Raw genomic sequence first — 72,089 nt, forward strand, 5'->3', positions numbered from 1 at the left:
TCGGCGTGGGCGTCATAGCCATCACAATCATGTCACAGTCCTGCAGAGATTTTGTTTATGTCTAGTTTTGGCGCCAGTTTATGGCCAGATTTGGGGGCCTGTTCCCAGCAGACCCCTATCTCTCACCATATGCAAAACTTAACGAAAATGGATCAAAAACCTAAATATAAGCACTTATAAAACTTCAAAATTCTTAGGACCTTGGATTAGGCTGTGATATCTTTGCTGAAAACATATGTAAATGTGTTTTCAAATCTTTAGAAATTGTGCTTTGTGAAAATTTTACACTGTTTTCAAAGCATACCATCAAGGAATGGAAAAGACAATCCATAGAATATGAGGGAAAGTTTATAAATTATATCTTATAAGGGACTTAATCTAAAATATATAAGGAACTCTTACAAGCCAGTAGTAAAAAGGCAAATAACACAGTTTTTAAATTCTCAAAGAATCTGCATAGACATTTATCCAAAGAAGATGCACAAGCTTCCAAGAAGTACGTGAAAAGATGCTCAACATCATTAGCCATCAGGTAAATGCAAATCAAAATGGCAATAAGGCACCACATCAGTTGCAACAGGATAACTATATTAAGACAAATAAAAAGTGTTGGTGAAAAGGGTGTTAAAATTGGAACTCTCATGCACTGCTGGTGTGAGTGTAAGTTGTTCCAGACATTTTGGAAAACAGTCTGGTAGTTCCTCAGAAGGTTAAATCTAGAGTTACCACATGACCAAATAATTCTACTGCTAGGTATATAGAACAAAGAAACATGAAAACATGTCCACATAAAAACTTGTACATGAATGTTTATATCAATTTTTTTTTTTTTTTTTTTTTTTTTGAGACAGTTTCGCTCCTGTTGCCCAGGCTAGCGTGCAATGGCTCAGTCTCGGCTCACTGCGACCTCTGCCTCCCGGGTTCAAGTGATTATCCCACCTCAGCCTCCTGAGTAGCTGGGATTACAGGTGCCTATCACCATGCCCGGCTAAGGTTTTTTTTTTTTTTTTTGGTATTTTTAGTAAAGACAGGGTTTCACCACCTTGGCCAGGCTGGTCTTGAACTCCTGACCTCAGGTGATCCACCAGCCTCGGCCTCCCAAACTGCTGGGATTACAGGCGTGAGCCACTGTGCCAAGCCGGAAATCTTTAAAGGTCGTCAGTTCCATGCAATTGTGAAGCAGATTCAGATCTTAAAAAAAAAAAAAAAAGACACCTTAATATTAAATAATATAGAAACAATAATGTAAATTAAGGTTTTAATATGTCATATATAACTAATGTAAATGGATTAAATTATGTTGAAAGACATTAGGTGAAAATTTTTGGGTATTGCAAGAAATAAATTGATAAAAAAATGTTAAAGGTCGGCCGGGTGTGGTGGCTCATATCTGTAGTCCCAGCACTTTGGGAGGCTGACGTGGGCAAATCACCTGAGATCGGGAGTTTGACACCAGCCTGACCAGCATTGAGGAACCCCATCTGTATTAAAAATACAAAACTAGCCAGGCATGGTGCCACACGCTTGTAATCCCAGCTACTCGGGAGGCTGAGGCAGGAGAATCACTTGAACCCTGGAGGCAGAGGTTGTGATGAGCCGAGATCGCACCATTGCACTCCAGCCTAGGCAACAATAGTGAAACTCCGTCTCAAAAAAAAAAAGTTAAAGGTAAAGGTAAAGGATGGTCAACATATTCAGTAGGATTTACATCATCATAAAACAGATTAAAAGTACAGATTAGATTATTTTATGATTTTAAAATGAAGTTAACAGTGAGGATACAGCCAAGCAATTACACATCTGAGGGAAAAATGAAAATAAGTCCTTTCTTCTGTGTGCTAAAATAAATTCTAGATGGATTAAGGACTTAAATTGTGAAAGACTTGAGAAAATATAATTAAAACTTGAGAAAATATAATTCATCTTTTTAGTGTGTTTTTAGGACAATGTTTCCATCTCAAAGATCTGTGAGTTTTGGCTTATGTGACAGCAAAGAATTCAAGTTGGCTGAAGAGAGTAGTTCTGGTGATGGTAGGGATCCACAATTAGTTTGGGTGGTTATTTTTTATTCTCAGCAATGAATTCAACTTCACTAAACAGTTTCAATGATAGGCAAACTATATAGTTAGAAATATTTAACTTACTTGCACCTTTTATTGGCAGTTTTACTTGTCTCCCCTAAACATTCTCATGCAGATGTTTTCCAGGTGAAATACCTCTCCTAAGAGCCATAAGTTTAACCAGTTATGAAGTATGTAATGTTAATGACCATTTAGTTCATGTTTTTTATGAAGTTTAACAATAATGTACTCTGAGCTGGCACTCTGCAATCCTACTGTATATTGTAATAATTGCACAGCCGTGGTATAGTACCATGTCCTTAAATAACTTACGTCAGCGAAAGTCTTCTTTACCACCAGTAGGCTTCGCTATTTCACACAACATCATGGGGTAGAGAAGGATGTCACAAGGAAGAGAGATCAAACTTTAACCATAAAAGAAAAAAAAAGTATTTAATTTGACTATATTAAAATTAGGAAGAGCTTAATAAGAGACCTGTAACTCATATAACAAAGGATTGACGAAGGAATATGTTTTTGTTTTTGGTTTTTGTTTTTTTAAGACAACGTCCCACTCTGTTGCCCTGGCTAAAGTACAATGATGTGATCTCGGCTCACTGTAATCTCCATCTCCTGGGTTCTAGTGATTCTCTTGCCTTGTCCTCCCAAGTAGCTGGGAATACAGGCGTGTGCCACCACGCCCAGCAAATTTTTGTAGTTTTTAACAGAGACAGGGTTTCACCCTGTTGGCCAGGGTAGTCTCGAACTCGCCTCAGGTGATCCGTTCACCTTAGTCTCCCACAGTGCTGGCATTACAGGTGTGAGCCACCACACCTGGCTGGAATATGGTTTATAATATGTTAAGTATGCTTTAAAAATGAAAGAGGAAAAACACCCGAAGAAGTCATGAGCAGGAAATAACCAGGAATTTTTACAGACAAGTAAACGTAGCTAAGAAACATAGGAAAAGTTGATAGTAATTAGGGAAAGGCAAATTAAGACAGTAAGAGCTAATTCTTTATTCAAGTAGATTGGCTAAAATCAACTCTGGCAATACCAAGGGTTCAAGAGGATGTGGCTCAGTGGTAACTCTTACATATTGACTGTATAGATGGAAACTGGTAGAACTGCTCCAGGAAATAATTTGGCTTTCTTGAAAAGTTGAACATAGATACCTTATTAGTATCCAGAAATGCACTCAGGAAATGCTTACACATAAGCACCTTGAGACAGAAGTGTTCAGAATAGCGTCGTGTCAGAACATCAACAAGAACTGGAGATGTAATCCCAGCACTTTGGGAGGCTGAGGCATGAGGATCACTTGATCCCAGGAGTTTCAGACTAGCCTGGGCAACATAGTAAGACCCAATATCCACAAAATTTTTTTTACAAATTAGCCAAGTGTGTTGGTGCATGCCTGTAATCCCAGCCTCTTAAGAGGCTGAGGTGGGAGGATAGCTTGAGCCTGGGAGGTTGAAGCTGCCGTGAGCCATGGTGCACTCCAGCCTGGGTAACAGAGCAGCAAGACCCTGTCTCAAAAAAAAAAAAAGCAACTGGAGGTGACCCAAAGATCTTTCACAAATGATCAGATAAACAAATTTTGGAATATCTGCCCAATGAATTATTACAGTGCAAAGAAGAACATGAATTATTGCTATACACAAGCACATGGATGAATTTTATACATACATATAACTGAAAAAACAAGTATTAGCTATAATTTGCTCAACAAAATTAAACAGTATATTTGTTTACATATGACATTTATGATGAAACTGTAGAAAAAGTAATAGAATTATAAACTAAGTTTAGGAAACTTCATCAGGATGGAGAAGAGGTGCAACGGGCATTGTTTGGAGAAACATAAGTAAATGCAGGTTACTGATAGTATTCTACTTATTTGTTGCGGGTGTTTCAAAGATGTTCACTTTATTTTACTTTGTAATTAATACATATTACAAGTCTTGTATGCATCAAATGTAAAGGCACTTTTTTACTGCAGAGCTTAAATTTCAGCACTTATTACTAGTTTGGGCGTTTTCCAAAGGCCCTTAGAAGGGCCATAGTAACAATATGTTCGCGTGGTTGGACGTTTGCATCAGTTTTACAATAGTAAGATATTTTAAGTATAGTCATTTAAGACCCCTGTCTCTCTTCACCTTGATTTCTTCTTTGTGTCAGATGGCAGTAGAGTGGTTTCAGGCATTTTGTGATTGGTGGATTTGTTTGTGTTTAGTGGAATGTGGTTGTGATTCAGAGTCATTTCTGGATATAGCTAATTATAGCCTGTCAGCCCGATTCTGTTGAGAATGTGGTCTCTGGTGTCTGGCACCTGTAATACGTGAGTATTAGAGAAGCCAAAGTTTGAAATTTATGAAACCAGAAGGTAATCAGGAAAAAATTCCCAATTATCTGATGTTTAAAATTTTAAGTACAGGATTTCGTTCTCATCAATTTCCAGTCAAAACAGCACTTTTCTCTTGTCAGAAATAACAACATAGCACATTCAATTATAAATTCACCATATTTTTGTTTTCTTTTTTTTTTATAGGAATCCTGCTTTTTCATTTTCTTTCTTTGAGACAGAGTCTCGCTCTGTCATCCATGCTGGAGTGCAGTGGTGCAATTACAGATCACGGCAGTGTCTAATTCCTGGGCTCAAGTGAACCTCCTGCATCAGCCTCCTCAGTAGCTGGGACCACAGGCATGTGCCACACCTGGTTGAATTCTCCCTTTAAAATAATATAAGAATGTTTTTATTTGTAGGATACAAAACTGTAGCAGTGTCTTCAGGCAAAGCTGCTAGTTTCGTGCATCATGATTATCAGTTTTAGCAAATACATCATTAAACCATGCTAGAGAAAAGATGTAATTTGTTCATTTTCTTTGGAAAATAATACAAAAATTATATTCACGAAGAGACAATCAAATAATACACAGTCCTACAGGAAAAATACGATTATATAGGCACATTAGGGTCTTAATGAAGAGTGTTCTGCTGTTTTTCTGGATTTATTTAGTATACATACCAGGTTTGTTTGTTTGTTTGTTTGTTTAAGACAGAGTCTCGCTCTGTAGCCCAATCTGGAGTACAGTGGCACTATCTTGACTCACTGCAACCTCTGCCTCCTGAGTTCAAGTGATTCACTTGCCTCAGCCTCCCAGAAGGTGGGATTGCAGGCATGCGCCACCACGCCTGGCTAATTTTTGTATTTTTAATAGAGATGGTGTTTTGCCCTGTTGGCCAGGCTGGCCTGAACTCCAGACCTCAGGTGATCCACCTGCCTCAGCATCCCAAAGTGCTAGGAGTACAGGCGTGAGCCACTGCGCCCGATTAGTTGGCTTGTTTATTTAAGCTGGAATGTTATGTATCTTAGTGCTTGTTTTATTTTATTTTATTTTATTTTATTTATTTTTTTTTTTGAGACCATCTCACCCTGTTGCCCAGGCTGGAGTACAGTGGTGCAATGTTGGCTCACTGCAACCTCCACCTCCTGGGTTCAAGTGATTCTTGTGCCTCAGCCTCCTGAGTAGCTTGGGATACAGGTGCATGCCACCATGCCTGGCTAATTTTTGTATTTTTAGTAGAGACAGGGTTTCATCACGTTGGCCAGACTGGTCTCAAACTCCTGACTGCAAATAATCCTTCCGCCTCGGCCTCCCAATGTGCTGGGATTACAGGCATGAGCCACCACACCCGGCCACATTTATTTTAGAAACTTGAACATTAGGAAATCTTAAACAGATGCCATTATGTATAGAAAATGGAATGTTATATACAAAACTTTTTTTTTATGAATAAGTGCAATTTAATCTTTAGGTTATTTAAACTCTGACTTACCTTGATGAGTAAATAGTGAATGGTTATGGCACTGAGGTGATATAACAAGAAGTGGCTAGATAGAACTATCAGGTAGAGGCTTACTAGCAATACAGATTTTGAATTTATATAGTTTTGCTTTATAGAAATAATAGAAATGATTTCTGTTTTCAGTGACATGAAAATGGATATAATTTTCATTAAGGTGATTAGAGAGACAGTATCAATGTTATTTTAATATTATAAATAAATAACTTTAATTCAGTAGTAAATAACTTTTATTCACTAGAGGAATGCACTTAAATATGATGTCTTAAATTCCAGGATATGAAAGATGGCAAGTCCAGATATAACTAAACGAAAGATATTAAAAGCCAAAAAAACAATGCCCCTAAGTTGCCGAAAGCAAGTAGAGATGCTGAATAAGTCAAGGAATGTTGAAGCACTGAAAACAGCAGCAATTGGGAGTAATGTTCCAAGTGGTAATCAGCGTTTCAGTCTTAGTGTCATAACTACCAAATGTAGCCCTTCTGAAAATGGTGCATCCTCATTGGACTCTAATAAAAATTCAATATCAGAGAAAAGTAACGTATTCTCTCAGAATTGCATAAAACCAGTAGAAGAAATCATTCATTCAGAAACAAAATTGGAACAAGTTGTTTGTTTGAACCAAAAGCCAAGTAAAACAACAGATCCCCCCAGCAGAGTCTTCATAGAAGAGACAAAAGATTCACTGAACACTTCTGAAAATGATTCTGAGTGTCAGACAAATGTAACAAGATCCCTTTTTGAGCATGAAGGGGCTTGTAGTCTGAAGTCCAGTTGCTGTCGACCCGGTGTATTCAGTGGTGGTGTTCAGATGCCAGAGTCTACAGTAACCAGTACCGTGGATGATAAAACTGACCAGATGGTTTTCCATTTAGAAACAAACTCCAATTCAGAATCACATGGTAAAAGGCAAGGTGACAACATTTTATGTTCAGAAGACTCAGGTTTTGTGCCTGTTGAGAAAACAACTAATTTAGTGAATTCAGTCACTTCTAAGAACTGTGCTGATGACATTTTGAAAACCGATGAGTGTAGTAGAACCTGGCCTTCCAGTATTTCAAATTGTGAAAGTGCAGACTCAACATGGCAGTCATCACTTGACACTAGTAACAGTAAGTATATACTTATGCACCTTTTAGAAAAATTAAAATAGTCACTTTTCCTTGGGGTATTTTAAAGTCTCAAATATACGAACAAGTGGAATATAGACAGGAAAAAGGTAAATGATGACAACAATATCACAGTATCTTGTTTCTGAACCATTCTTAGTGAGGTGGGGGACAGGTATCCATCATATTAAAAGGGTAATTATTGCAAAGAAGGAATCAATCAGTTTTCTTTAAGTACAAAATATCAAAAGGTGGTTTATAGCAATCATTTAGTTCATTTCATATACATCTCTTCTTATTTTGAAGTTTTATTAGATTAAGAAGGAGGCTAGTTTAAAGAGAGTGGGTTTTAAAAATTGTTGGTAACCCTATATCTTTCTTTTTTTTCTTTTTTGAGATGGGGTCTTGCTCTGTCGCCCAGGCTGGAGTGCAGTGGTGCAATCTGGGCTCACTGCAACCCCCACCTCCCAGGTTCAAGTGATTCTCCTGCCTCAGCCTCCTGAGTAGCTGGGATTACAGGTGGGCACCACTATGCCTGGCTAATTTTTTTTTTTTTTTTGTATTTTTAGTAGAGATGGGGTTTCACCGTGTTGGTCATGCTGGTCTCAAACTCCTGACCTCGTGATCCACCCGCCTTTGCCTCCCAGAGTGCTGGGATTACAGGTGTGAGCCACCGTACCCAGCCAACCCTATTTCTTTCTATAGAATTGACCTGTAAATCACATGCTAAGTATAAGATGATAGATAATATATTCACATGTGTATATATATGTGTGTGTAGAGAAAAAGAAGCACTCCAAATAGTAAATGAAGTCCTTGGTTTATAACATCATTAAAATAGCAAAAGTGAATTTCATTTGAAGTAGGGTGTTTTGTTAATGAAATAGAAAAAAACTGATTTAATGCTATAAATGTTGTGTTCTTGTCTAGACTACAGGACGGTCTTTTAACAAGATAAACTTAAAATTACTTAAAAATAATAACAGTATCATCTATTTAAAATATGTATAATACGACTGACTGGGTGCGGTGGCTCATGCCTGTAATCGCAGCACTTTGGAAGGCCAAGGCAGGAGGATCGCTTAAGCTCTCCAGACCAGCCTGGGCAACAGATCCAATACCTTGTCTCTTAAAAAAAAAAAAAACAGGCACTGTGCCTAACAACTATAATCGCAGCACTTTGGGAGAACGAGGCAGGTGGATCATCTGAGGTCAGGAGTTCAAGACCAACCTGGCCGACATGGTGAAACCCTGTCTCTACTAAAAATACGAAAAAAATTAGCCAGGCATGGTGGGGAGCGCCTATTATCCCAGCTACTCGGGAGACTGAGACAGGAGAATTGCTTGAAACTGGAGGGGCGGAAGTTGCATTTAGCCGAGATCACGCCACTTCACTCTGGTGTGGGCAACAAGAGCGAGACTCCTTCTCAAAATGAAAAAAGAGTACCTTTATATAAAATAACGTAGAACCACTTAAGTCACTATAAATAGAGAATTAAATACCATAATTTGTTAAGTTTTCGTTCATATATTTGTATTGAATTATTAAGATTGAAGGGACAGTGTGTCTGAGACCAGAACCCTACCTAAGGTAACTCATTTTTCTTTTCTTTTTTTTTGAGACGGAGTCTCGCTCTGTCACCCGGGCTGGAGTGCAGTGGCCGGATCTCAGTTCACTGCAAGCTCCGCCTCTGGGGTTTTACGCCATTCTCCTGCCTCAGCCTCCCAAGTAGCTGGGACTACAGGCACCAGCCACCTCGCCCGGCTAGCTTTTTGTATTTTTTAGTAGAGACGGGGTTTCACCGTGTTAGCCAGGATGGTCTCGAACTCCTGACCTCGTGATCCGCCCGTCTCAGCCTCCCAAAGTGCTGGGATTACAGGCTTGAGCCACCGCGCCCGGCCTCATTTTTCTTTAAGATTAGTTTGTGGGTATGTTTTTATTGAATTGAACATTCTAAAAAATGCTGCAGTGTCACATTTTAGTTTTTCCATTTGCTCAGAGGGTCTCTAAGTTAGAGAATTCCTATGTCCTTCTCTTTTTTTCCTCCTTGAAACAGGGTCTCACTGTGTTGCCCAGGCTGGAGTGCAGTGGTCGAGGTGCTTGCTCACTGCCACCTCAACCTCCCAGGCTCAAGCAATCCTCTCACCTGAGCCTCCTGAGTAGCTGAGACTACAGGCATGTCCCACCATACCTCGCTAATTTTAAATTTTTTGTAGAGATGAATTTTCACTATGTTGCCCAGGCTGGTTCTGAACTCCTGGCCTTAAGCCATCCTCCCTCCTTTTTTTTTTTTTTTTTTGAGACGGAGTCTTGCTCTGTCGCCCGGGCTGGAGTGCTGTGGCCGGATCTCAGCTCACTGCAAGCTCCGCCTCCCGGGTTTACGCCATTCTCCTGCCTCAGCCTCCGGAGTAGCTGGGACTACAGGCGCCTGCCACCTCGCCCGGCTAGTTTTTTGTATTTTTAGTAGAGACGGGGTTTCACCGTGTTAGCCAGGATGGTCTTGATCTCCTGACCTCGTGATCCGCCCGTCTTGGCCTCCCAAAGTGCTGGGATTACAGGCTTGAGCCACCGCGCCCGGCCCATCCTCCCTCCTTAGCCTCCTAGAGTGCTGGGATTACAGACATGAGCCACCACGATGAACCTGTTATTTTTCTTTAAAATATCTTTCTAATTTTTCCATCTCCTCAAGGCCATTATCAAAAGAAGAGGATGTTTTCAGAAAACAAAGAAAATGTTAAACGCATGAAAACTTCAGAGCAAATTAATGAAAATATTTGTGTAAGTTTGGAAAGGCAAACAGCATTCCTGGAACAGGTAAAATATTGGGGCTTAAATAAAACTTCTACTTTCAATTAGTAAAACATGGTAAAAGTTAATTATCTGGTCTCCACAATGACATAACACAGACAACTTTGACTTGATGCAAAGCTGGTGTGTGAATGCCAAGTTATCAGACAGACTGGGGAGAGAGAATTATTTACATCACCAAACAGCTCTGGTTTCTTGAAAATGCTCTCATGCAGAATAACCTAGGGATCATGTGTAGGTAGAGTCCTGTTGCAAAAAGAGAATGGGCTTTCAGTCAATATTACACTCAGATTTGTCTGTAAGTCAAGCACTGCATGACCTTCAGCTTTGTTAAACAATCCAGTGTCTTTTGTACTAGTCATGGGGTTCTTAGATCTGCAGCTATATCCGTTTGTACATCTCACCACAACCCAGAAGACTCAACCCGGAAGTCCATTGCAAAGTCCCTCTGCATTCAGGTTTACTTGCCCTATTTTCCAAACTTAAATGGATATGGTGCATTATCTGACATTTTGCTTTATTGCATCATTAAATACACTACTTGCTTTCATTGTGGCCTCATTTTACCTCATTGTACTACATTCTCAATATGTGTCTGATCAATTGTTAGCTGAAGTGTAGCGTGTTTCAGTTCTAGTAGAATGCCTGTACTCAGGACGGGTTTTGATGACCATGTTTTCCTATTTCACTACCACTAGAATGCTACCACTATAAATCGTTATGTGGTAGACTAATGTCTCCCAGCTTTAATGGACCAAAATGTCCCCATCCAAACTGCCCTGCAACTGTTTCAGAAACAGAAACACTACCATTTTTCAAAACAGACCATTACAATTACATAGTTACATATACTATGAATGTGTATTCTTCACCTAATAATAAGGGAAAATAAAGAGAAAGACTTATGCAGAACCAGCTTAAAGAGTGAGTCAGTAGTTTTTCCCGGTCTACCTTTTGGTTTTCTTCGAAGAAGACCAAAGGAGACACAATGAAAAATATGTTAAGTGTTCTTTTGTTGGCAGGGAAAGGGTAGAAGTATGGTAAGCATGGATCCTAGCCCTAAGGACCATGTTATTCAAGAAGAAGGTTGGGGATTCCAGCTGTGTCTTGTTTCCAGTAATTAGTAGCTCAAGTGAGAAGTAAGTTTGTGTTTGTTCATTTGTTTGAGGCAGAGTCTCACTTTGTCACCCAGACTGGAGTGCAGTGGCACAGTCTTGGCTCAGTGCTACCTCCACCTCCTGAGTAGTTTTTACCATGTTGGCCAGGCTGGTCTTGAACTGCTGATCTCAAGTGATCCGCCCGCCTCGGCCTCCCAAAGTGCTGGGATTACAGGTGTGAGCCACCACACCCAGCCAGAAGTAAGTTCTGATGTGTACATAACCATCTCTAAATGGCTAGCTTTTCCTCACTTCTTATTGCTGTCCAAACAGTTATCTCTCTAAACCATATCTATAAGTTTACCTTGTTTGAATCTCAATGAGATAGCCCTCCCCATCATTCTGACATTGTTCTCCCCTACTGAAAGAGTCCTCCAGTGATCATTTCTTAGCCTTTTGAAGTTTCATAAGGAGCATGGCCTGGTTAATTCCAGTTAAATTACTGAAGAGGAAGGGTTTTTCCTTTACAGTCTTAAGTTATTCACTCTACCCACTATCTCAGAAAGTTGGCATAGATTGGAGATAAGTTTATCCTTTCTCCAAACTTCAGGCCAATTTGGGTGCCATCTCCACTTTGAAGCCAAGACTTCAATCTGATTTCCTGTTGATGGGCACATTACCATTGGTAAAAACATTTATGAGGTATTTGATGGAGGTTATTGTGTCTTCCTTCTGTATAAGGAACATTACCATTAAATTAGAACAAATGTATAGTCTAACCGAGAGGAGTTACACCATGGTGTGTACTTAGTCTAAAATGATCAAATTTAAGGACCTGTCCCAATCTGAACCACCAGGAGTACTTGTTTAAATTGTGGTTTCTTGAGCTCATAGTTGAAGATTGTTGTTTTAGGCTACTGCTTTCTCAAACATACCTGATAAAAACAATTTGTAGTAACTGTTTAGTATGCAACTTTCCAGGCTCCTTTCCAAAAGATTGTGTTTGGTGGATCCAGGATGGGGCCTAGGAATTTGATTTTAACAACCATCCCCTGTGATTGTTCCTCACCAAGGATGAGGAACACTGTTAGAGAAACACTGTACAAAACAGTGTCTCCACGTTCAAAACATTTAGATCTGTTTCTCCAAGATTCATGTGGGTATGAGCTTCACATATTGAACCCAGCAGTGAACTAACAAACATGTGATCATAAAACACCACACGAATAATAGGTAATGGTCATCGGTAAAAATAATAGTATTGGCCGGACATGGTGGCTCATGCCTGTAATCCTAGCACTTTGGGAGGCCAAGGTGGGTGGATCACTTGAGGTGAGTTCAAGACCAGCCTGGCCAACAATGGCGAAACCCTGTCTCAGCTAAATATAAAAATTAGCTGGGCATGGTGGAGCATGCCTGTAGTCTCAGCTACTAGGGAGGCTAAGGCAGAAGAATCACTTGAACCTGGTGGGTGGAAGTTGCAGTAAGCTGGGTTCATGCCACTGCACTGCAGCCTGAGCGACAGAGTGAGACTCTGTCTCAAAAAAAATAATAATAATAATAATAGTATGTGTTTCTGAGCCATTTTTTTTAACATAATACATTTTGAGCACATTCATTTGCTCATATGTTTAAAAGTTATGAAAGTAAAATGACAAGCATGTCTAATAATGTAGAGAAACCATGGAAGAAATGTTAGTGAAACATTAGAGAAGAGATCAAGTAGACAATGTTGACAAGTGAGAATGCTTGAAAACAGGAAGGAAGAGCCTTGGGAATGATCAAAATTAAAGAATATAATCATCCAGGTGGTATCAGTATAAGAGTTTAACATGGGAACTATGTGTTCTATTTTGAGCATCATGAAGCAAGATACTGGAGGAAAAAATATATAAATATTTTAAATACTTTAAATGTAGCATAGCAGGTCATATTAACAAAGACTACCTACACTGTGATGAAAATTGCTTACCAGAAGGATACACACTGAGTTAAAAACTGTCTGATTCTTGCTTTGGAAGCTTCCTCTCAGGGGTGTACTCCACCGTGTGAGGTGTAGGATGTCGGTCTGCCCCTAGTGGGGGATGTCTCCCAGTTAGGCTACTCAGGGGTCAGGGACCCACTTGAGCAGGCAGTCTGTCCGTTCTCAGATCTCAACCTCCGTGTTGGGAGATCCACTGCTCTCCTCAAGCTGTCAGACAGAGTCGTTTGCGTCTGCAGAGGTTTCTGCTGCTTTTTTGTTGTTGTTGTTGTTTAGCTGTGCCCTGTCCCCAGAGGTGGAGTCTACAGAGATAGGCAGGCCTCCTTGAGCTGCTGTGAGCTCCACCCAGTTCGAGCTTCCCAGAGGCTTTGTTTACCTACTTAAGCCTCAGCAATAGCAGGCGCCCCTCCCCCAGGCTCGCTGCTGCCTTGTGGTTAGATCTCAGACTGCTGTGCTAGCAATGAGGGAGGCTCCGTGAGCGTTGGACCCTCCCAGCCAGGTGTGGGATATAATCTGGTGTGCCCGTTTTCTAAGACCCTTGGTAAAGCGCAGTATTGGGGTGGGAGTTACCCGATTTTCCAGCTGTTGTGTGTCTCAGTTGCCTTGGCTAGGAAAAGGGACTCCCTTCCCCCTTGCGCTTCCCAGTTGAGGTGATGCCTCGCCCTGCTTCATCTCTCGCTGGTCGGGCTGCAGCAGCTGACCAGCACCGATTGTCCAGCACTCCCTAGTGAGATGAACCCAGTACCTTAGTTGAAAATGCAGAAATCACCTGTCTTCTGTGCCACTCGCACTGGGAGCTGGAGACTGGAGCTGTTCCTATTCGGCCGTCTTCTTTTTTTTTTTTTTTTTTTTTTTTTTTCTTTGTTTTTGTCTTGCTCAGTCACCCAGGCTGGAGTACAGTGGCCTGATCTCAGCTCACTGAAACCTCCACCTCCTGGGTTCAAGCAGTTCTCCTGTGTCAGCCTCCTGAGTAGCTAGGACTATAGTCGCCTGCCACCATGCCTGGCTAATTTTTGTATTTTTAGTAGAGTCGGGGTTTCACCCTGTTGGTCAGGCTGGTCTTCAACTCCTGACCTCGTGATCTGCCCACCTCGGCTTCCCAGAGTGTTGAGATTACAGGCATGAGCTATTGCACCTGGCTGGCTTCTTTCAGTTTTAGCACTATGCTCTAACTAGCTAAGCTAACCAGCCGATTGATATTTAAATTTTAACAATAAGAAAGCCACGCCCTAAAAATGTTATGGAAGTAGTGGTGATTATCTTGCATATTTATTTCTTTCATATCAATTCAGTGTTTTTTATTTTATGGTGCTCTTTTGCATATTACCTTATGTTCCTATAAAAATCCTTTTGAGTATCACTTGTTCAACATTTATTATATTATCTACTCATTTGTCAAGAAAGAAAATGAAGCTCAAAAGTAATGCGACTGACTAAAGGGTCAGGTAGCTTATTAGTGGTAATGTCCAGTCTCACACTTGTGTAATTTGTTCTATATCTACTACAGACCAACCATTTTCATCAGGCTCTGGTTTTCAGATTAGTAGAGTTCCTTTATATGGAATACTAACTAGGAGTTATGGACATTAAAAAATATAAATGGTATATAGTCTTTTAATTGTTTCTATAATATATAATGTGGAATTCAAGTGGAACTGCAGGAAACTAAAGTTAGCATTATGAGAATAAATTTCTAACATGTCCAGTATACTTAAATATTGGGTGTGTTCTGAGTTTAATATCCAAGTTTTATAAAACTTACTGGTATAGTTATATAAACATACAAATATAAATAAATAAACTATAATTGGTTATAGTAAATCTGGAAAAGAGCAAGGCTTTTTTTTAAGTAGAAAGTAAAATTGCTTTTAAATTTGAAATGTGGGGTGTTTTGGTTTTTATTTTAAAATTCTAGGTCAGACATTTGATTCAACAGGAGATCTATAGTATAAATTACCAACTATTTGATAAGAAACTGAAAGAATTGAACCAACGCATTGGGAAGACAGAGTGCAGAAATAAACATGAAGGAATAGCTGATAAACTCTTGGTAAGTTTTGATTTCATTTTAGCCCTTTTTAGGGGAGTGGGGAGTGTTCTTGCTCTGTTGCTCAGGCTGCAGTACAGTGGCTCACTGCAGCCTCTGCCTCCTGAGCTCAAGCAGTCCTCCCACCTCAGTCTCCAGAGTAGCTGGGACTACAGGCGCACACCACGATGTCCTGCTAATTTTGGGGATTTTTTTTGTAGAGATGAGGTTTTACCAGTTGCCCAGGCTGCCCTCAAACTCCTGAGCTCAAGTGATTCTCTAGCCTCAGCCCCCCAAAGTGCTGGGACTACAGGCGTGAATCACCACACCTGGCGCATTTGAGTCCTTTTAAAAGGAAGAATTTGGTGATATTTTTCATATTAGCAAAGGAAAACGATAAAGGAAGACATACCTGATTCCTGGCCATTAGCCTAATGTAAGAACATATCATAGACAATGTAATTTATTATAGCTTAGCAATATTGGCTTTTGAGAAATATTCATAGAACTGTTAGGCATTCTGTGTCAATTGACAGGCTTAATACTTAGGCAATTTTGGCCGGGCGCAGTGGCTCATGCCTATAATCCCAGCACTTTGGGAGGCCAAGGTGGACAGATCACAAGGTCAAGAGATCAAGACCATCCTGGACAACATGGTGAAACCCAGTGTCTACTAAAAATACAAAAATTAGTTGGGCATGGTGGCATATACCTGTAATCCCAGCTACTCCGGAGGCTGAGGCCAGAGAATTGCTTGAACCAGGGAGGCAGACGTTGCAGTGACCTGAGATTGTGCCACTGCACTCCAGTCTGTTGACAGCAAGACTCCATCTCAAAAAACAAAACAAAAAAATTATATAGGCAGTTTCTTTTGAATCTAAATATATCCTTTATTAGAACTTGTATAACCTGTTTCAAGCTTTTTTTTTACATTTTGTTTTCCTCTTCTAGGATTACTTGCTGACTGATGTTTTTATCCACATTAATTTTATTGTAGACCAGTTAGAAGTTTGAGTGTTTTGTTTGTTTGTTTGTTTGTGATGGAGTCTTGCTCAGTCGCCCAGGCTGGAGTGCAGTGGTGCGATCTCAGCTCACTGCAAGCTCTGGACTGCAAGTCCCAGTAGCTGGGACTATAGGCGCCCGCCACCACGCCTAGCTAATTTTTTTGTATTTTTAGTAGAGATGGGTTTCACTGTGTTAGCCATGATGGTCTCAATCTCCTGACCTCATGATCTACCCGCCTTGGCCTCCCAAAGTGCTGGGATTACAGACGTAAGCCACTGCCCCTGTCTTTTTTTTTTTTTTTTTTTTTTGTTTAAAAAAAAAAAAAAAACAGAGTCTCACTCCGTCGCCCAGGCTGGAGTGCAGTGACATGATCTCGGCTCACTGTAGCCTCCACCTCCCATGTTCAAGCAGGTGTCCTGCCTCAGCCTCCGCAGTAGCTGGGATTACAGGCACCTGCCACTACACCCAGCTAATTTTTTGTATTTTTAGTAGAGATGGGGTTTCTCCATGTTGGTCGAGCTGGTCTCAAACTCCTGACCTCAAGTGATCCACCCACCTCGGCCTCCAAAAGTGCTGGGATTACAGGCATGAGCCACTGTGCCCGGCCGAAGTTTGAGATTTTTATCTTCCTTAACTTTAATATTATACAAGCATAGGCTGGGCATGGCGACTCACGCCTGTAATCCCAGTGCTAGCAGAGGCAGAGGCAGGTGGATCACCTGAGGTTGGGAGTTCAAAACCAGCCTGACCAACATGGAGAAACCCTGTCTCTACTAAAAATACAAAATTAGCCAGGCGTGATGGCACCTGCCTGTAATTCCAGCTACTTGGGAGGCTGAGGCAGGAGAATGGCTTGAACCTGAGAGGCTGAAGTTGCAGTGAGTCCAGATCACACCATTGCATTCCAGCCTGGGCAACAAGAGTGAAACTCTGTCTCAAAAAATATATATATATGTATATATGTGTGTGTGTGTGTATATATATATGTGTATATATATAGCATAAAATGTTATTTCAAGCTTTTGCATATACTAGAATTTCTCATTTGGATAGATGCGTAAGTCTTACACAACTACTCTGGCAAATAATTGACCCTCCATCTCTATATGATATATAGCACTCTGGCTTAGTATTTATTTCTTTTCTTTTTTTCTTCTAGGCAAAAATAGCAAAACTTCAAAGACGTATTAAAACAGTATTATTATTTCAAAGGAATTGTTTGAAACCAAACATGTTATCCAGTAATGGAGCCTGTAAGGTTTGTATAAACACACAGGAATTTTAATAATTTAGTTGACTCATATAAGCGGTTTGATTATAAGAAATGAATATATTTCCAAGCTAGGACAGAAGGTATAAAGGTAAGTAAGTTTTTACTTAGAGTGTTCCCATGAATCTGTCTCTGGAGAAGACAGCCTTAGGTAGTAAATGCCACTTGTATTTCTGTAGTAAAGGGAGCAGAAAGAGGATTGGTGATTGCCAAGATTGTCTTTCCCCACCCCCATTTTATCATGAAAAGTGTCAAATATATACAGCGAAGTTGAAATTACTTATTTTTAATTATAGTTTAAGTTCTGGGGTACATGTGCGCAAGTGCAGTTGCATTACATAGGTATACACATGCCATGATGGTTTGTTGCACCTGTCATCTACATTAGGTATTTCTCCTGATGCTGTCCCTCCCCTAGCCCCCCACCGCCCAACAGGCCCTGATGTATGATGTTCCCCTCCCTATTTCCACGTGTTCTCATTGTTCATCTCCTACTTATGAATGAAAACATGCGTTTAGTTTTCTGTTCTTGTGTTAGTTTGCTGAGAATGATGGTTTTCAGCTTCATGTCACTGCAAAGTACACGAATTTATCCTTTTTTTTTTTTTTTGACTGCATAGTAGTCCAAGTTGTATACATACCACATTGTCTTTATCCAGTCTATCATTGATGGGCATTTGGGTTGATTCCTAGTCTTCGCTATTGTAAATAGTGCTGCAATAAATGTACATGTGCATGTGTCTTTATATTAGAATGATTTATAATCCTTTGGGTATATACCCAGTAATGGGATTGCTGGATCATATGGTAGTTCTGGTTCTGTAGATCCTTAAGGAATCACCACACTGTCTTCCACAATGGTTGAAGTAATTTACACTTTCACCAACAGTATAAAAAGCATTCCTATTTCTGCACATCCTGTCTGGCATATGTTTCCCGACTTTTTAATGATTGCCATTCTGACTGGCATGAGATAGTATCTTACTGTGGTTTTGATTTGCATTTCTGTAATGACCAGTGATGAGCTATTTTTCATATGTTTGTTGGCTACATGAATGTCTTCTTTTGAGAAGTATCTGTTCATATCCTTCACGCACTTTTTGATGGGGTTTTTTTTTCTTGTAAATTTAAGTTCTTTATGGATTGTGGATATTAGCCCTTTGTCAGATGGATAGATTGCAAAAATTTTCTCCTGTTCTGTAGGTTGCCTGTTCGCTCTGATGATAGTTTGCTGTGTAGAATCTCTTTAGTTTAATTAGATCCCATTTGTCAAGTTTGGCTTTTGTTGCTGTTGCGTTTGGTGTTTTAGTCATGAAATCTCTGCCCATGCCTATGTCCTGAATATTATTGCCTGTGTTAAAAACAAGAGCTCGGAGTCGCAAAGAAAATGAGCACTCAAACAAAAGATTTCTCAGCAAGGTAAATTTACTTCCACAGAAAGGTGCTGCCTGCATCAGTCATGATCGCAAGAGCACACTGAACAAAGGAAAGCAGGGGTTTTTATTCCTAATGCTATTCCTGTTTCTGTGTCCTCCCCCCATTAATTGGGGTCAGATTGTACAATCTAAATTGATCCCAGTTGACTAGATTTAGCATTTAGAATAGGACAAAGAACCAGGAAGTTTATTGTTTGTACCTAACAACTTCAAGTAAGGTGGTGTGGGTCAGCTACAACCATGGTAAATGGAGGCATGCCTGGGCTGGGCGTGTTAAAGGCAGGAAAGATTACTTACAAAATAGAACGAAGGACAAGGAGGGTGAAACCCTTTGAAGAGAAACTGTTCCTAACAATTTTCCTCCTCTGAGAATTTATACATTTTCTTCTTCAAACTTACTTAACATGTCTTGAGTTTGCTGTTCTTTTTGATTGTCTAGAAGTAAAAGCTTGTCAGAATAGGGTGGAAAAGAAATGAAGAAAGTTTTAGTAGGGTCTGTTTTGTTTTTGTTTTTGTTTTTTGAGATGCAGCCTTGCTCTGTCTCCCAGGCTGTAGTGCAGTGGCATGATCTCAGTTTACTGCAACCTCCACCTCTTGGGTTCAAGCCGTTCTCCTGCCTCAGCCTCCCCAGTAGCTGGGATTACAGGCATGCACCGCCGTGCCCTGCTGATTTTTGTATTTTTAGTAGAGACAGGGTTTCAACATCTTGGCCAGGCAGGTCTCAAACTCCTGACCTTGTGATCCACCCGCCTCGGCCTCCCAAAGTGCTGGGATTACAGGCTTGAGCCACCATGCCCAGCCAGTAGGGGCTGTTTTTTATAAGTTATTGTTTTGTTGAAGTAATCCATGAATAGAAGGTATGATAGAGCAGCCAGTGGGAATGAGGACCCTAACTATAATTGCAAGGGAAGTAAAAATAGAAGCAGTGAGTCCTTTCCATTTACCAAACCACCTTTCTAATCATCCTGTAAAGGGTCATTTACCCCAGAATTCCTGGTTTAACTCATTAGATAAGGAGGTGAGACCTTGTAGAGGTTTAGTGATTGTTCCATCAGGGGCTGTATTGTTAGGGATGAAGGTACAACATTGGGTTCCTATCATGATACAGATTCTTTTTCTGCTAGTATCATATCTAGTGCCATCCTATTTTCACAGGCCGTTTGGCTAGTAGGCCCTAATTGCTTAGCTATTCCTTTAATGGCATACTTAGTATAATTGACAAATTGTTGTTGGTTATACTAGATATAATTTATCAAATCCACATTAACAGTTACCCACCAGAACAAGGATTCGAACCCTGCAGCTGTTTAGTTTCGTGTTTTAATTTATCTGGTACCCCTTGTGGGACTCCAATGGTATCTATATAAACGTGAGAATCAAAAGATCCATGAGGGGCCTCTCTTGTTTTATGGTGTTGTTTTTCCTTTTTCCGGTTGATGGAATGCCAGGGTGAAAGGGATGGCCGATTGAATTAGAGTGCAAGTACTGCTCCAGTTGTTTGGCAGTGTCCAGTAAGGGTCCACCACAGTACCACCATATCCACTCAAGGATGAGTAAGGGCAGACTGATTGGTAAGCTCTTGGAAAGGCTTAAGCTCACTGCATACCTTTAGGTCTCCAAGGAAGGCTCAATTTTCTCCTTGTCGTGAGAGACACAAAGTAAAATTGGCATCAGAAGATGGAAGCTGGGTGGCCCTCAGGGACTGACCTGCATGCTGGGTGCTGGATTTCAGGGAACAACAGAGAAAGAGCTTGGCATGACTTATTACCCCAGGCTGTGGGGTGCTAGAAGAGAGCTACCATACAGTCCATGCCCAGTTGATTTGAAGGCCATGCGAGTAGAAAGGGGACAACCTGGGCCTCTGGCCTACCCTGTGCACAAGTGTAACAACTGCTTTTGTTTAGAGTGTTAACAGAATTACTCAATTCATTCCATGCAGGCATTTGCTTCTTGGTATCCAGTCTCAATTGCTAAAGTCTGTTTTAAATCTTTTACTTTTACAATAGCTACTTTAGTTTTGTCATTGGGAAGGGGGTGAGGAGTGGCACCCACTATTTGATTTGGTGGATTTAGGGAAGGTGAAGTGGTAGGAGGTGGAGAATCGTGGACAAAATGTATTTCAAGGAGGCTATAGGGTCCCTTCCAGCAACATTTGCTCCTAAACCATAGAGACAGCCTAAGGTGGGCTTAGGGTCAATGGAAATAGAAGCAGTAGTGGAGATAAGGACTGGGTTACATTGGTAGGATTGACAATTAGAGGGGGTGGTTCATTTAGCGATGTGGAAATAAGGCTTTAGGGTGGCACAGGGACATTCCGTGAAAGTCCAGCCTTGGTACTGAGTGGTCCAATAAAAATGTTCCGAAGAGCTACAGGATTTCAAATACCATGCTAGATGGTCACAATGGTGAGAGTTAGGGGTGGGTTCTGTGTGTTCTAGAGGGCCAGGGCAAAGGTACTTCCCTAAAGAGGCTAGTTACCTTTGGGTTTGTAGGTCCCCACAGGGTATAACAAGGCAAGCATCAAATGTAATTGTTGCCGGGCGCGGTGGCTCAAGCCTGTAATCCCAGCACTTTGGGAGGCTGAGATGGGCGGATCACAAGGTCAGGAGATCGAGACCATCCTGACTAACTCGGTGAAACCCCGTCTCTACTAAAAATACAAAAAACTAGCCGGGCGATGTGGCGGGCGCCTGTAGTCCCAGCTACTCAGGAGGCTGAGGCAGGAGAATGGCGTGAACCCGGGAGGCAGAGCTTGCAGTGAGCTGAGATCCGGCCACAGCACTCCAGCCCGGGCGACAGAGCAAGACTCCGTCTCAAAAAAAAAAAAAAATGTAATTGTTTGAGGAAATGATGATCAGGTTACACTGATAATAAAATGTTCCTGGGTAGCTAACGGAAGAAAGAGGAAGCAAGTTAGACAGGTTAAGCTTTTCGGAATATTAGTTTGGAAGGTGTTGGCCCAGGAGTGATGACCCATGACTCCAAAGGGGGTGATGACTTTTTAACCTGAGTGTGATGGGTCTACCCTTTCTTAATGGTCCAGACTGCTGTCTCAGTTAGGAGCACTAGATAAGGTCCCTCCCAGGTTGGTTTGAGTTTTTCTTCTTTCCAGCTTTTGATGAGGACATAATCTCCAGATTGATATGGATGCACTGGGAACTCAAGAGGCGGTGTTTGTGGCAAGAGACCTTGAGTCCTAAGAGAAGACAAAGTAGAAGATAAACCAAATATATAATGTCTTTTTGAGGGGCAGTTCGAATTCTGAGCAAGACAATGGGGAGACAGGTGGTCCAAGGCAATCGAGTTTTCAAAATCAATTTAAATGATTCTTTAAAGTTTGGTTCATTTTTTTTCTACCTTCCTTGATGAAGGTGGATGCCTTGGAGTATGATATTCCCAATTTATTCCTAGAGTCTGAGTAAGCCCTTTAACAATATTTGCAGTAAAATGAGTTCCATTATCTGAATCAATGTTTTTTATTATTTCAAACCTGGGTACAATATTTTCAATTAATGTCTTAACTAGATTATTAGCAGTTGTGTTTGAAAAGGGAATAGCTTCTACCCAGCGAGTGAGGTGATCTACTATTACTAATAGGTATTCTAGGCAACCAATTGAGGCATTTCTGTATAATCACTGTGGATACTATGGAATGGTCTTAGTCCTGGACGTCTTCCCCCAAGGGGTGATTTTTTTAGAGTTTGCTTATTAGTTTTCTTACATATTAAGCAACTATCTGTAACTTGTTTGGCTAGGGTATAAACTCCTATACACCCATAAACTCTGAGAACTGCATCACACATAGCTTGGGGTCCCCAATGGGCTCCTTGATGCAGCTGAGACAAGACCTCCCTCATGATGTGTTTGGATAACATTTCTCTTTGGTCTGATAATACCCATTTCCCTTCTGAGTTTTCTTTAGCCCCTGTTTTTATTAATTTTTCTTTTTCATTAAAAGAGAAAATGGAGACTGCGGTAGGGGGAGGAAGGCAAGGAGTTAAGTGAAAAACAGGGCTCTCAGAGGAAACAGCCACTTGTTTGGCTATTTGATCTGCAAGGTTATTTCCCTGACTTTCAAAAGAAAGGCTTTTCTGGTGTCCTGGGACATGCACAATAGCTATTTATTCTGTCAACTGGAGATTATTTATTTATTTATCTTGAGACAGGGTTTCACTCTTGTTGCCCAGGCTGGAGTGCAACAGCATCATCTTGGCTCACAGCAGTATCTGCCTCCCGGGTTCAAGCAAGTCTCCTGCCTCAGCCTCCCGAGTAGCTGGGATTACAGGCATGTGCCACGTGCCTGTCTGATTTTTTTGTATTTTTAGTAGAGACAGGGTTTCTTTATGTTGGTCAGGCTGGTCTCGAACTCCCGACCTCAGGTGATCCACCCACTTCGGCCTCCCAAAGCACTGGGATTATAGGCATGAGCCACCACACCCGGCCCTGGAGATTATTCAATACATGGGTGATTAACTCTTTGTGAACTAGGTCTTGACCTTTGCTATTAATAAGGCCTTGTTTGGTCCAAATTTTTCCAAAAGTATGAGCTACCTCAAAAGCGTAGTTGGAATCAGCGTAAGTAGTCCCTCCTTGGTTCTGCAAGTGCTTTAGGCTTGATAAAATGCAAACAGTTCACATGTTTGGGCAGACCAATTATTGGGCAGTCTTCGTGACTCTACTTCTTCAAGGGCTTCCCCGTTGATTGACTACTGAGTACCCATTATATCTTTTTCCTTCAATTACTTGGGAAGAGCCATCTATAAATAAGTGCTGCCCTGTTTTGAAAGGGGTCTCTCTTAAATTAGGCCTAACTTTTGTATGGTAATTAATTAAATTTAAACACTCATGTTGACGTCTCTTTAGATTTGAATCTCCAGTCAAGAAATCTTCTGGGTTAAGTGAATTATCAGTGGATAGTGTTAAATAATCTCTTTCTAACAGGATAGCTTCATATTTTAAGTAAGTTGGTAAGCCACCTTCCTGCCTTTTAAGATGGTTCTAACTTGATGAGGTGTGATTACAACCAACTTTCTACCAAAGGTTAGTTTTTGACTTGTTTCCTCCAGTCTTTCAAGAGTACAGGAGTACAAGTCCTTGCCACCAACATATGGCATAACCTATTTCCTCTTGGGAGGTAGGGCTCTTACAATTAATACGTCCTACTGAAAGTTGACAGAGCCAATCTTCATATGACCCAAACTTTGGCCAGAAAACTGAGGGTTCAAGGATTGTTTCCTGAGTCTAGATATAACAAAAATATTTTGTCATCTGTTGCTTTTTCTTGTGTTTAGTCCTTTATCTTTCCAATATTTTAACATAAGCCCTAGGGGACAATCGGGGAATGTTATTGCTGCTAGCATTATCCTTTTTATGCCCTACCTTATTTGGGGTATTTCCCATCTTGGGGGTTTTGTGGTGAGGCTTAATTTCCCCTGTTGGAAATTTCTTGCCTTCCCGACTATTGGAGGTTTGTGTGAGGCTCAGTGCCCCCCTACTGGAGATTTCTTGCCTTGCCTTTCCTAGAGCCTCCACCGCCCCCCACCAGTGGAAGTTTCTCGCGCTCTTCTCCTTTTGCTTCGTCTTCTCTGGCCACTTCCCCACAGGGAATTTAGGTCCCTCTTAACATTGGTGGATCAGTATAAACCCCTGATGGGACCTCCAAAGGGCCACCATAAGCCATATGAGTTGACCACGGAACCACAGATTGGACTCACTCACTCCACACAGCAGTAGTGCTTGTTACCATTCACGTACTTTCAACCTCCAAGATATCCAGACCATCAAGGAAGCACTTCACTGCCCCAGTGGCTTTTCTTACCTTGGTCTGTGCACAGAGTTACCTGGTTGCCATGGTATTGATAGGCCTTCTCTTTTCGAATTGCTGAGATTCCAGGTTTATTCGTCACAACGGGTGGGTCTCGATCTGCAGCCTTTGAGGCCACTGCACAGAGTCAGTGGGATGCATCCCCTCCCAGAAGATGACCAGAGACCCTTCCCTGGAAGAGAATGGGATCCTGGGCAGGGCCCCCAAATTGTTAGAAATGAGCTGGGAGTCGCAAAGGAAACGAACACTCAAAAGACTTCTCAGCAAGGCAGATTTACTTCTGAGAAGGGTGCTGCCTGTGTCAGTCACAATCACAAGAGCACACTGAACAAAGGAAAGCAAGGGTTTTTATTCCTAATGTTGTTACTGTTTCTGTGTCCTCCCTCCCTCCCCCTCAACTCCCCTGTTAATTGGGGTCGGACCTCACAATCTAAACTGATCCTAATTGACTAGATTTAGCATTTAGAATAGGACAGAGAACCAGGAAGTTTATTGTTTGTACCTAACAACTTTAAGGCAGTGTGGGTCGGCTACAATCTTGGTGGATGGAGGCATGCCTGGGCATGTTAAAGGCAGGAAAGATTACTTATAAAACAGAACAAAGGACAAGGGGGGTCAAACCCTTTGAAGAGAAACTGTTCCTAACAACTAGGTTTTCTTCTAGGGCTTTTATGGTTCTAGGTCTTACAATTAAGTCTTTAATCCATCTTGAGTTAATTTTTGTATAAGGTGTAAGGAAGGGGTCCAGTTTCAGTTTTCTGCGTATGGCTAGCCAGGTTTCCCAACACCATTTATTAAATAGGGAATCCTTTCCCCATTGCTTGTTTTTGTCAGGTTTGTCAACGGCCAGATGGTTGTAGGTAGGTGATTGACACCTATTTCTGAGGCCTCTGTTCTGTTCCATTGGTCTATATATCTGTTTTGGTACCAGTACCATGCTGTTTTGCTTACTGTAGCCTTGTAGTATCGTTTGAAGTCGAGTAGCATGATGCCTCCAGCTTTGTTCTTTTTGCTTAGGATTGTCTTGGCTATGCGGGCTCTTTTTTGGTTCCATATGAAATTTAAGTATTTTTTTCCAATTCTGTGAAGAAAATCAATAGTAGCTTGATGGGGATAGCATTGAATCTATAAATTACTTTGGGCAGTATGGCCATTTTCACAGTATTGATTCTTCCTATCCATTAGCATGGAATGTTTTTCCATTTATTTGTGTCCTCTCTTATTTCCTTGAGCAGTGGTTTGTAGTTCTCCTTGAAGAGGTCCTTCATATCCCTTGTAAGTTGGATTCCTAGGTATCTCTTTGTAGCAATTGTGAATGGGAGTTCACTCATGATTTGGTTCTGTCTGCTATTGGTGTATAGGGATGCTTGTGATTTTCGCACATTGATTTTGTATCCTGAGACTTAAGTTGCTTATCAGCTTAAGGAGATTTGGGGCTGAGATGATGGGGTTTTCTAAATATACAGTCATGTTATCTACAAAGAAAGATAATTTGACTTCCTCTCTTCTTACTTGAATACTCCTCATTTCTTTCTCTTGCCTGATTGCCCTGGCCAGAACTTCCAATACTATGTTGAATAGTAGTGAGAAAGAGGGCATCCTTCTCTTGTGCCAGTTTTCAAAGGGAATGCTTCCAGTTTTTGCCCATTCAGTATGATATTGGCTGTAGGTTTGTCATAAATAACTCTTATTATTTTGAGATACGTTCCATCAATACCTAGTTTATTGATAGTTTTTAGCATGAAGGGGTGTTGAATTTTGTCAGAGGCCTTTTCTGCATCTATTGAGATAATCACGTGGTTTTTGTCATGGGTTCTGTTTATGTGATGGATTAAGTTTATTGATTTGTGTATGTTGAACCAGCCCTGCATCCCAGGTATGAAGCCAACTGGATCATGGTGGATGAGCTATTTGATGTGCTGCTGGATTCGGTTTACCAGTATTTTATGGAGGATTTTCGCATTGATGTTCATCAAGGGTATTGCCCTGAAATTTTCTTTTTTGTTGTGTCTTTGCGAGGTTTTGGTATCAGGATGACGCTGGACTATAAAATGAGTTAGGGAGAATTCCCTCTTCTTCTATTCTTTCAAATGGTTTCAGAAGGAATGGTACCATCTCCTCTTTGTACCTCTGGTAGAATTCCGGCTGTGAATCCATCTGGTCCAGGACTTTTGGTTGGTAGACCATTAATTACTGCCTCAATTTCAGAACTCATTACTGGTCTTTTCAGGAATTCGATTTCTTCCTGGTTTAGACTTGGGAGGGTGTGTATGTCCAGAAATTTATACATTTCTTCTAGATTTTCTAGTTTATTTGTGTAGAGGTGTTCATAGTATTCTCTGATGGTAGTTTGTATTTCTGTGGGCTCAGTGGTGATATCCCCTTTATGATTTTTTATTGTGTCTATTTGATTCTTCTATCTTTTCTTCTTTATTAGTCTGACTAGCAGTCTATTTTGTTGGATCTTTTAAAAAAAAAAAAAAAAAAAAAAACAGATCCTGGATTCTTTGTTTTGTTTTGAAGGGTTTTTCATATCTCTATCTCCTTCAGTTATGCTCTGATCTTAAGAGTTATTTCTTAGGCCGGGCGCGGTGGCTCAAGCCTGTAATCCCAGCACTTTGGGAGGCCGAGACGGGTGGATCACGAGGTCAGGAGATCGAGACCATCCTGGCTAACACAGTGAAACCCCGTCTCTACTAAAAATACAAAAAACTAGCCGGGCGAGGTGGTGGGCGCCTGTAGTCCCAGCTACTCCGGAGGCTGAGGCAGGAGAATGGCGGGAACCCGGGAGACGGAGCTTGCAGTGAGCTGAGATCCGGCCACTGCACTCCAGTCCGGGCGACAGAGCGAAACTCCGTCTCAAAAAAAAAAAAAAAGAGTTATTTCTTGTCTTCTGCTGGCTTTTGAATTTATTTGCTCATGCTTCTCTAGTTCTTTTAATTTTGATGTTAGGGTGTCGATTTTAGATGTTTCCTGCTTTCTCTTTTGGGCATTTAGTGCTATAAATTTCCCTCTATACACTGCTTTAAATGTTCCCAGAGATTCTGGTACATTGTGTCTTTGTTCTCATTGGTTTCAAAGAACATCTTTATTTCTGCCTTAATTTTGTTATTTATCCAGTAGTCATTCAGCAGCAGATTGTTTCCATGTAGTTTGGCGGTTTTGAGTGAGTTTCTTAATACTGAGTTCTAATTTGATTGCACTGTGGTCTGGGAGACTGTTAGGATTTTGTTCTTTTGCATTTGCTGAGGAGTGTTTTAATTCCAATTATGTGGTCAATTTTAGAATAAGTACAATGAGGTGCTAAGAAGAATGTATATTCTATTGATTTGGGGTGGAGAGTTCTGTAGATGTCTATTAGGTCCACTTGGTCCAGAGTTGAGTTCTCGTCCTCCTTGTTAATTTTCTGTCTCATTGAGCTATCTAATGTTGACAGTGCATTGTTAAAGTCTCCCAATATTACTGTCTGGGAGTCTAAGTCTCTTCGTAGGTCTTTAAGTACTTGCTTTATAAATCTGGGTGTTCCTGTATTGGGTGCATATATATTTATGATAGCTCTTATTGTTGCATTGGTCTCTTTACCATTAGATAATGCCCTTCCTTGTCTCTTTTGATCATTGTTGGTGTAAAGTCTGTTTTATCAGAGACTAGGATTGCAACCTCTGCCTTTTTTTGCTTTTCATTTGCTTGGTAGACCTTCCTCCATCCCTTTATTTTGAGCGTATGTGTGTCTTTGCATGTGAGATGGATCTCCTGAATATACCACACCTATGGGTCTTGACTCTATCCAATTTGCCAGTCTGTGTCTTTTAATTGGGACATTTAGCCCATTTACATTTAAAGTTAATATTGTTATGTGTGAATTTGATCCTGTTATTATGATGCTAGCTGGTTATTTTGCTGATTAGTTGATGCAGTTTCTTCATGGTGTCGATGGTCTTTACAATTTGGTATGTTTTTGCAGTGGCTAGTACTGGTTGTTCCTTGCTATGTTGAGTGCTTCTTTCAGGAGCTCTTGTAAGGCAGGCCTGGTGGTGACAAAATCTCTCAGCATTGGCTTGTCTGTAAAGGATTTTATTTCTCCTTCACTTATGAAGCTTAGTTTGGCTGGATATGAAATTCTGGGTTCTTCTTTTCTTTAAAAATGTCGAATATTGGCCCCCACTCTCTTCTGGCTTGTAGAGTTTCTGCAGAGAGATCCACTATTAGTCTGATGGGCTTCCCTTTGTGGGTAACCTTACCTTTCTCTCCGGCTGCCCTTAACATTTTTTCTTTCATTTCAACCTTGGTGAATCTGACGATTATGTATCTTGGGGTTGCTCTTCTTGAGGAGTATCTTTGTGGTATTCTCTGTATTTCCTGAATTTGAATTTTGGCCTGTTTTGCTAGGTTGGGGAAGTTCTCCTGGATAATGTCCTCAAGAGTGTTTTCTAATTTGGTTCCCTTCTCCCTGTCACTTTCGGGTACAACAATCAAATGTAGATGTGGTCTTTTCACATAGTCCCATATTTCTTGGAGGCTTTGTTCTTTCTTTTTCAAAAATTCTTTTTTCTCTAATCTTGTCTTCTTACTTTATTTCATTAAGTTGATCTTCACTCTCTGATATCCTTTCTTCTGCTTGATCGATTCAACTGTTAATACTTGTGTGTGCTTCATGAAGTTCTTGTACCATGTTTTTCAGCTCCATCAGGTCATTTATATTCTTCTCTAAACTGGTTATTCCAGTTAGTAATTCGTCTAACCTTTTTTCAAGGTTCTTAGCTTCCTTGCATTGGATTAGAAGATCCTCCTTTAGGCTGGGTACACTGGCTCACACCTGTAATTCCAGCACTTTGAGAGGCCGAGGTGGGCACGAGGTCAAAAGTTCAAGACCACCCTGGCCAACATGGTGAAACCCCATCTCTAAAAATAAAAAAATTAGCTGGGCGTGGTGATACACACCTATAGTCCCAGCTACACAGGAGGCTGATGCAGGAGAATCACTTGAACCCAGGAGGCAGAGGTTGCAGTGAGCTGAGATCGCTCTACTGCACTCTAGCCTGGGCAAGAAGAGCAAAACTCCGTCTCAAAAAAAAAAAAAAAAAATGCTCCTTTAGCTCATGGGAGTTTCTTATTACCCACCTTCTGAAGCCTACTTCTGTCAATTCGTCACCCTCATTCTCCATCCAGTTTTGTTCCATTGCTGGCAAGTAGTTGTGATCTTTGGAGGAGAAGAGGTGTTCTCGTTTTTGGAATTTTCAGCCTTTTTGGGCTGGTTTCTGCCCATCTTCGTGGATTTATCTACCTTTGGTCTTTGATATTGGTGACCTTCAGATGGGGTCTCTGAGTTGTGGGTTAATCTGTATTTTTATATTTATTATTTTTCCTTTTTGATCACCCCATTTCATTAATTCTATCATTTGTTTTATTTTGATTCCTGTTTTTTTATTATTGTCTTTCTTTTACTGACTTTAGTTATAATTTGTTCTTTTTCCAGGTTCTTAAGAGACCTTTTCTAACATTAAGCATTTAAAGCTAAATTTCCTTCTAAGCATCACTTTTTCTAAACATCTTCTTAGTGGTTAGATTATGTACTTCTTAATGCAAAGATTATAATCTTTCAAACATCTTATCTTTGTTTTCCATCAGTTCAAAATGATTTATAATGTTCCTTGTATTCTTTGACCTGTGAATTATTTGGAAGTGGGTGTTTAATTTTAAAATATTTGTGGCTTCTAGGTATTTTATTCTTCTAATACCTGATTTCATATAGTCAGAGAACATACTATGTAAACCTTAAATTTTGAAAGTTGAACTTACTTTATAGGCCAGCATATTATTTCACTTGATGAATGTTCCATGTACAGAGTGTTGGCTGTAATGTTCTATAAATGTCATGTTTGAGTTAATTGTGCCAAGATAGTTGATAGTGTTTTTTCGACCTTCTACAGCTGTGGTAGATGGGAAAAATGGTCCCTGCAAGATGTCCATGACCTAATTCCCAGAACTTGTGAATATGTTATCTTACATGGTGAAAAGAGTCTTTGTAGGTATTATTAAGTACCTTGAGATGATGGGTAGTTAATCCTGGATTATCTGTGTGGACTCATTTTAATCAAAAGGGTTCTTACAAAACATGTGGCAAGGTCAAAGGCAGAAAAAAGAGATGAGACAATGGAAGCAGAGGATGGAGAATGAAGTACACTGAAGATGGAGGAGGGCCTCAAGTCCAGAAACAGGCAGCCTCCAGAAGGAAGGCCAGTACCTTGATTATAGTTAGTAAAACTGATTTCAAACTTTTGGCTTCTAAAACTGTGATAAAATAAGCCTTGCAGTTTGTGGTAATTTGTTAAGGTAACTTCAGGAAACTTACAGAGAATTTGGTATCAGGAAGTATGGGGTGCTGCTGTAACCAATACCTAAAAATGTGAAAGTGGCTTTGGAGTAGGGTAATGCTTAGAGACTAGAAGAGTTTTGAGGAGCATGCTTTATAAAAAGGCTAGATGGCCTTGAACAGACTCTTAGTAGAAATTTGGAAGTTAAAGACTGCCCGTGGGGGTTAAAAGGAAATGAGGAGCACAGTGGAGAAAACCTACCATGGACTTAATACCTAGATCATAAACAAACTTTTGGTAGAAATACAGACATTAAAAGCATTGTTGGTGAGGACTTGAAAGGAAGTGAGGAACATGTTATTGGAAACAGGAGGAAAGGGGATTTGTGTTATATAGTGGCAGGAAGTTTAGTTGCATCGTATCCTACAGTTACATGGAAAGCAGAACTTGTAAACAATGAATTTGGGTTTTGTTTGACTTATGAGATTTTTTTATTTCTTCTTTTATTTTTATTTTTTGGAGTCAAAGTCTGGCTCTTGCCCAGGCTAGAGTGCAGTGGCACAATCTCAGCTCACTGCAACATACGCCTCCTGGATTCAATCAATTCTCATGCCTTAGCCTGCTGGGTAGCTGGGATTACGGGGCATGTGAGGTTTCTGAGCAGAGTATTGAAGGTTTGGCCTGATTTCCTCTTGCTTCTTTTTACAATGTGAGAAAAAGAAAAACTGAAGAAGAAACTGTTTACCAGAAAGGAATCAGGACTTAATGATTTAGGCAATTCTCAACCTGTCCAGATTGCAGAAGACTCTAGGAGGCTCACTGTCAGAAGAGTATGCAGAGAAAGTCAAGATTTTGGCTGGACACCCTTTTGCTAGTACCTTGGGAAGGATCAAATGTCTCAGTATCCAGTCACATGGAGGGCTCTTTGAAAACACTAAGCATAGGACTCTCTTTCAGCAGGAAGTTCCCCTGTTTAGGTTCAGCGTGTGGATCCTGGCCTCTTCTTTTAAGCTGCAGTTTCAAGGACAGTTTACTTTTCAGAGCTCTTACAGTATCATACTGCTTAGCTTCATTCTTCTGGCTCCACAGGGTCTCCCATTTAGCCCCTGCAGGTGCCACCTCAATCCCCAGTGCTGTTGGGTGGGAAATTCAAGAAAAGTTGGCCTATGGTCACTACCACTGCAAGAGATTGGGCCTGCCATTGCCCCAGATGTCAGATGAGCACCCAACTGATAGTGCTGCTGTGGTGAACTGGGCCCCCTGATCCTGCAAGTATAGAATTGGGGGGTTAGCCACCACTGCTGCAGGTTTGGGGCAATGGACGGGTGCCCGGCTTCTGTGGCACCCAGTACATTTTTGTTCATGTTGTGCCTTGATCCTTTTGAATTAATGTACATATATATTTACATATATATAAAATGCTGCAACTTCTCAACCAAAGCTGAGAACAGTGAATGTTTCAGCTTCAAGTTTTAAATAAACTCAGCAATTGGAAGAGCAAGTTGGCAATCTGAGTTATTTTTAGTCTTATTAGAAGTATAACAAAAGTAAAATTTTCTTAAGTTATTAGTTCCTAAAACTTAGTCTAATAGGAATACAGTGTTGTATGAGTACCTGAACATTTGTTTTTCCTTCTTTCCATCCAAGCTAGGAAGTTGATGTATACCATCATTTTTATTTTTTCGGAGTTTTTAAAAATTCATTTTGGCAGGCAAATCACAATCATGGTCATCAGCCATCGAAATACATGTGATTTAACTTATGTTTTGCCATATGTATGCAAGAATACTTTGAAAATCCTTATTTTGTTTGGAAGGATACGATTGGTAAAATTCCCCTCAACTGCTTTTTTCTCACATATTTAATAGGTTGCAAATACAGAGGCTATGATTTTGGATAAGAATCTGGAGTCAGTTAGTAGTCCAGTTGAAAGGTCTTCTGTGAAATATGAGCCTTCTAACCCTTCAGAAAAAGGAAGTAAAAAAATTAATTTGTCACCAGATCAAAATAAGTCTGTTTCTGAAAGGTAGGTGTTTCTGCAAACATGCATAAATTTATCTAAATCTATAATAATGAATTTTTTCTTCATCACAGTTTTGGATCTTTATAATATTGATTATTCTTAACATTGACTCTTAAAATGTCCTATAGTTTTACTTTTACATATTATACCTCAGTTGTGGGTTATTTTTGGTTTTAGGGTTTTGTGGGTGTTTTTGAGATAGGGTCTCACTTTGTTGCCCAGGCTGGAGTATAGTGGTACAATCACAGCTCACTGCAGCCTCGACCTCCTGGGCTCAAGTGATCTTCCACCTCAGCCTCCCAGGTAACTGGGACTACAGGTGTGCAATCACCATACTGGGCTAATTTTTTGTATTTTTTATAGGGGCAGGGCTTCACCATGTTGCCCAGGCTGGTCTGGAACTCCTGGGCTCAGGCAATCTGCCTGCCTCTGCCTCTGCCTCCCAGAGTGCTGGGATTACAGGCGTGAGCCACTGTACCTGGCCCTATACTTGAGTTTTTAAAAAGAGGAAAACATAAAATCAAAGATAAGTAGATTGAATGATGGCCATTGTTTGAAGAATACCCTTTCCCACAAATAACTGCGTACACAAGGAGGCTCTAAAACAAAGGAGAGGCATTACAGATCTAAACCATTTATGTTTGTGTTGGGGGATTTAACATGCAGTTGTGACCCTTCAGGAGATGCCCTAATATTCTGTAATATTGGGCCCACATTTTATTTTAAGCCAGGAAGCCGCTGTGAAGGAGGCATTTAGTTGATGAAGGCAAGAGCCACATTTCAGTGACACTTTGTAGTGTGACCCCTTATTGACGCATGTGCTGAAACTCATGAAGTAACAAAAAATAAAAAGTGGTAGTGATGGAAGTGAAAAAGACATCATTAAAATAGCACTTTGTAGAAAAATATATCCAATTTAGCAGTGGTTTGTGTCTGTTATATGAACAAATCTATCTCATGTTCTATTCTGAAGGAAGAACCCTGGGATTTATAAAACTGAGGCAGCACTCTCAGCCCATGGTGAATGTGCGGATAGGTGTAACAAATGTGTAACTTGATTCTGATGGCTTTAATGGTGAGTTTTATAAAATATTTAAGCAAGAAATAACACCAGCTTTAAGCAAACTCTTCCAAAGAATAGAAAAAAAAAGGGAACGTTCTTCAGCTCATTTTATGAGACTAGCATAACCCTAATACTATTATAAAATCAATTTTAAAATTTTACAGAAACAGAAAATTACAGCCTGCTTTAAACCACAGAATAGATGCAGGTGTCCTAAACAAGATAACTAGTAAACCAAGTTCAATAGTCTATAAAAGTTGAGTTTGACTCAAGAGTACGGGAACCTTGGTTTAACAATTAAACATCAATTAATGTGGCTGGGCGTGGTGGCTCACGCCTATAATCCCAGCACTTTGGGAGGCTGAGGCAGGTGGATGACACGAGGTCAGGAGTTTGAGACCAGCCTGACCAATATGGTGAAACTCCATCTCTACTAAAAAAAAAAAAATTAAAAATTAAAAAATTGGCCAGGCACGGTGGCTCGTGCCTGTAATCCCAGCTCTTTGGGAGGCCGAGGCAGGCAGACCACCTGAGGTCGGGAGTTCGAGACTAGCCTGACCAACATGGAGAAAGCCTGTCCCTACTAAAAATACAAAATTAGGCCGGGTGCGGTGGCTCACGCCTGTAATCCCAGCACTTTGGGAGGCCGAGGTGGGTGGATCACGAGGTCAGGAGATCGAGACCATCGTGGCTAACATGGTGAAACCCTGTCTCTACTAAAAATACAAAAAGTTAGCCAGGCGTGGTGGTGGGCACCTATAGTCCCAGCTACTCGGGAGGCTGAGGCAGGAGAATGGCGTGAACCTGGGAGGCGGAGCTTGCAGTGAGCCGGGATCATGCCACTGCGCTCCAGCCTAGGCGACAGAGCTAGACTCCATCTCAAAAAGAAAAAAAAAATACAAAATTAGCTGGGCATGGTGGTGCATGCCTGTAATCCCAGCTACTCGGGAGGCTGACACAGGAGAATTGCTGAATTGCTTGAACCCAGGAGGCAGGGGTTGCAGTAAGCCAAGATCACACCATTGCACTCCAGCCTGAGCAACAAGAGCAAAACTCCATCTCAAAAAAAAAAAAAAATTAACCAGGCATGGTGGCACGAACCTGCAGTCCCAGCTACTTGGGAGGCTGATGCAGGAGAATCGCTTGAACCCAGGAAGCAGAGGTTGCAGTGAGCTGAGATGATGCCATTGCACTCCAGCCTGGGCAAGAGAGTAAGATTCTGTCTCAAAAAATAAAATAAATAATGTGATTTGCCTGGAGAAAAACCATTATCAACTCACAACTCACTATAGATGCAAGACTTGATAAAATACCCATTTATGATTAAAATAAATTCTTGGCAAACTCAGAATAAGAGGTAACTTCTTTAATCTGACAAAAATTATCTACAAAAACCCTAAGACAAATCTGATGGTGAAACATTGGAAGTGTTCTTTGGAGATACAAAAGAAAGACACCTGCTGTCACCATTTTATATAACATACTGAATGTCTTAGCTAACGTAAGAATGCCAAAAATATCGGGGGGAAAAGAAAAATACAAAGTATAGTAAAGAAGGAACAATATTATTACTATTGTTGAGTGATTGGGGTGTGTATGTATGAAATCCAGTGAAGCCTACAGATTATTAAAATCAATAAGAGTAAAAGAAGATTGCTGAATTCGAATATCTAAGAAATCTTTTGTATTCCTGTTGAGAATACAACATAGAAACAATTAGGAAATAAAATTTTGGAAAAGCTGTAATACCATTATAGAAGCCCCAAAACATCTCAGGTACCTGGGAATACATTTAATAAGACAAACAATACCTGAAGAAAATATAAAATGTTAGATATTAAAGAAAAATCAATTAAAAAGATATACTATATGATGTGGACAAAGGAGTATTATATTTATAGAGTACAATTTCAGTCAGTATCTCAGTGTGTAATTTTATAGAACTTAATGTGATTCTAAAATGCAATGGGTTCAGAGGTCAGGATACTCTTTAATTAGAGAAACAAAATGGAAGGAATTTGCCATCAGATGTTAGGATATTACAAAGCTACAGTAACAGCAGAGTATGAGATGGGCACATGCTGGACAAGTAGATCAGTGTAACAGGAGAGAGTCCAGAAACCCATGGATGTATGTACGTGTGATATGTGGTGGAGACTGTGTGGCAGTCAATCATTTGGGAAATGATTGACTTCTGGTAAATGGTACCATCTTGTTTGCTGTTTATGTTCGGGGAAATATGAAATTGGACCCCTATGTAAAGCTATAAAAAACAAACTCGTGGATTAAGGAACTAAAAATATCTAAAGGAAATTATAAAGCTTTTAGAATATGTATTATAAAGCTTTAGAATATTAGAACTATATTAGAATAGCATATTAGAATATTATAATTATAGAGCTTTTAGAATATATAATGTCTTCATGAACTTGGGTAGGGAAAGATTTCTTAAGACATAAATGCCCTTGCCATAAAAGAAAAATGGATTAATTTTACCACATTAAAATTAGAAACTTCTTTTCTCAAAAAGCACTATAAAGATAGTGAGAAGACAGGCCATCCGAGTTGGAGAAGATTCTCGCAGCACATATAACCTGTAGAGGACTAGTACGCAGAATATATATAAAGAACTTCAACAAGTCAATGAGTAAAAGCCAAATAATACAAAAGAAAAATGGGCAAAAGACTTGTGCATCCACTTCACAAAAGAGGAGTTTGAAATGGCCAATAAACATATGAAAAGGTGTTCATCTTCATTAGTAATCAGGGAAATGCAAATTAAAACCACAATGAGATAACATTTCATATCAGGTAAGGAAAAAATATATTTAAAAATCTGACTACTGGGTATTGGTGAGGTTTTGAAATAAAGGAAGTTGTATTTAATATTTTGTTGTTGGGTGACTAAATTGGTATAGTAGTCTAAAAGAAAATTGGCATTATCTGGAAATACCAAAGATATGAATAGTCTTTGACCTGGCAGTCCCATCTCTTGATATTCCCTAGTTAGAGGTATGTCTATTGCATGTTGATATGCCGTAGAATATATGTACAGGAATGTTTATTAGCAGCATTTTTTATAATGGCCAAAAACTGAAAGGAAAGTGTCCATCTACAGTTGAAAAGGAAATTACAGTAAATCTATCCAGTGGAATGTTGCACATGAATGAAAATGAAGGAACTACAGTCACATGCAACAGTATGGATTATTCCCACAAAGTATGATTGGAAAGCAGACACAAAAGACGTGTATGATTCCATTTAAATGAAGTTCAAAAATAGCCATAAAACGAAGTGTATGATTCAGGGATTCTAAGCTGCATAGTAAATCTAGAGAGTAAAACAAGGAGATTAGTACCACATATGCCATTTATGGTGAGGAAGTTTATGATACAGGATAGAGGCATATGGATTTCTGAAGTGCTGATAATTTAAAATTTACTTACCTGAATATGGCTGCATGGACACTAGCATTGTATTTAATCAGCAAAGTGATGTATGCTTAGTGTAATCTGTCTAATGTGTGTGGATTTATAATTACAGTCTTACTATCTGTTTTCTGTTTGCCCAGTTTTATGGTCCTTTTCCTCATATGTAGCTGTCTCTCTGTTTTAGCCATCTTTTGAATTAATCTTTTTTTCCATCCCCACTACCTTGTTAATTTTACCGTTTTCATTATTCCTTTAGAAGTTATCCTAATGATATGTATTCTTGACTCATTGGAGTACCACTTCTGCTCTTTTATAGACAAGGCTTGATCTTAGAATACTTCAGCTTTGTTTACTGTTTTCCCCATCTTATGTGTTTTTGTGCACTTCAGTTTTACATTAAGTCCCAGAGGATGACTACTATGTACCATCATTGTTTATTTAGAGTTACCCACATATTTATGTTTTCTCTTGCCCATTTCTTCCTGTAGTTTCATCTTTCCATCTGGGCTCATTTTTTTTTCCACATGAACATCTCTATTTATTATTTCTTTTGCTTTTAGTTCTGCTTAGAAAAAAATGCCGTCAGTTTTTATCCGGAAATGACTTCATGTTGTCTTTATTTTTGAAGGGTATATTAACTTGGGTATAGAATTATAGGTTGGCAGCTATTTTCTTTGAGCACTGTTATTTTCATCACATTGCTTTCTGACTTCTATTTCTGTTGAAATGTTTTAACATTTGTTTTAATTTTTGCTTTTTCGAAGATATGTCTCCAGCTGCTTTTAAGATACTCTAGTTTGGTTTTCATCAATATACTATTAATATAAGATGTTAGGTAGTGGGGAGTATACTTGGCCCTTCTTGAATCTATGGCTTGATACCTTTCATTGTCTTGGGAAAGTTATTGATATTGCTTCAGATATTGCTTCTGGAGCATTCCATGTTTTCTATCTTACTGGTTTCTAATTATGTGCTTTTCTATATACTGCATCTGTTTTGCTCTAGATACTTTTGTATGGGTATCTTCAACTAACCTGTATTGTGTTCGAGCTTATTAATCCTAATCCTTCCTTTTATTTGATCCAAGTAACTATTAAACTCACATATTGAATTCTTAATTTCTTTCTTTTTTTTTTTTTTTTTTTTTTTGAGGCGGAGTCTCGCTCTATCGCCCAGGCTGGAGTGCAATGGCCGGATCTCAGCTCACTGCAAGCTCCGCCTCCCGGGTTTACGCCATTCTCCTGCCTCAGCCTGCCCGAGTAGCTGGGACTACAGGCGCCCACCACCTCGCCCAGCTAGTTTTTTGTATTTTTTAGCAGAGACGGGGTTTCACCGTGTTAGCCAGGATGGTCTCGATCTCCTGACCTCGTGATCCGCCCGTCTCAGCCTCCCAAAGTGCTGGGATTACAGGCTTGAGCCACCGCGCCCGGCCTGAATTCTTAATTTCAATTTATATATTTTTCAGTTCTTGGTTATTTTTTACAGATTCACATTCTCTGGTGAAATTCTTTACCTTGCCATCCATGTGTTGAACATTTTAGTCACTAAGATTTTCAGATCTATTTCTGACAACTCTCCTATCTGGGTCACTTTGAACTCTATTTGTGTTTGCTGTTTTACATCTTTGTCCTGTCTGTTAGGACAGTTGCTAATTTTGTGTTTGATTACTGGATATTGTATATTGGAAATTGTAAAGGCTCTGAATGATGTCTTCCACTAGACTAGACTCACACTGTACTCTGGAAAGCAGCAGAGAGACACAGCACCTGTGATGGATTTTAGATATGTCCACAAATTTTCAGTACCCCTCCTTTAAAATGTGGAGCCTAATTCCATCTTGGACTATACTTAGTGACCCATTTCTAATGCATAGAATATGGCACAAGTGACATTATCATAAAATACATTAGCTTCCTTGTTCTCTCTTAGATCACTTGCTCTGGAGCAAGTGACTACAGCACCTGCCAGCATCCTGACTGCAACCTCATGAGAAAATGTGAGCCAGAACCCCTGACTCCACGACTTCCTACTTATTTACCCACAGGAATTGAGATAATGAGTGTTTGGATTTTTAGGCCATTATGTTTTGGAGTGCATTATTATGTGGCAATAGAGATACAGTACAACATTTCAATCTGTTCAGAAATTGAGCAGAACTGAGGCTGATCTGCAAATGTTATAAGACTTGGTGATTTCTTGTTTTCCCCCATTCTTGTGTTACAGCCCTCTTGCCTGGGATATGGTCTGTGGCTCCCCTCCTATTGCTGGTTTTATATTCCAGTTCTTGGCTCCTTAATACCAGCCCTCTGTGATTTCAGTCACTTTTTGCTTGGTTTCATAGCATCCTGTGTGCCTGAGTTGACAAATGCCTTGAGAGAAGAACACTGGCCAAGTGTCTAGCTCACGTCTCTTGGATCTTGGTCTCTCTAGTTATTGGTCTCTCAGGTTATGGCTGCCTCCACAGCTTTCTAATGTCTTCAAATAGATATTTTTCCCCCAATTTTTCAGATTGCTTAAGTGTGGGGCTCCATCGTAGCTGTTCTACATGTCATTCATGTACTTTTGTATACATTTTCTATTTTTAAGTTTTTAAAAACATTTAAGAAATAAAGGAACCCTTACAAAGGAAAAAAGAAATATATTGTTCCCCCTGTTATTATCCTGGCTCTAGAGAAAACCGGATTTTATCATTGTTTTTTCTCATGCCCCAGGTATTGAAGGAATTAGTGCCACTGTTGTCTGTGTCTATAGTATGGCTGGATTTAGAAGTTTAAGCATTTTTGTTTTTAGAATCAAGAGGAAATGGGAAAGGCAGTAACAACTGAGCTGCAGAAGCTCATAGAGAAAGTTTATGGCCCAAAACACATGACAAAAATGAAACTTGCTTAAGTTGGAAGAACATGCCTTTATATGCAATTACTTCCAAAGAGTAAGCAGCAGGGTCTAAGGCACCCAAGAGCAGACCATTTCACCAATATTGATTGAATAAAATATTAATACTGCCTAAAAAAATCTCACATTAAATTTCATGTGATAAAAAAAGTTTACAGAGATAGAAAGGGGGACAGGAAGGAGTTACGAGCCACAGTATCTTAAGAAAGTTATTACTATTCTGCATGTGTTCCTCTATACTCATTCTTTTGTTGCTGTTGTTGTTGATGTTGTTGTTTGGCAGACGGAGTTTCGCTCTTTTTGCCCAGGCTGGAGTGCAATGGCACGATCTCAGCTCACTGCAGCCTTCACCTCCCGGGTTTAGGGAATTCTTCGGCCTCACCCTCCTGAGTAGCTGGGATTACAGGCATGTGTTGCCACGTCCAGCTAATTTTGTGTTTTCAGTAGAGATAGGGTTTCACCATGTTGGCCAGGCTGCTCTCGAACTCGTCACCTCAGGTGATCCGCCTGCCTCAGCCTCCCACAGTGCTGGAATTATAGGCCTGAGCCACTGTGCCTGTCCATCCTACTCATTCTTTATTAAAATTTATCTAATCCTAATAATAAATGTATCCCTCTTTTACAGATGAGGAAATCAGAGTTTCTTGCCCCAAAACACTCAAGTAGTAAATGGCAGAGCCTGGATTTGGATCTAAACATTCCGTCTTCAGAACCTATGCTCTTACCTACTACATATTAACAATGCCTGGAGAAATGAATTACTAATTTTAGACATAGAAATGTTTCTCCAAGGTAAACTACAAGTAAATAACATATGTTAATCACACTCAGGCTTCCATAAAAATTACCAGTATCCTCAGTTTTCCTCCCAGATGTGGTTCATTAAAAAAGAGCTGGGCTGGGCACGGTGGCTTACGCCTGTAATCCCAACCTCAGGCCGAGGCTCCTGAGCTCAGGAGTTTGACACCAGCCTGGGCAACATGGTGAAACGCCATCTCTACTAAAAACACAAAAAATTAGTTGGGCGTGGTGGTGTGCGCCTGTAGTCCCAGCTACTGGGGAGGCTGAGGCAGGAGAATTGCTTGAACCGGGGAGGTGGAGGTTGGAGTCACCTGAGATCGCACCACTGCACTCCAGCGTGGGCGACAGAACGAGACTCCTGCCCAAAAACAAAAAAGAGCTTTCATTGGTCGCAGTTAGTTGAATAGTTTCATGAAAGTTTCATGTCATTACATCAAAATCTAGTGGAATTCCAGTTAGACTATAAGTTTGCCGTTTTACAAATGGATTTCTCAGGATAAGCATTAACAGCTTTATATACAGACATAATTTTAAAAATAAAGTTAGTGGACATGTAATATCTACTAAAAGCTGCATGAACAGTGTGTTAGGCTGATGAATTTTCACAAAGTGACAAATGACCCAGATTAAGAAACACCAATGGCATCCAGCCTGCCTCATGCCTGTTCTCCTAGTCATCAGTCTTCTAACACTATAAATTGTTTTTGCTTTGTTTTTGCCTTTATAGAAATGGAATCATACTCAGTGAGCTCTTTTATGTCTTCTTTCATCCCACACTATGTGTTGTGAGATCCATCCATGCTGTTGCTATTCAGCAGTTTATTCATTGCTATATAATATCTATCATATGAATATGCCACAATTGTGTAATATCTATCATATGAATGTGCCACAGTTAATCTGTTTAGTTCATGGCCATTTGGATTGTTTGCAGATTGGGGAAAGTATAAATGGTGCTGCTGTGAACATTCTTTTACATGTCTTTTGGTGAATATACATATATACACTTCTGTTGGACATATGCCTAGAAGTGGAATTGCTAGGTCATAAGGTATGTGTATCTTGAGGTCTGATACCACCAACCAGTTTACCAAAGAAGTTGTACCAAGTTATACTCCCACTATAAGTACATGAGATTTTTGTTGCTGCATCTCCTTGTCAACTCTTGGTGGTATCTCTTTCTTTTTAGCCATACTGGTGTATAGGATCACATTGTGGTTTTAATTTGTATTTCCTTCTAATAATGAAAATTAAGCGAATTTGCCTGTTAGCCATTTGGATATCTTCTTTTATGAAGATTTTTGCTTTGTCTTTTCAAGTTTTTTTGACAGATACATTTATTATAAATACCTTTCCTGACCCAAAGTGATGTTGTTTCCCTGATGGTGTCTTTATATGAACCAACTGTACTTAATTTCAGTGTAGTCTTTTTTTCATAGACTGTATGCTTTTCTGATGAATGCTACATCTGTTTTAACTGTTTTCTTCATCTTCCTTATTTTTAAAATTATTAATCATAGTTGTTTTAATGCTCTTGTTTTAACTCCAGTATTTGGATCACCACCTGTGCGTCTGTTTCTATTGTTTTTCTGTCAGTTTCCGGTTTGTTTGTTTTGGCATGCTTGATAGTTTCTGAAAAATTGTTGAGGCTCTAAGTGATGTCTTGCCATAAGACAAGGCTAATCCTCTGCTTGCCAAATAGAGTAGGGGTCTGATCACCTAATCCACTCGGGGAATGGTATCACAAGCCTTGTAGTAATCTTGGTAAGGCTCCTTCTACCTCTAGTTCATTCTGGTTTCTAAGACATAGCCTACCATGGATCCCATCTGAAAGTTTGGACTGTTGCCAGGGCTCCTTCACCTTGGTGGGTCCCAAATATTATTATTTACCTCGTAAATATAGTGAGACTGCCAAAAATTCCTTCCTTTTTAAAGACTTTCTGCTCAGTTTCTTACACTCTTAAATAGCATTAATTGGAAGTACTGTAGCTTCAACCAAAGAAAAATTAAGTGAAGGATTTTGAGATTGATAAAGTATTTTGACTGTCATATAATGAACATCTGAGAAGAATTACTTAAAATTGTCTTACAGATTAGCAACGAAAAATACAGCTATCAGTCTTTCATCCAATTTATGACTATTACTAGAAGACAAAAATATATATAAAAGAAATTTGACAATTTAGAGGGTAAAAGTGGATAGAAAATCAAATTTTCTTTTTTTTTCTTTTTTGAGATGGATTCTCTCTCTGTCACCCAGGCTGGAGTACAGTGCTGTAATCTTGGCTCACTGCAACCTGTGCCTCACACCTGGTAATTTTTTGTATTTTTAGCAGAGATGGGGTTTTGCCATGTTGTCCAGGCTGGTCTCGAACTCCTGACCTCAGGTGATCCACCCATCTCAACCCCACGAAATGCTGGGATTACAGGCATGAGCCGTGGCACCCAGCCAAAAATCAATTTTTTTTTTTTTTTTTTTTTTTGAGACAGAGTTTTGCTCTAGTTGCCCAGGCTAGAGTGCAGTGTCACAATCTCAGCTCACCACAACCTCTGCCTCCTAGGTTTAAGCGATTCTCCTGCCTCAGCCTCCCAAGTAGCTGGGATTAAAGGCCTGTGCCACCACGCCCGACTAATTCTGTATTTTTTAGTAGAGATGAGGTTTCTCCATGTTGGTCAGGCTGGTCTCGACCTCCTGACCTCAGGTGATCGTCCCACCTCCACCTCCCAGAGTGCTGGGATTACAGGCTGAGCCACCGCGCCTGGCCCCAATCTAATATTCTTAATAAAATTTAGATTTAAATATTTGTGTTTCTTAGTTAGAAATAATGGCAAATGCTAGAATCCCATTGAGAAATGTGATATTTAAAAAGTTGTTGAATTTGTGTTTTTTTAAATCTGCATGGAAAACTGTTGAGCATGAACTGAAAAATGAACATGATTTTTGCCTCTCCCCATGCAGTCAACAGCTACAGGAACTGACATTTTGCTGTAAACAAGGCAAATCGGGCTAAAAAAAATTTTCAGATATTGTTCAACCAGGAGTTCAGGATCATGATTGGGAAAACGAAGGAAATGAACTCTACCATTGTCCCAGCTTACTGCCTGGAGGCATTTTCCAGGTCAAGAGCAGGGATGGAGGAGGGATTCCAAACAGAGCCTTGTGGTCTTGCTGAGTTTAGGTCAGAGATTGGAGAGTCTGAGTTGGCTAGAAGTTATGAGGTGGAACAGTGAAGAGAAAAAAATTCAGATCTCTGAAGATCTGCAAAGGGTCCTTGAAATATTGGCTGAGTACAGATCTGCATGCAAAGGATGAAACTACGAGAGACTGGGGAAAGTAGTATTGGAAAGAAGGCCAAGTGATTGATTCCTAGAAGTCATACATCTTGTTTTCCCTCTGGCTAGGAAGATTGGGAACATTTTGCTTTCCTCTTGGCTAAAATGAAGAAACTTTGTAATCAGAAGTAACAGGTAGAGTCCACAGATGGGGACTGCTTTAGTGGGGCTCAGTTAGTCCCAGGGACTGCTTTAGTGGGGCTTATTAGTCCCAGAGACTGCAAAGAATCTATACACAGAAAAGCCAAAAGCAAGCTTCAAAGGAATCAGGCTAATCCTAAGTAATTTAATTGCATGCCAGAACAAAGTCTAACACTCTTTTGAAGGAATGGAACAACATCCATTACCCAACAGCATAAATTTTACAATATCTGACGTCTAATGAGAAATTCCCAGGCATGCAACATAGCAAAAAAAATGACCCATTAACAAGGAGAAGAATGAAGTGATCTACCTAGAAATAATTTGGACTTAGCAGATGACATAGAAGAACTATTGCCAATATATCAGTGAAATAGGTATAAAAAATGTTAAGTCTAAAGCATGGAGAGGAAAAAGACCGAAAAAACAATGAACAGAGCATCAGACACCTATGGAACAGTATCGAGGAGTCTAATACACATATTATTGGAGTATCACTAAGGCAGGGGCTGAGCAAATGTTTGAAGATACAATGTCTGAAAATTTTCCATAGTTGATGCAAACTCTCAATCCATAAATGAAAAAAAAGTTAAATTCAAGCAGAAGAAACATAAAAGCATACAAAACCACATCATCAGATTGCTGAAAGTCAATGAGGAAGGGAAAATTTTAAAAAGTAGCCACCCAAAAGACACATCGTATATAAAGGAACAGAAAGTCTGACCAACATGGAGAAACCACGTCTCTACTAAAAATACAAAATTAGCCTGGCATTGTGGCGCATGCCTGTAATCCCAGCTATGCGGGAGGCTGAGGCAGGAGAATCAGTTTGAATCCAGGAGGCAGAGGTTGCGGTGAGCCGAGATCGTGCCACTGCACTCCAGCCTGGGCAACAAGAGCGAAACACCATCTCAAAAATAAAAAAAGGAACAAAAAGTAGAATGGCACCAGACTTCAGGCTATAAGCTGTGCAAACTAGAAGACATCTCTAAAATTGAGATCATAGATACTTCTAAAGTATTGAAAGGTTAAAAAAAAAAAAAAGAAGTCCATTCAGAATTCTATATGCAGTGAAAATATGTTTCCAAAGTGTAGGGGGAAAACAGACTTTTTAAGCCAAAAAAAGGTGAGAAGAATACATCAACAGACCTACACTACAAGAAATTTTGGAGGAGATTTTTCAGGCAAAAGGAAAATAGTATTAAATAGAAATTTGTATCTGTACAAAGTAATATAGACAGACAGACTTTGTAAATATGTAGGCAAATGGAAAATATTTTTGTTTCTAAATAGTGTATACACACACACACTATATGGAAACACTACATCCTATATATGTACAATATATAGTTTAGCAATTATATATATACACACACACAAGCAAGAAACAGTTGGAATTTGAAATTTAAAATGGATACCATTTACAATAACTTCAGAGATCATAATATATTTAGGAATAAGCCAAAACTACCTAACCTAAAACTACAAAGTATTACTGAAGAAATTAAAGGAGACCTGAATAAGTGGTGAGATATATATGCAACTTTCATGAGTTCATTAACATGTTACTTCACCCCAAATTGTATACCTATCAATGTCTCAGCCATTTTTGTAGAAAGTAACAAACTAGTTAAAAACTTAAGGCCAGGTGTGATGGCTTACACCTATAATCCCAGAACCTTGGGAGGCCAGGGCAGGAGGATCACTTGAGGTCAGGAGTTCAAGACCAGCCTGGCCAACATAAAAAACATTAAAAAAAATTTTTTTTTTGTTTAAAGTTAGCCAGGCCTGGTGACACATGCTGTCTTCCCAGCTACTTAGGAGGCCGAGGTGAGAGGATCCTTTGAACCCAGGAGGTCTAGGCTTCAGCAAGATACGTTTGCATCACTGCACTCCAGCCTGGGAGACAGAGCAAGAGTTTGTCTCTTAAAATAAAATAAAAAATTTTATATATATTGAAAATGCAGAGACCTAGAAGATGAAAACAATATTGGGAAAGAACAAAGTTACAAGACTACACTATCTTTGTTCAAGACTTAACTATAAAGCTGTAGTATTAAGACAGTGTTGTTGGCATAGAGATAGGCATGTTGACCAATGGACACACTAGAGAATACACATGCAGTTCATTGGTTTATGACTTAACAGGAAAAGATGTTCTTTTCAACAAATGTTGCTGGAATAGAGGGAAAAGTGAACCTCAGCTCTTACTTCATACCATAAACAAAAATTCACTCAAAATAGATCATACACCTAAGTACAAACAGTAAAAATATAAGATGTCTGCAAGAAAATGGTATAATTGGACTGGGCACGGTGGCTCACGCCTGTAATCCCACCACTTTGGGAGGCCAAGGTGGGCGGATCACCTGAAGTCAGGAGTTCAAGAGCAGCCTGACCAACATGGTGAAACCCTGTCTCTACTAAAAATATAAAAGCCGGGCGTGGTGGCAGGCGCCTATAATCCCAGCTACTCAAGAGGCTGAGGCAGGAGAGTCACTTGAACCCAGGAGGCAGAGGTCTCAGTGAGCCCAAGATTGCGCCATTGCACTTCAGCCTGGGGGACAAGAGCAAAACTCCATCTCAAAAAAACAAAAAAGTCACTCATAAAAGAACAGGGTCAAAATGGCTTGAAATATTCTATAACCATAATCGGCATCATTTATCATCATTGCCTTAACTAAATTTGTGGTCAATATTGCTACTGGAGAGACACAGTAGCAGTTCTTTTTAAAATAATTTTCTTTGTTATAGTTTTCTACCTTTAGGAGTCCAGGTGTCTTTATGGGTCTTAATAGATTTCCATCATTAAATGATGTTTCATTTTTATAGAAGCAAGTATATATGCTTAAATGAATTTGTATGTTTTATACATTTATGTCCATTGTATATTTATATGTATTTTGAGTCATTGTGAAGGACCCATAAAACATAGTAGGGATCCAATTACTGGATTTTGATGAACCTTTGGTCATATAACTGAATTGGTAATAAATGGCGTTTTTTTGGGTATTTGGTTTTATCATTTCTATTTCCCCCTACGATTGTTCAATTACAACAGTATGAAATGTTAAGTTAGAGGACTCCTAACCACTAACTGCAAGTTTAAGCCTGATAATGCATGTTTAGTTTTTGTTTTTAATTTCTTTTTATCATTTTAGTAACAATGATGATGTTACGTTGATTTCTGTGGAAAGTCCTAATTTGACGACTCCAATTACATCAAATCCAACAGGTATCTTATAGCTGATTAGAATATGATCTATCAAGTTAGAAGGCCTTAAATCAATGTTTGCTTAAAAGTGAAAAATTGAATAATATCTTTTAATAAAATGAAAAATTTAAATGTACTCTCAAATCTTCTAACTTATATCATGGTTAATATTACCTAAATAAATGATTCTTTAATGTAATTGAGATTTCATTTTAACCTTCTATCTGTTTATGGCCTTTTTGTTTCTTTTATATGTTTAATGACTTTATAAGTTGTAAAACTACTTATTTTTAATCGTTTGCCCTGGCCTTTTGTTGATGGTAGTGATGGTTTGTTTTTTGTCTTTTTATTTTTTATTTATTAAGTTATCTTATAGTCAACTTAAGATTTAAAGTTTTTCTTGTCAGTCTGGGTGTGGTGGCTCATGCCAGTAATCCCAGTACTTTGGGAGGCCAAGGCAGGCAGATCAACTGAGGTCAAGAGTTCAAGACCAGCCTGGCCAGCAAAGTGAAACCCCATACAAAAATAAGCCAGGCGTGGTGGCGTGTACCTGTAATCCCAGCTACTCAGGAGGCGGAGGCAGGAGGATTGCTTGAACCTGGGAGGCGGAGACTGCAGTGAGCTGAGATCATGCTACTGCTCTCCAGCCTGGGCGACAGAGTAAGACTCCATCTCAAAAAAAAAAAAAATTAACCTTACATTTCCAATGATAACATTTCTCTCTCTGAAAAATAGCCATCTTGTTTGGCTCATAATCTGTTATCCAAAATTCCCCATTTTCATTTCATTTTCTACTATGTTAGAGTATTTGCATTGTAATTTTAAAGCTTTGCCTCCACTTATAGCTACTTACTTGTCCCCACAGTTTGGGCTGTTAAGATTGTGGATCAGAATTACAAAGGATGTTAATCATTTATCTTAGGCTTCCTACTGGTTCCAGGAAGGGCGCTTCTCAGCCATGTCAGGCAGTTGTAGTCTAAAGATACTGTGAATTAAAAGTACGTGCATTTCCAAGTGTATTTTCTCATGCAAATTTCTAGGTAGAAGGATTTTCAAAAAAAGAGTTACTAATATAGTTGCAAAGTTACAGAAAGAAAAAATGGTTTGACCCAAAATTACATTTAAAAAAAAAAAAATTCATTCAGTCTTTGGAATAGGTAGTCAATTGAGTTACTTTTTATCACTATATAATTAACAGCTAATTAGCATCCCCATTATTTTGTTTTAGCATTCATATTTCACAAAGCCCATAAATACTGTGTAATCAATTTGTCAAATGTCTCATTTCTTTCAGATACCAGAAAAACTACATCAGGAAATTCTAGCAGTTCTCCTAATGCTGAAGTTACGGTAAGTAAGAAATGCTAACTCTGAATATTGTTCATTTAAACATGTTAGTTCTAGGAACTTCAGTGTTTGCTACATCTTGGATGATTTAGTTTTAGTCCAGCTTACACATTGAAAAGCAGACAGCTAGTGATAGGCATAATTCATAACGATACTCATTTACCAAATTCATGTACATTCTCCTTAGTCTTATTCTCAGAAACCATATAGTATTTTATAAGAACTTTTTAATAGTAGAGTTAAACCACAGGAAGCTTTGAGATGTTCATCTCTAGTTTCTGAATGGTAATTTGAAATTACCTTTAAAATTACCAAATTTTTCTGAATGGTAATTGAAAATTACCATTTAAAATTACCAAATGTTTAAGTTTTTAAAAACATTTTCAGCTATTAAGGCAAAGCTTTATTATTATTTATAATTTTTTTAGGCTGTACAGAAGAAACTTGATTTTATAATTGATTTGACAAAAGAAGGCCTATCCAACTGCAATACAGGTAAAATGATTTTTTAGATCTTTCTTTTTTAAAAAGGCAGGAAGGGCTTACTTATGAAGTTTGTTTTAATATGTTAGTGTGCAGATGTTTATATCTCTATGCAGTTTTAGCACATGTGCACATTCAGGTAACTGCCATCACAGTCAAAGTACAGAACCTATAGCCACAAGGCTCCTTCGTGCTACCCCTTTATACTCACACCTTATTTCTGCCCCAGTCCCTGGCAAACACCAATCTGTTCTGTACTGTAACTGTTATTTCACAAATTTATATAAATTTGGTAATGCAATATGTGTTCTTCTGAGATTGACTTCTTCCACTCAGCATAATTCTGAGGGTCATCCACATTGTTGTGTATCAGTAGTGTGGTCCTCTTTATTGCCAAGAGTAGCCCGTGGTGTGGATGCATCATAATTTGTTTATTCATAAACCCACTGAAAGACATCTGGCATGTTGGGGACTTTTACAAATTTCTTTTCTTCCCGTGGTACATACTTTTTTCCCTAACCACAACAATAGCTACTGAGAGGACGCACAGACAGACAGAAACTGGGATATAACATGAAAATGTAGAGGGAGAGTGACAACAGTGTCTGTCTTTCACAGATTTAAGGAAGAAGAAGTGAAATACAATCATGGGGCTGGGGATCAATTATAAGGTCTCATTCAAATTTAATGAGAAGTATAAACCCACATATCCAAGATGTTTAATAAACTCCAGGATAAACGCAAAAGAAGTCATACCAAGACATATCATAGTCAAGTTTCTGAAATCCAGTGATAAGGAGAAAAGTGAAGATACAATGTAGGTGAAAGAACAGAGATTTCACAGGTTTCTAGGCTAGAACAACGCAAGCCAAAAGACAATTGAATGACTTCATTAAAAGGATGGGGGAAAATAACTATCAACCTGTAATTCTTCATCTAGAAAATATGTCTTTCAAAAATGAAAGCAACTTTGGGAGATGGGTTCAGGAGGATGGCTTGAGGCCAGGAGTTTGAGACCAGCCTAGGCAACATAGCAAAACCCCATCTCTACAAAAATAAGAATAAATAAAGCAAAATTAAAATTTTTCAGATCAACAAAATGCATTGCCAGCAGACTTTTGCTATCAGAAATAAAGGAAGTTCTTCAAGTGATAGTAAAAGATACCAGATAGAAAGGAGATCTACACCAAGGAATAAAACTGTATTATAGAAGTCAGTAGATGAAAACGGTAGTGCAAAAGATAGTCACAGGATTGAAAGTATGCTGTTATAAGGCTCCGAAGTGAAGTGGTGTCATGTTGTTTGAAGCTAGAGATATACATGGTAATGCCTAGAGCAACAGTTTTTTCTTTTACATAGAAGTAAAGCTAAAAACCAGTAGTGCAGATAAACGGAATTTTTAAAATACCCAATCTAAGAAGCCAGAAAAAAAAAAGAAAAAGAGAAAGAACAAACAAGACTAATAGAGAACAAAAGGCAAAATGATCAATTTAAACCTGACCACACTGATAATAAATATAAATTGTCCAAACACTCCATTGAAAAGCATTGTTAGACTGGAGAACAATACAAGTCTCAACTGTGATTACCAGAGATGTACTTTAAAAAGGAAATAAACATTAATTGGGTTGAAATGAAAGTCCTGTCTTGTCTCTTATTATCATAAAGTTGAGCTTCTATTGCAGTCTGTTTTAATTTGCCAAGGGCCTGTTGACTTACTGCTTTGAAAGAAGGAATATTATTTACAAGAAATGATATTTGCTAGGATATTTTGAATATTCAGCTGTTGGCTAAAAATTTAAAGGTTATTTGTATTAGTTCTTAACCTACAGATTATAATTTTACAAATCTGTCTCTTAAAGCTAGTACAAAAGAGCTGAACAGACTCTCTAAAATAATAAACTCATTAATTCTTCTAGGAAGGTTTTTGTAAAAATACCAGTAAATAAGGGACTAACTCTGAAACAACAGTACAGAATCTTGTTCATCTTTGTCAAAAGAAAAATACAAGTAAAATAAATTTCATTTAGAGGATTCATAAAATGTATTAGTTATATCATAGGATATAAAGGATCTAAAATGGGTTTTAACTGCTTAATTCTGGGATTTTTAGCTACCCAGCTTTCACACTTTCCAATATAAACCCCCTTTTCTTAACCACCCCTGTATTTACTCTCCCCAGTTTGTGTGTGTGTGTGTGTTTAACTTTATGTTCTGGTGTACATGTGCAGGATATGCAGGTTTGTTACATAGGTAAATGTGTGCCATGGTAGTTTGCTGCACCTATCAACCCATCACCTAGGTGTTAAGCCTGGCATGCATTAACTGTTTTTCCTGATGTTCTCTCCACCCCTGCCCTCCCCCAACAGGCCCAGTGTGTGTTGTTCCCCTCCCTATGTCCATGTGTTCTCATTGTTTAGCTTCCACTTATAAGCGAGAACATGTGGTGTTTAGTTTTCTGTTCCTGCATTACTTTGCTGAGGATAATAGCTTCTAGCTCCGTCCATGTCCCTGCAAAGAACAGGATCTCACTTCTTTTTATGGCTGCATAGTATTCCATGTGTATATGTACCACATTTCCTTTATCTAGGCTATCATGGATGGGCTTTTGGGTTGATTCCATGTCTTTGCTATTGTGAATAGTGCTGCAGTTAACATATACATGCATGTATCTTTATAGTAGAATGATTAATATTCCTTTGGGTATATACCCATTAATGAGACTGCTAGGCCAAATGACAATTTTATGATGAAATCATCAAAAGCAATTGCAACAAAAGCAAAAATTGACAAATGGGATCTAATTAATTAAAGAGCCTCTGTACCACAGAAGAAACTGTCATCAGCAGACAGACAACCTACGGAATGGTAGAAAATTTTTGCAATCTGTCTATCCGACAAAGGTCTAATACCCAGAATCTATAAGGAACTTAAGCAAAATTACAAGAAAAGCAACCCTATTAAAAAGTGGGCAAAGGGACGGGCGCAGTGGCTCAAGCCTGTAATCCCAGCACTTTGGGAGGCCGAGACGGGTGGATCACGAGGTCAGGAGATCGAGACCATCCTGGCTAACATGGTGAAACCCTTTCTCTACTAAAAAAAATACAAAAAAACTAGCCGGGCGAGGTGGCGGGCGCCTGTAGTCCCAGCTACTCAGGAGGCTGAGGCAGGAGAATGGCATAAACCCGGGAGGTGGAGCTTGCAGCGAGCCGAGATCCGGCCACTGCACTCCAGCCTGGGCAACAGAGCAAGACTCCGTCTCAAAAAAAAAAAAAAAAAAAAAATGCGGGCAAAGGACATGAACAGACATTTCTCAAAAGAAGAGGTACATTTGGCCAACAAACATGAAAAAAAGCTCAACATCACTGATCGTCAGAGAAATGCAAATCAAAACCACAGTGAGATACCATCTCATGCCTGTCAGAATGGCGATTATTAAACTCAAAAAACAACAGATGCTGGCGAGGATATGGAGAAATAGGAATGCGTTTACACTGTTGGTGGGAATGTAAATTAGTTCCACCATTGTGGAAGACAGTCTCAGTGATTTAGAACTGGAAATGTTTTTTTTTTTTTGAGACAGTCTCACTCTGTCCTCTGTCATCCAGGCTAGAATGCAGTGGCTTGATCTCAGCTCACTTCAACCTCCGCCTCCCAGGTTTAAGCAATTCTCCTGTGTCAGCCTCCCGAGTAGCTGGGACTACAGGCATGCACCACCACGCCCGGCTAATTTTGTATTTTCAGTAGAAATAGGATTTCACCATGTTGCCCAGGCTGATTTGGAACTTCTGACCTCGAGTCATCTGCATCCTAAAGTGTTGGGATGACAGGCATGAGCCTCTACGCCCGGCCTCCCCAGTTGTTTTGAATCCATTCTTTTACCTACTTGTACCTTCTTCCCTCCCACCCACCCACATTTTTCCTATTCGCCTCCTTTCTTCTTCTCACCATCTATTTTCCTTTCCGTTTCTCCTCCTTCCCCTCTTCTTTTCGCCACTCCACATTTTATACCTAATTCCTTCCAGATGAGCACAGACCTCATTAGTTGAGATTTCTTTCATCCCAACCCACATGATTTTTAGTTTGAATTCCTAAAACTTGGGTATAGATTATAAATGGCTCTGTGTTTGAACATCTTTGTTGGCCTAACTAGAAAATTTGCCTCTAAGATCATTGATCAGAGGTCTCTGTCCCATGTGTAAACATATCTGGTTCCCACTTACACAATGTCTAAAGTGTTTACCTTAAGCAGAATTTTTGTCACCCTAAAAATTTTGTTTGGTACCTCTGTATCTTGAACTTTAACTAAAAGTGTATCTTCATAATTGAGTTTTATAATTGTAATTCACATTTAATTATCACCGAAGATGTAAACTATATCTTAAAGGCTATGGAGTTGATTATTGCAAATAAAATTTACTTCTTAAACCTTGTGTTGTTCACAGAAAGTCCAGTATCCCCCCTGGAGTCACATTCGAAAGCTGGTTCAAACTCAAAAGAAACAACCCCATCGGCACAAAATGCAGCCCAGGTACTGATTCAGAGTGCTCTGTAAGGGATCTTTATTTCAAATTGAGTGAGAAGTACCTATCTTACTCTTGAAGAAACATTTGGGTCACATTTCAGCTTAGAAAACCATTTAATATGCTGTTGTTAATCTACTTATTTATACAATTAAAATCATTCAGTTGAGTTTTACAGAAGCTACAGAAATTAAAACAAATACTTTTTTTAAATTGAACAAATTGGAAAAGAAGCAATAGCCATTGTTGATGAGGATGGGAGGAAAAGGGTGTTCTCATACACTGACACTTTTTTTCTTTTTTTTGACTCCAAATCTTGCCCAGACTATACCGAATCTTGCCCTGCCGCCCAGGCTGTAGTGCGGTGGTGTGATCGTGGCTCACTGCAACCTCTACCTCCTGGGTTCAAGTGAGTCCCCTGCCACAGCCTCCCGAGTAGCTGGGATTACAGGCGTGCACCACCGCCCAGCTAATTTTTGTATTTTTAGTAGAGACGGGGTTTCGCGATGTTGGCCAGGCTGGTTTCAAACTCCTGACCTCAGGTGAGGCAACGCACCCAGCCACGCTGACACTTTTCATGTAAATTAGTACAGTGTTTGAGAACTCAATTTGGAAATGAGATGGAATATTTATCCCACATGTCTGGAACCTAACCCATTCTGGATTATTGACATTCCAGCATATAGAAATCTTAAATCCAAAAGAGAATTATGCTTAAAGGACTGGATCCAGCCTCACATATTATTGAAATATCCTTTTATTATTTTGATAAATGGATTGAAGAATGGGAAGTATATATTTCTGCAACTGCAGTTAACCACTTTAAAAGCTGTACTTTCTTACAATTGTGTTTTTAGGTTCCTCAGTCCTTTGAGCACCTGCCACCTCTCCCAGAACCACCAGCACCACTACCTGAATTAGTAGACAAAACCCGAGACACACTTCCTCCCCAGAAGCCTGAGCTCAAAGTGAAACGCATTTTCAGACCAAATGGCATTGCCCTGACTTGGAATATAACCAAAATCAATCCCAAGTGCGCTCCTGTAGAAAGCTACCACCTCTTCCTGTGTCATGAGAACTCCAATAATAAATTGATCTGGAAGAAGATTGGAGAAATTAAAGCTTTACCACTCCCCATGGCCTGTACTTTATCTCAGTTTTTAGCTTCCAACAGATACTATTTTACTGTCCAGTCAAAAGATATTTTTGGACGATATGGACCATTCTGTGATATAAAATCTGTCCCTGGGTTTTCTGAAAATCTTACCTACAAGAGAGGTCTTTAATAATTACATATTATACTACTTTTTTTTCATATTTGTTTGTTTACAATGTTACTGTAATACTATTTGCCGTCGTAAAAGGCCAGCTCAGATTGTGAGCCCTTTCTATTGGGACAGTCCTCTTCTATATGTTGTAAGTGGCCAGTAATTTGATGAATTTCTGGTTTGTATTAAATATGTCCTTCCAGTGGATAAGTTCTAAAACATATGCTGTCTTGGTCGCATGTTGCTGAGGTGTGTTGTGAACAATACCTTTGGTGACTGTGGAACTGCTGCTTCTATCAGAAGACCTAGGATACAAGCAGCCACTGTTTCCTCCATTAACAATCAGCTTTTAGTGACCTGCTGTGGTCAGCATAGCTACAGGAAAAGTCAGCCCTTGACTGAGGGCCAGATCATCCCTGGAGTGCACCTCTACCAAGATTTTATGAAAAGATGACATGTTGGACTGCATAATAAAAATTAATATAAAAATTTAAAAAAAATTTTTTTTGAGATGGAATCTTGCTCCATTGCTCAGGGTGGAGTACAGTGGCACAATATCAGCTCACTGCAACCTCCATCTCCCAGGTTCAAGCAATTCTCCGGTTTCAGCCTCCCAAGTAGCTGGGACTACAGTAGCTTGCCACCACACCCAGCTAATTTATTTTTAGTAGAGATGAGGTTTCACCTTGTTGGTGAGGCTGGTCTCAAACTCCTGACCTCAGGGGATCCACCCGCCTCAGCCTCCCAAAGTGCTGGGATTACAGGCGTTGAGCCACCACACCTGGCCAAAAACTAAAAGATTTTATGAAAAGAAATGGCTTCCCATTCTATTCAGCTTCTAAGTGGGCTATTCATTTGTGCCCCTCTTTTTTGTTTTGTTTTGCACTATGTCAATCATTTGGGGAAAAAGCCTGGAAGTCTTTCCTGAATCTGTAGACATAATAAAATTGGTGTGCTGTGTATACAAAAACATAATAGTATCTCTCATGAAAGCATTACCCAACCTACTGTTTGAGTTGAGAATGGATTTGTCCACCTTAGATGTGAGGCTTTAGTTTGCTGATTTCCTAAATACTACCCTTTGATCATTTCCTGGCTGCCATCCCAGTACTAAGGGGCTCAGATGTGTCTTGTGCCCACCTCTTCCTGAGAAGAAGTGGAGCTGTGACTAGTATAAGCAGCCCAAGAAACTGAACAGGACCCAATGGAGGCAAACTTGAGAAAATAACTGGGATGATAAAAAATAAAAATCCCAACTGTTTGTAAGTTTGAAAGAGGGGCATTCTTTCCTGGTACACGGTGAAAGTTCAGGCTCCAGAGGCTCAAAACAGGGAATGGTTTTCCTTGGCATTTTGTAAATGCTCTCACACCTGCAGTAATAAAGCTGTTATTTTCTGCAGTCTTCTATGTCTTTATTTTTAAGAAAATTACTGATTCATCAGAGAAACTGCCCTGTGAGTTCCCATTTCCTGCTCAGAGCCACCCTGGGTGAAGATTTCACCCTGGGATTGTCATGGACTAGACATTTACTCATTGTGAAGCCCAAAGATGCAGCCCATAAACAAGATTTTGGTACCCATCACCAAGTGAACCTACATCTGCAACCATTGGGCCAACTGGAAAGATGATCGATGCTCAAGTCTCTAGCAAATGAGCCTTTATGTTCAAAGGAGGAGGGAGGAAGGCTGACAGCAAACATCTTAGAGGTGGTACCTCAGAAAGCATTACTGTTTTGCCTTTTGGAGAGGCAGGGGCAAGATCAACTGTTTGTTCATTTGTTTCTGAGATAGGATCTCTGTTACCCAGGCCGGAGTGCAGTGGCACCACCATCACTGTCCCTGCAGCCTCGACTTCTTGGGCTCAGGTGATCCTCCCGTTAGCCTCTCAAGTAGCTGGGACTACAGGTGTGCACCACCATGCATGGCTAATTTGTTTGAATTTTAGTATTGCTGAGGTCTCACTGTATTGCCCAGCCTGGTCTCGAGCTCAAGGGATCCTTCTGCCTCAGCCTCCTAAAGTACTTGGATTATAGGCAGATCCTCAACTGTTAACACATCAGTGACACCAGGAAGGAGCTAGCCAGCCTAAGGACAAAAAAGTCCTGCCAGTAACACAGTCACACAGTACAGAGAACCCACACCCTGACCCCACCCTATGAAACGCTTCCTGTACTTCCAGTGGCAAACCTTTATACCTTCATTAGGTAACAGAATCAAACTGAGTAATGACTGAAAATTGAACACATTGAGAAAAGGCTATGGAGTGGCCCAAGGAATTACCAGGAATCCTAGAGACTCAAGGAAAAAATACTTTGCAACAACCCAACCAAGTTTCAAACCTGATAGAGTTTATGCAAGTCACAGTCTACATAATGATATGTTAGACATTTTATGCTGATTTTAAAGATGGAGAGACAGACCCAGAGAGCTTAGGAGACTGGTGCAAGGTCACAGAGGCCCAGGGAATAATTACAGCCGGGATTCAAAACCAGCTGCATGGTTCTGATGCATGCTGTGTACACCATGCTCTGCTGTCTGTGGGAACTACACTGAAGGAATGGTTAGAATTCACGCTCTGCTGCCTTGTGGCTCCAGATTGAAATCCCAGCATCTGATTGGCTTATCCTAGGGCATACATTCAAGTTGCAAGGTGAATTGGAGAAGCAAACCTCTGGTATTTCTAATCTTCAGTGAGAGGTGTACACAAGGTAAGTGTGGTGGTTCTGCACTGTGTCCCGTAGCTAAGCTAGAACTACCTACCCAGATTTTCCTTCCCTGGCTGGTTCAAGGTTAGCATTGATCACAAGACATGCTGAGATTTGAAGAGCAGAAGTGAAATGGCATCACATGTCTTAGGTTCCGAAGGGCAGTGCAGGACATCAGAATGAGGCAGCTGATGTGTGCTGTTGCTGATCTGCGAGTTGATAGACCTGCAGCTCCTGCGGCTGCCATCAAAGCCACCTCTAGCCTATCCAAGTACAGGACACGTATGGGTGCTGCTGTGTGTTTTTCCCACAGCCCATTATTCCCATGGCGTCAAGGTGGGATTGGTGACACAGGCTCCAGTTTGTACTTGGTCCCAACCACATCCATCCTTTCTCCCCAACAGCTTGCCTGGCTGACTGACGGTGACTCCAGGCTTCACAATAGACACAAAAGGAACAGTTTGTGTAGACCTCTCTACCAGCTCTCATGCATAGGAACAAGTCTAACTCCATGAGAGATAATGCCTTGTTGAATACTATAAGTTCTAACTTTCTCTTCAAACAATCAGTATGTCAGTATATTCAGTTCTTTGTTCTCCGTTTTAAAGCTTAACTTCCTCATTCTCCTCACCCCTAGTTTCAGTAAACCTTTTCCACCAGTTCTAGTCAGTAGTTCAGCTCTGTTCTCCTGTTCTGTCCTGAGTCACTCTGGTCACCTGCTCTGACCTGAGTCATCCTGAGTCACCTGTTCTGTAACCGCACTTCCCGCCAAACTACTCACCCCACCACTCCAGCTCGTATCCCTGCTGTCTTTAGCCACTTGGAATTAGCTTACACTGTGTTGTCCAACCCTAGCCAATAGGGGAATGACACAGCAGTAGGGGCTACCTGTGTCAGAAATAAAAACCCTTTTCCCCTCCCTTGTTCAGGTGTGCTCTCACCATTGCTCCACCCACGAGTTGCACCCTTCACCACAACCTTGTCAAATGTTGGATGGAAAGAAAACTCAAACCGGCTTGGGAAGGACTCTACCTAGTGCTTCTAACCACTGACATCACAGTTCGAATAAATGACTCATCACACCTGGGTCAAAAGAGCAACGCCCCCTCCAAAATCATGGATAGCTATTCCAGGGCCAATTCCAACCAAGCTACAGCTAAAACGGGTTTGATCTTCTTATATTGCATCTCTTATCTTTTCCCCTTCTATTGCTAGTCCTCTCGTTATTAATGTAACTAGGTCAAGTTCACCCCAAACTATTAACTTCTGATGCTTGCTTTGTGATACCCTGTGGAGATTTGCCAAACCAGAGGTAACTCACCACCTCAGAAAAGTATTTTTATCCTTCCTAGCTCTCCTCAAGACTAGAAGTCTGTTAACTGGGATAAGTTAGTTTGGGAAGAGTTTGATGTAGATTGCAGTATAAATTGGGAATCTTGTCCTCCTAGAGCAGAGGTTCTCTGCTGAAGTTGGTCCAATGATCTACAAAATACTAAAGAGCAAGGATGGACCACCTCAACTAGTACTTGCAGCTTCTTGAAACCATATATTCATTTTACTAAAGGAGTTACCCCTCCCCATTGTCAGCTGAACCAGTGTAATCCAGTACAGGTTACATCTCTTCTCTCCAGAGGTCTTCCCCTTCATTAAGCTGTTTCTATGATATAGGAACAGAAATCTCACAGAAGGACCCCATAAGATCCTGTGAAATGTGCTTCATTGCCTCCTCACCTCCTGCACCGCCTTCTCCCTCTCCTAAGTTCTCCGCTAACCAAACCTTCTCTCGTTATATACGCAGTGATAGGACCAAAGCAGACGTTGAGGAAGTAAATGATTTAAAACAAACTTTAGCAATAGAGACAGGATATCAAGATGCAAATGCCTGGTTGGAATGGGTCCAATATTCTGTTCGCACGCTAAACAAAGCAGTTGTTACGCCTGTGCACATGGCAGGCCAGGGACCCAGACTGTCCCCTTTCCACTAGGATGGTCCTCCAGTCGACCAGGCATGGGCTATACAGTAGGTCTTTTCCAGGATCCCACCACCTGGGGTAACAAGTCATGCCAAGCTCCCTCTCTGCTATATCCCAAAGTTCGACACCCTGTGGGTCAGCCCATGACGGCCATCCAACCTCGATCTCTTAACACTAAGTTCACTTTGTGTCTCTCATGACAAGGAGGGAACTTAGCATCCCTTGGAGACCTGAAAGGATGCACTGAGCTTAAAACTTTTCAGGAGCTTACCAGTCAACCCTTGTTCATCCCCGAGCAGATGTGTGGCGGTATTGTGGTGGGCCTTTACTGGACACTCTGCCAAGTAACTGGAGCAGCACTTGTGCTCTAGTCCAACTGGCTATCCTTTTCACCTTAGCATTTCATTAACCAGAGAGAGGGAAAATACAACATCGTAAAACAAGGGAAGCCCCTTAAGGGTCTTTCGACCCTCATGTTTATTTAGATGCAACTAGAGTCCCATAAGGAACACTAGATAAATTTAAAGCCCAAGATCAAATATCTGCAGGATTTGAGTAAATATTTTGGTGGGTGACAATTAATAAGAATGTAGATTGGATAAATTACACTTATTACAACCAACAGCGGTTTATTAACTACACTAGAGATGCTGTTAAAGGAATAGCTGAGCAATTAGGGACTACAGCCAGATGGCTTGGGAAAATAGAATAGCCTTAGACATGATATTAGCAGAAAGAGGAGGAGTATGCATCATGATTAGAACTCAGTATTGTACCTTCATCCCAAACAATACCACCCCGATGGAAGTATAACCAAGGCACTGCAAAGTCTAACCGTTCTGTCCAGTAAATTGGCCAAAAACTCAGGAGTAAATAACACTTTCTCAGGGTGGCTAGAAAGGTGGTTCAGTAAATGGAAAGAAATCATAGCCTCAATTCTTACTTCTCTTACAGCTGTAATAGGTGTACTCATTCTTGTTGGGTGTTGTGTCATACCATGCATCCGTGGGCTGGTGCAGAGACTCATAGAGATAGCACTTACTAAAACCTCCCTTAACTCTCCTCCACCTTATTCAGAGAAGCTTCTTCTTTTAGAGAATCAAGCAGAACAACTAAGCTAAGACATGTTAGGGAAGTTTGAAGAGAAAGAACTGTAAAATTCAAGAGGATGGAGTTGTTGAATATAGTGAATTCTAAATTTCTCTTCAAAGAATCATTATGTCAGTATGTTCAGTTCTTTGTTCTCCATTTTAAAGTTTAACTTCCTCGTTCTCCTCGCCCCTAGTTTCAATAAACAACCTTTTCCACCAGTTCTAATCAGTAGTTCACATCTGTTCCCCTGCTCACCTGCTCTGTCCTGAGTCACCCCTGGTCACCTGCTCCATCCTGAGTCACCTGTTCTGTAACTGCCCTTCCTGCCAAACTACTCACCCCACCACTCCAGTTCATACCCCTGCTCTCTTTAAAACAGCCAGTCAGAATTAGCTTAGACTGTGTGGTCCAACCCTAGCCAATAGGGGACAGGGCAGTAGGGGCTACCTACATCATGAATAAAAAACCCCTCCCTTCCCTTGTTCAGGTGTGCTCTTGCCATTGCTCCATTGTGAGTCACACCCTTCTATAGAAGTAAGATTGCCTTGCTGAGAAAATTAAATGTATGTTCGAGTGCTATTTCTTTTGTGGCACCAAAGAATTATTTATAACTTTCTATAGCCTCAATGGCTCCCTCCCTGAGATGATGGGGACTCCCAGAACACAGGAAGAGCAACCTTGCTCTGAGGAGTTGAGGAGGGCAGTAGCTTCCCAACCTATCCTGGAAAGCAGCATATCTCATTCACTGGTGTGTGCTAGAATATGGACTTCACAAATATACCCTGGGGTCTGAAAGTCAGTTCTAACACTTAACTGATTTGGGCAATATGTTTTATGTATCTGAGCCTTCTTTTTCTCTATGTGCAAAATGTAGACAGTACTGACCGCCTACATTTTGTAACAGTTTCCTTTCCTTCTCTGCCCTTCTCTTTTTTCTCTTTCCCCCTTCCTTCTCCCTCTTTTTTTTTTTTTTTTTTTTTTTTTTTTTTGAGACGGAGTCTCACTCTGTCACCCAGGCTGGAGTGCAGTGGCCGGATCTCAGCTCACTGCAAGCTCCGCCTCCCGGGTTCACGCCATTCTCCTGCCTCAGCCTCCAGAGTAGCTGGGACTACAGGCGCCCGCCACCTCGCCCGGCTAGTTTTTTGTATTTTTAGTAGAGACGGGGTTTCACCGTGTTAGTCAGGATGGTCTCGATCTCTTGACCTCGTGATCCGCCCATCTCGGCCTCCCAAAGTGCTGGGATTACAGGCTGGAGCCACCACGCCCGGCCTCCCTCTTTTTCTCCATTTCTTTTTCCATAATTAACTGGTTCTTCTTCTATTAAGAGGTGAGACTAGGCCAGGTGTGGTGACTCATGCCTGTAATACTAGCACTTTGGGGAGCTGGGGCAGCGGATCACCTAAGGTCAGAAGTTTGAGACCAGCCTGGCCAACATGGCAAAACCCCCTCTCTACTGGGAAAAACAAACAAATTAGCCAGATGTGGTGATGCACAACTGTAATCCCAGATACTCGGGAGGCTGAGGCAGAAGAAGTGCTTGAACCTGGGAGGCAGAGGTTGCATGAGCTGAGATCATGCCACTGCACCTCAGCCTGGGTGACAAGAGCAAAACTCTGTCTCAAAAAATAAAAATTTTAAAAAAGTGAGACTAAGAATCCTGATAGATACATACAGTGCCATTGTAAGGAATAAATCAGTGTGGTAAATTCTTACAGTTTTATGGTTCTGTTTGCTTTTTTTAGTTCAATAGTTTTTGGGATATAGGTAGTTTTTGGTTACATGGATGAATTCTTCACTGGTGAATTCTGAGATTTTATTATACCTGTCATCCGAGCAGTATACACTATACCCAGTATGTAGTCTTTTATCTCTCACCCAACTCCCAATCTCAGCCCACCCCAAGTCCCCAAAGTTCATTATATCACTCCATATGTTTTTGCATCCTCATAACTTAGCTTCCACTTAAAAGTAAGAACAGTGCTTGCTTCGGTAGCACATATACTAAAATTGGAATGATACAGAGAAGATTAGCATGGCGCATGTGCAAGAGTGATACACAAATTCGTGAAGTATTCCATACTTTTTTGGCTGGGTATGGTGGCTCATGCCTGAAATCCCAGCACTTTGGGAGGCCAAGGTGGGTGGATTGCTTGAGGTCAGGGGTTCAAGACCAGCTTAAACAACATGGTGAAACCCTGTCTCTACTAAAAATATAAAAATCAGCCTAGTGTGATGGCGCACACCTGTAATCCCAGCTACTTGGCAGACTGAGGCAGGAGAATTGCTTGATGCCGGGAGGCAGAGGTTGCAGTGAGATTGCCCCACTGCACTCTAGCCCAGGTGACAGAGTGAGACTCTTATCTCAAAAAAAAGAAAAAAAAAAAAAGGAAGAACGTACAGTATTTGGTTTTCCATTCCTGCTACTTCACTTAGAGTAATGGCCTCCAAGTCCATCCAAGTTGCTGCAAAAGACATTGTTTTGTTCCTTTTTATGACTGAGTATTCCATGGTGTATATATACCACATTTTCTTTCTTTACTCCTTGGTCAATGGGCATGTAGGTCGGTTTCATATCTTTGCAATTGCAAACTGTGCTGCTATAAACATGTATGCATGTGTCTCTTTCAAATGACTTTTTTTTCCTTTGTGTAGATACCTAGTAGTGGGATTGCTGGATCAAATGGTAGGTCTACTTTTAGTTCTTGGAGGCATACTATTTTACAAAGTATTTGTTCTAATTTACATTGCCATCAGCAGTGTAAATATGTTCCCTTTTCACCACATCCATGCCAGTATGTATTGCTTTTTGACTCTAATTATGGCCATTCTTGCAGGAGTAAGGTGGAATCTCATTGTGGTTTTAATTTGCATTTGTATGGTTCCATTTTGAATATAAGCTACACTTTCCTGTACCAGAAGCAGGGCTTAATTCCAATTTGCAGTTCTCCACCTCCTCCCAGTTCCTCAGTGTCATCCATGCAGATGTCTGCCCTATCCCGGTGACCACCTCCCCATGGGATAGCTAGATACAACCTTCCTGACTCGCTCCAGTAAACCTCACAGCCTGCATGTGCTGTGCAGGTATGCCACAGTGACCACCTTTCAGTCACAGCCCAACCCGTGCCTGCTTGCTTTAAACCAGGGCTGTTCAACCTTTTGGCTTCTCTGGGCCACATGAGAAGAGGAGTCATCTTGGGCCACACATAAAATACACTAATGCTAATGAAAGCTGATAAGCTAAAAAAAACACACACAAAAAAATGCAAAAAATATCTCATAGTGTCTTAAGAAAGTTTACGAATTTGTGTTGGGCCACATTCAAAGCCATCCTAAGGCCACATGCAGCCCGTGGACCATGAGTTAGACAAGCTTGTTTTAAAGCCACCAGTGGGAACTCCCCACAGAAAACCTGCTGTGGTGATGCCCTGGACCTGAGTAAAGGCTTTAGTCCTGCAGATCCTTCTCTCTCTTGCTCCCCACCCACTGGATGAGCTCCCTGCTGCCTCTGAACATCCCATCAACCCTGTGGTCACCACTCTTCTCCTTGGATCTGTGAGTAAGAAAGCACTGCTGTGATTTCCTGTGTTTTGTTGCATTGCTGGCTCTGTGTCACCTGACCCACACACTTGAGCCTGACTCTCCTCCTGGTCAGGGCTCTCCTCCCAGAGAGTGGCTGTGTTGGTAAGAACAAACTGGACACAGGTCAGACACGAGCAAAAGGTTGCCTGCCAGTACAAATAAGTTTCCTGGGAGAGGGACACCTGGTAACCAGTTGGACACAGGCTTTAGGTTGTCTACTAGAAAAAGAACAATCCCATGAAAGGCACTGTCCAAACGCCCACTTCCCCTGGAGCCCCATCAGGACAGGGCTAGAGTTTATACATCCTTGCCCGAGAGACACTTTAAGACCAAGTCAGAGCAAAATCCCAACAATGAGATAACGTGAAATACCCAGGACAAGGCAAAAAGGCTAGGGGAGGGAGAGAATGAAAGAGACCTTGTTTCCTAACTGCTAATTTACTGAGACAAAAAGGTCAACAGGAGATGGCAAGTCACTCAGAAGTAGTCATGGAAATAAATATATATATCACTTATTTTTATATTTATTTTTATGTATAATAAAAATAAATAAAAGATATATATTATATAATTATCATTTATTTTATATAGCACTTTATTATATATCTTATTTATTTTATATATAATAAAAATAAAAGATATAATTATATTACATAATATATTTTATTTTATTTATAAAAAAGATATATAATATATAATTACATAAAAGCTATATATCATTAAATTATATATTATATATTTATATATTAGTATTATATATTATAAATATATATGTTGGGCTTTTTATATACTATGTATTATAGATAATACATATATATTATATATGTTGGGTTTTTTTTATTTTGAGACGGAGTCTCGCTATCTCCCAGGCTGGAGTGCAGTGGCCGGATCTGAGCTCACTGCAAGCTCCGCTTCCCAGGTTCACACCATTCTCCTGCCTCAGCCTCCCAAGTAGCTGGGACTGCAGGGGCCCACCACCATGTCCGGCTAATTTTTTATGTTTTTAGTGGACACAGGGTTTCACCGTGTTAGCCAGGATGCTCTCAATCTCCTGACCTTGTGATCCATCTGCCTTGGCCTCCCAAAATGCTAGGATTACAGGCATGAGTCACTGCGCCTGGCATATTTTTATATATTATATATAATGTATATATTTTTTATTTTTATTATATATAAAAATAAATAAGTGATATATATATTTATCTCCATGACTACTTCTAAGTGATTTGCCATCTCCTATTGATATATGTTAAATATTATATATATAATATAAAGATACATATATTAAAATATAAATATATTTTATTTGGGTTTTGAGACAGGGTGTTTCACTCTGTTGCCCCGGCTGGAGTGCAGTGGTACAATCTTGGCTCACTGTAGCTTTCACCTCCCAGGTCCAAGCAAGACTTTTACCCCCCAAGTAGCTGGAATTACAGATGTGCGCCACCATGCCTGGCTAATTTTTGTATTTTTTGTAGAGATGGGGTTTCACCATGTTGGCCAGGCTGATCTTGAACTCCTGAGCTCAAGCAATCCACCTGCCTCGGACTCCTAATTTTCTGGGATGACAGGTGTGCTTGGCCTCTTTTTTTTTTTTTTTTTGAGATGGAGTCTCACTCTGTCACCCAGACTAGAGTGCAGTGGTGCGACCTCAGCTCACTGCAAGCTCTGCCTCCCAGGTTCACACCATTCTCCTGCCTCAGCCTCCTGAGTAGCTGGGACTACAGTTGCCTACCACCACGCCCAGCTAATTTTTTTTGCATTTTTATTAGAGACGGGGTTTCACCGTATTAGCCAGGATGGTCTCAATCTCCTGGCTTGTGATCCGCCCACCTCAGCCTCCCAAAGTACTAGGATTACAGGCGTGAGCCACTGCGCCCTGCAGCCTCTTTTTAAAAAATCACATTATGTGATCATATTCCCAATAGAAAATTATAAATACAGCACTTAACAAAAATCAAAAGTCTCATTTTAACACCACTCACTCCCAACTCAGTCTTTCCATAGCAGGCCAGGTCTCACTAACACAGGCCTCCATAACAACTGTCTCAGCACTGAAAGGCTAGAATGTAACAAAAGTCCATCAAGAGTTTTGCCTCGGCCTTTCCTGGGCCTTATAAAGCATGACAAAATAATGAAGGAATTCTTAATGGGACCTGTTTAGGATTAAACAAGTTTTATTGGGAGGTCTGAAAAAACTCCCCAGGCCTTCAAAAAGAAGTTTACTGGGGGTCCTGTTAGAGCAGAGGGAGAGACGAGAAGGTACACAAAACAAAGAGTGGCTCAAACACTTGAGACAGGTTTATTGAGAGTAAACCTGAGAAGGGCTTCTGGCTAGCAGGATCAGGGGCAAACTTCTCTTACAGCCTGAGGCGTTTAAAAAGGGCCCAGTGGGGGAAGTGTGCTCTGGGTGTGGTCCTACTGGGGAAGGGTTAGGGGAGTGCTGGCTGGTTGGGGACTGCTGGGGACTTTGATATGCTTGGTTAGGGTTGTTATGCTCTGTTGAACATATAGGTGGGGCTGACTTTTGCGGTTTGGTCAGGTGGCAATGGACAGTTCTGAGAAATGGAAACTTGATACTTTAAGGTGGCGGAGTGTTGTTAAGATGGTGGTACTCTTGTCCTATCAAGACTAAGGAATTCCCCAAACCTCTGTGACTTAGCAGGAGACAAGATAAGGGTAATCACCCCAGCACCTAGAGCCATTTAGATTAAGTAAATTTACAGAGGAAGGTCTTCAGAACTGAGATCTTAGTTATAGGCTAAAAGAAGTTAACCGGGTGTGGTGGCTCAAGCCTGTAATCCCAGCACTTTGGGAGGCTGAGGTGTGTGCATCACTTGAGGTCAGGAGTTTGAGACCAGCCTGACCAACATGGTGAAACCCTGTCTCTACTAAAAATACAAAACTTAGCTGTGTGTGGTGGCATGTGCCTGTAATCCCAGCTACTTGGGTGGCTGAGGCAAGGAAAATCACTTGAACCCAAGAGGCAGAGGTTGCAGTGAGCCAAGATAGTGCTACCGTACTCCAGACTGGACAACGGAACAAGACTCCGTCTCAAAAAAAGAAAAGAAAGTTAATCACTTATGTCTTTTTTTTTTTTTTTTTTTTTTTAATTATACTTTAATTTCTAGGGTACATGTGCATAGCGTGCAGGTTTGTTACATATGTATACTTGTGCCATGTTGGTGTGCTGCACCCATCAACTCGTCAGCACCCATCAATTCATCCTTTATATCAGGTATAACTCCCAATGCAATCCCTCCCCCCACCCCCCCACTTATGTCTTTAGATAAATGCACACTTACATGTAGACATACAGCTTAGAAGGTATATAAACTCTGGAAAACTTTCTAATTTTCAGTTAATCTGGTGATATTTTCCAGGCCTTCTCCCTGTAACCAGTTACCCAAATAAAAATTCCCTCCTTTCCCAGTTCATCTGCATCTTGTTATTGGGCCACAAGAATAAGCAGCCCGACCCTCCATTTAGTCTGGGAACATTTCTGTTGAGGAGGTAATTACTCTTACCAGTTGGGTATATTTTCTTCCAGGCTTTTCAGGGCACTTATCTGTGTAGAATCCTGACAGATTGCTCTCAAGGTTTCACCACTCCACACTTTCAACAGAGAATGGAGTATGCCCTCCCCATCATTGGTTTTTTATTGTCAATAAAGTGAGGCAAAATTTTAAACCTGATGAAATTCTGTGTCTGTGTCAGAGACATTTGAGACGGAGCAACTCCATGTTGAATAGGGGCTGGGTAAAATGAGACTGAGACCTACTGGGCTGCATTCCCAGATGGTTCAGGCATTCTTAGTCACAGGATGAGGTAGGTCAGCACAAGATACAGGTCACAAAGACCCGGCTGATAAAACAGCATGTGCTAAAGAAACTGGCCAAAACCCCACCAGAGCCAAGAAGACCATGAAAGTGGCCTCTGGTCCCCCTCATCACTTATTATACGCTAATTATAATACATTAGCATGCCAAAAAACACTCCACCAACACCATGACAGTTTCCAAATGCCATGGCAATGCCAAGGAGTTACCCTATATGGTCTAAAAGGGAAAGAAAGGCTCAGTTTCAGGAATTCCCAGAAAACTCATGAATAATCTACCCCTTGTTTAGCATATAATTGAGAAATAACTACAAATATACTCATTTGAGCAACCCGTGCCCCTGCTCTGCCTATGGGGTAGTCATTCTTTGTTTTTTTATTTTCTTTTAATTGAGACAGTCTCGCTCTCTCACCCAGGCTGGAGCACAGTGGCGCGATCTCAACTCACTGCAACCTCTGCCTCCCAGGTTCAAGCAATTCTCCTGTGTCAGCCTCCCGAGTAGCTGGGACTACAGGCGCCCGCCACCATGCCTGGCTAATTTTTGTATTTTTAGTAGAGATGGGGTTTTACCATATTGGCCAGGCTGCTCTCAAACTCCTGACCTTGTGATCCACCTGCCTCAGCCTCCTAAAGTGCTGGGATTACAGACGTGAGCCACCGCACCCAGCCAGAGTAGTCATATTTTATTCCTTTACTTCTCTAATAAACTTGCTCTCACTTCTTTTTCACACGATCTCCAAGAACCCTCTCTTCGGGTCTGGAATGGGACCCCTTTCCAGTGACATCTGCTCTAGATTAATCTTATGTCCTGCGTTTGATGAATCGGGAATCTCAGGTGAATAGGAAAAATTGTTGGATTGGAAGGAGATTCTGGTTTTTGGTTTCCCTGGCTCTCGTTTAATATGTAACCCTGAATAAGTAGCTTTCCCTTCTTAAATCGGTTTCCTCAACTACAATGAGAGGATTTAGATCTCCAAAGTCTCTTTTAGTTCAGACCCTCAAAAAAATCCAATACACACAGCCAGGCGCAGTGGCTCACGCCTGTAATCCCAGCACCTTGGGAGGCCAAGGCAGGTGGATCACGAGGTCAGGAGATCGAGACCATTCTTGCTAACAAGGTGAAACCCCGTCACTACTAAAAATACAAAACATTAGCCAGGGTGGTGAATCACCTGAGGTCAGGAGTTTAAGACCAGCCTGGCCAACATGGTGAAACGCCATCTCTACTAAAAATACAAAAATTAGCCAGGCATGCATGGTCGTGGACACCTGTAGTCCCAGCTACTCAGGAGGCTTAGGCAGGAGAACTGCTTGAACCTGGGAGGCAGAGGTTGCAGCAGTGAGCCGAGATCGTGTCACTGCACTCTAGCCTGGGCAACAGAGCGAGACTCCATCTCAAAAAAAAAAAAAAAAAAAATCAAAAACACACAAGTTATATCAGAGCTGGAAGAATCTGGGAGCCCTTACTTTGGGAGATTTGGGTGAGGTTCTTATGGTCTCCTTTACAGTTTGTTTATTTCAGTCCAATCTGATAGATTCTGCCCTCAGACTCTATTTATAGTGATAACTGTGTGAAAGGAAAATATATCTCAGGACCCCCAAAATCACTAAGCTAAAGGGAAAAGTCAAGCTGGGAACTACGTCAGGCAAACCTGCCTCCCATTTTATTTCTAAATAACATAACTACAAAGATTTAACAACAACAGCAACATCACAAAAAAAAGCTACATACCTCCCTCACAATTACCGAGAAGGAAATTACTTGTGGACAAAGGACAGACAGAACTCAAACTCTTCCTTCTGCTCACCTGAGACAAATGCCTATCTGACTGCTTCCTCTGCCCTATTGTTTCACTAAACTGTAAGTGACTATTCCTCTACCTTCCCCTCACATGTAAACTATATATTCATTGAAAGGCTAATCAGAGACTCAAAGGAGTGCAACCCTTTCTTGTCTACCTATGACCTGGAAATTCCCACCCTACACCCAGATGTCCCAATGTCAGAGATAATTAATCTTCAAAAAGCTTTAGTTTCCCGTTCTGTTTCTTACGACCAACTTCCTTGTACTTGCTACCTGTCTGTAAACAACCTACCTGTTGTTGTCTCCTACCTGTTCTGTAAACAACCTTCCCGCCTTTTCAACACCCAGACAAGTCCTTCTGGCCTAGTAAAGGACAGTCCCTTTTCCTTCCCACCTAATAGACCCTATTCCATTTTAAACTTTGGCCAATCCAGTTAGCTTAGATTGTGAAGTCCAACTTCAGCCAATGGGGAAAGGACACAGAAGTGCTAGGAACCGCGTCAGGGATAAAAACCCCTGCCCTACTCGGCTTGGTGTGCTCTTACACTCGTGACTGGCGCAAACCACACTCTTCTGCAGAAGTAAATTTGGCTTGCTGAGAGATCTTTTGTTTGAGTGCTCATTTTCTTTATGACTCTGAGCTCTTCTTTTTTTTTTTTTTTTTTTTTCTCGTTTTGGAGACGCAGTCTCGCTCTGTCGCCCAGGTTGGAGTGCAGTGGCCGGATCTCAGCTCACTGCAAGCTCCGCCTCCCGGGTTCATGCCATTCTCCTGCCTCAGCCTCCCGAGTACCTGGGACTACAGGCGCCCGCCACCTCGCCTGGCTAGTTTTTTGCATTTTTTTAGTAGAGACGGGGTTTCACTGTGTTAGCCAGGATGGTCTCGATCTCCTGACCTCGTGATCGACCCGTCTCGGCCTCCCAAAGTGCTGGGATTACAGGCTTGAGCCAGCGCGCCCGGCCTGAGCTCTTATTTCTAACACCACCTTTCCAGGCCAAACCAATGTACATCTCACACGTATTGACTGATGTCTCATATCTCCCTAAAATGTATAAATCCAAGCTGTGCCCTGACCACAGTAGGCACCTGTCATCAGGACCTCCTAATGTTAGAAGTGTGTGAACCAGAGCAACTCCATCTTGATAGGGGCTGGGTAAAATAAGGCTGAGACCTTCTGGGCTGCATTAGACGGTTAAGTCATTCTAAGTCACAGGACAACATAGGAGGTCAGCACAAGATACAGGTCATAAAGACCTTGCTGATAAAACAGACTGCAGTAAAGAAGCCGGCTAAAACCCAACAAAACCAAGATGGCTAGGAGAGTGACCTCTGGTTGTCCTCACTGCTACATTCCTACCAGTGCCATGAGAGCTTACAAATGCCATGGAAATGTCAGGAAGTTGCCCTCAGGCCTCTGAGCCCAAGTCTGCAGGTATTCATCCAGATGGCCTGAAGTAACTGAAGAATCACAAAAGAAGTGAAAATGGCCTGTTCCTGCCTTAACTGACAACATTACCTTGTGAAATTCCTTCTCCAGGCTCATCCTGAGTCAAAAGCTCCCCCACTGAGCACCTTGTGACCCCCACCCCTGCCTGCCAGAGAACAACCTCCTTTGACTGTAATTTTCCTTTACCTACCCAAATCCTGTAAAACGGCCCCAACGCATCTCCCTTCGCTGACTCTCTTTTCGGACTCAGCCCGCCTGCAGCCCTGTGATTAAAAAGCTTTATTGCTCACACAAAGCCTGTTTGGTGGTCTCTTCACACAGACATATGTGAAAGT

At 40.6% G+C, this 72,089-nt stretch overlaps 1 protein-coding gene and 1 non-coding gene across 3 annotated transcripts; both read left to right on the plus strand.

Moving 5' to 3' along the window:
* The first annotated feature begins 4,608 nt into the window (after nucleotides 1-4,608).
* ATF7IP2 (activating transcription factor 7 interacting protein 2) lies at nucleotides 4,609-56,717 on the plus strand. Of its 2 annotated transcripts, XM_023231136.2 has the most exons (11): nucleotides 4,609-4,764; nucleotides 6,205-7,040; nucleotides 9,728-9,852; nucleotides 14,840-14,974; nucleotides 17,115-17,213; nucleotides 32,668-32,825; nucleotides 47,645-47,718; nucleotides 48,992-49,047; nucleotides 49,473-49,539; nucleotides 53,973-54,058; nucleotides 54,908-56,717. In XM_023231136.2, the coding sequence occupies exons 2-11, from the start codon at nucleotides 6,215-6,217 to the stop codon at nucleotides 55,334-55,336; spliced, it is 2,055 nt and encodes a 684-aa protein (XP_023086904.1). In that variant the 5' UTR covers nucleotides 4,609-4,764; nucleotides 6,205-6,214; the 3' UTR covers nucleotides 55,337-56,717. The 2 variants fall into 2 exon arrangements, with proteins under 2 accessions (XP_023086904.1, XP_023086905.1); XM_023231137.2 differs by lacking the exon at nucleotides 49,473-49,539 and having other exon boundaries at nucleotides 54,908-55,185.
* Nucleotides 56,718-63,064: 6,347 nt separating this feature from the next.
* Nucleotides 63,065-63,171, plus strand: LOC111555253. The gene has a single exon (XR_002735467.1). It is a non-coding gene; the product is annotated as a U6 spliceosomal RNA (small nuclear RNA).
* Nucleotides 63,172-72,089: the final 8,918 nt, after the last annotated feature.

This window comes from Piliocolobus tephrosceles, chromosome 17 (assembly GCF_002776525.5).
Source record: "Piliocolobus tephrosceles isolate RC106 chromosome 17, ASM277652v3, whole genome shotgun sequence".
In the NCBI taxonomy this organism is placed as follows: Eukaryota; Metazoa; Chordata; class Mammalia; order Primates; family Cercopithecidae; genus Piliocolobus; species Piliocolobus tephrosceles.

What these genes read in the sequence shown, in the direction of transcription:
- ATF7IP2 (XM_023231136.2), top strand. Translation starts at nt 6,215, where the DNA reads ATGGCAAGTCCAGATATAACTAAACGAAAGATATTAAAAGCCAAAAAA. An exon ending in AATTACATCAAATCCAACAG is followed by an intron (nt 47,719 to 48,991) that starts GTATCTTATAGC and finishes CATTTCTTTCAG; the next exon opens with ATACCAGAAAAACTACATCA. An exon ending in CCTATCCAACTGCAATACAG is followed by an intron (nt 49,540 to 53,972) that starts GTAAAATGATTT and finishes TGTTGTTCACAG; the next exon opens with AAAGTCCAGTATCCCCCCTG.